This window comes from Peromyscus californicus, unplaced genomic scaffold (assembly GCF_007827085.1).
Source record: "Peromyscus californicus insignis strain IS unplaced genomic scaffold, ASM782708v3 Scaffold_11__1_contigs__length_118956290, whole genome shotgun sequence".
NCBI classification, from domain to species: domain Eukaryota; kingdom Metazoa; phylum Chordata; class Mammalia; order Rodentia; family Cricetidae; genus Peromyscus; species Peromyscus californicus.
The window spans coordinates 4372594-4443632 of record NW_026294402.1 but is presented as its reverse complement, the minus strand read 5'-3'; the positions used below and the strand labels follow the sequence as shown (position 1 = coordinate 4443632).

The following is a 71039-nucleotide window of genomic DNA, read 5'->3' as shown; positions in this document are numbered from 1 at the left end:
GTCCTAACCCATTTAGCTAGAAGGCAAGTGATATGCAAAACGAAATAACCTAAGCAAGCCATATAATGAATTTTTTCTATCCTTAAACTCCTCCCCCATTCTCAGCTCCTGTCTCTCCTCCAAGGTGATCAGATAAGGAGTAAATGCTTCTTCAGTAGAGACATTCTCATCTGGAGGATTCAGTCTTTTCCCACAATGAGATTCCTTCAGAAATTAGAATTTCATGGGCCCACCATTTCACCAGTTGTTAGCCAAATGTCTCTTTAGAATATCCTTATTCCTACCAGGCAGGCAGGTTCCAGGAATGTCAGGGTGGGGACTGCCAGGTGGGGGACTTCAGGGTGCTGTCACTGACAGCTACATGAGTTGCCAAGAAAAGGAAAGGGTGGAAGACCTGGAGGCAGCTGACCCACCAGGAGGTGAGTGGATAAGAGAGCTCAGTAGGAGCCAGCCTGCCCTCAGGTACACCCAAACACTGTCCTCTGGTCATCTGATCCTTGGACCTTCACACCTAAAGCTCCCTCCCTAACAGTTCCTCCATATTCCACAGCTCTTTGTAAATGCCTGATTGCATCAGCCTTAGAGTGACTTCTGTTTAAGTCTCAGGATCTCCTGACAACCTGGATGTCATCTTGAGTCACCATCACTCAGGGTTTTTGTAGGTATCAGGGAAGAGGAATACCATCCCAGTCAGACAAGTGGGTCTTCACGTTTGCAAGTTCTCTCCTTACAAGAGGCATGAACTCCAGCAGGGACATACCTGACCTGTGTCCTTATGGAATCCCATTGCTTCCCATTTACCACGTTTGAGATAAACTCAGTCTTGTGGCCTTGGTCAAGCGGTCAGACACTGTTTAAAGATTTGCATGCCAGTTTCTCTCCTGATCATTTTTGGGACTCCTTCCTCATTTTGTGGAGATCTGAGCTCAGAAACTTCTTTAAGCACCAAGTCTAAGTTAGTTTCTGATGCTATTAATCTTATATTTCTTCTGGGTCATCAGGGCTGAGGGAAAGATGATCAGCCACTCACACCTTACTGCTATTAATGACATGTACAGTATTCTCAAAGAGCACTTATGAGAGTAAGCAAACAAACAGAATGCCCTGGGCCCTTATTTCTTCATGCTCACCATAGAGGGACTGAATGCCGTTTATATCATCTTGAGAAAGCCGGAACTGAGCCGGGTTTGTGGAGAACCTGTAGACTGGATACATCAGAGCTTCTTTGTTGTCTGAGTGAAAGAGACCCAGGGAGTGGCCAAGCTCATGGGCAGCAACCAGGAATAAGTTGGTCCCTGTTTGAGAAACCACAAATATTCAGAGCCTAGCAGTTACTCTTCCACAGACATGCACATATTACTCCAGCCAACTGCACAGGGCACCCTCAGGATCAGACGCTGCCTCTTCCTTATTTGTTGACTCACTAACTGGCATACTCCATCACATATCTTTCCTGGCTAACTTGAAGTCAGTGTCTAAGACAGTTTTTCACTAGCTGCTTTCTAACAGTCCCCTTAGTCAGGATACTAGGTCACTTTTCCTATATCAACAGTAGTAAGTCCTGTTTCCCGAAGAGATTTCTTTGGCAGGACCAAGATGAATCACATGCCAATAAAAATAAACCTTTGTTGTCTAGAAATCAGAAACCATTGTTAATATTTAGTAACAAACTGGTTTAACCACAGTTCAAATCAATCACAAACTATTTATATATTCTTCAATCTCTTAAGTAACAAAACTATGGGGACACCATCATCAACCTTTGATTTTTATAAAAACCTTCCCAAGAGAGGTTAATGGGAATAAATAAATTCATGGAGTATCATATATATTTATGAAACCATCAAAAACTAGATTTAGAGAAAATCCATCTCCTAGTGAGGGGTGCCATATGAAGAGCACAAATCCCATTATAAATAGAAACATGTCCATTGCCTGTTTCTGCTGTGAACACAGCAGGACTCAGAGTTGCCTCACATTATGAAAGGTTATGTCAGTGCTAATCATTAAACCAGAAGTTCAGGCAATTTTGGAAATATTGTTCATCATGTGGCATTGCTGCAGACCTACACAGTTAGTAGAGACTTGCTTCATATTAATGGTCTAACAAGAAATCCAGAAGCTGTGATTGTTTCAACAGTCTGTCTCCAAAGTCCAAATGCCATTTATAAAATTTAAGTAGAGTGTAGTTAATAGTAGTCACCATGTCTAGACTCAATAATGTTTTTCAGAAAAAAAGTGGGGGAGGAGAAAGGCTTCCGAGCTAGCAAAGGTGGCATGCTTATCCAAACAGAGCATCTTCCTTTAGCTTCTGGCATTTTCTCCCAATCACTACATTTAAAAGAAAAAGGAGCAAATGAGAGTTCAAAGTCAAGGGCAACCTTTGGGGCTTCAACTTATTCACTCAACACTACTCATTTATTATTGGAATGGTAAACAGTATTACTTATAATACACTTGAACCCTGTACAAGATCCTGAGTTGTAGAAATGATATCTAATGGGGCTTACTGTATTGTACTTGATGGGAACAAAGAAAGAAGCAGTTTACAGTTTTTTAGTAATGATTAGATGAATAGGGCTTCAGGCTGCCACACAGATAATCAGAAATTGAAGCTAGCAGAACATTCCATTTGAGGCTTGCTCTAGACAAGCTATTCTTGGACAACTCATATTTGAACTCATCCTACCTGAGGGTCCCAGTGTCCATTTCTCATCCTCATCAAAATGAGCATCTCCATAAAATCCAGGCCCAGGTGGGTAGGCATGAGCCAGACTCTGTCCTGGTCCATCAAAAGGATAAAAGTCTCCATGTTCTGAAGGAAAACAAAGTTATGGAAATATAACTAGTAAGAATTTCTTCTAACCCTTTTCAGCAAAGCAGCACAGGGACTGTGTGGTCTGAATGTTGATGTCTCTCAAAATTCTCATGTTGAAATGTAATCTCCAGTGTGATGGGATCACAAGGCAGCTCTTTTAGAAGATGCTCAGGGTCTGAGTGCTCTGTGATTGTTAGTACCCAGGTGAAAGAAGCTGGAGAAACCTCTTGGCCACTTCTGCTACACGAGGAAACACAGGTGTTACCTAATAACAGACCCTCACCAAGCACAGTCTGTGGCCCCTTTTTTTGTATTACTCATCTTCTGGAACTCCAAGCAGTACCTTTCTGTAGTTTACAAATTTCCCAGTGTGAGGTACTTTGTTTTAGGTGCCTGAACAACTCAAACATCAGATGAGTGACTGTACAACTTCATTACCTCCAACTGCGAAGGAGATCATGATGTCAGCCTCTCCTTCAGAGAGCCTGGAGAAGTTGAGCGGGGTCACTTCCTCCCAGACTTTCAGCGCTTTCTCAATGGCAGAATCCACACTCTCTTTCGGTAAATCTGGTGTATAATTCACAATCCTGGATGAGAGAAATGGAAGAAGATAGTGTGTGCCGCCGTGATGCCTCTGACACAGTGTTAACACTCAGTGAAAACTGGACCCATTACCTGTAGGTGAGGTGGTTTTTCCTCCACTTTGGTGACCCTGGAAAGGTAGTGAAGCCACCAACGTCAGGGACGCCACACCTGGGTTTCAGCATCACATCCATTGTGCTGGAGTCCAGCTTCCCTGTCATCTCCAGCCCGAGGAACTTCTGCATTTCTTGGATTTTTTTGACCACAGGACTGCTGTCCTTTCTTCTAAACACTTGTTCCACATTTTTTTCAAAGCTGTAGTACTTTTCTAGATATTGCTAGTGGAGTGACAAGCACAGTTTTAAAGCTGTGACTATGAATTTTAAACCATTGATACAAACCTCAAAATTTATTTTAATTATTCCCAGAAGCAAAAGTAGGAGTCATACTTTTAATTTTTTCACTATTAATTTTTGCCCCATTTTATTATTTCATTGCAATTTAATTTGCTACAAAAGTAAGGGAACTGGCCTAAGTGTGTGAGTACATTAAGTGAATGTATCTAAGTTTCCATTTCCATTATTAACACAGACCTGCTGCTAATACTGACTGGTGTTAGATAAACTCATTTTTTTTCACAAACGAAAAATTAGAGTAAGCATTATTTCTTGAAGTTGTAGGAGATAAATAACTCTGAAGCAAGAGAGATCTCATCCATCCCCATCGTCTCTTGTCGACTGGTGCTGCCTCCAGCTATCCACCCTGAGTAAGTACACCTCCTTCCTGGCCTCGCTGCCTTCCTCTGTAAAGACAGAGTTTCTACCTCTCACACGACTTCTCATCAAGTCATCTACTCCTGTTGGAAGATCAAGGAGGCACAGTTATCCTTCCACTTGGGCTGAAGTGGATCCCTCACTGATTGCTTACCTGAGCAAACTCCATGCTGGGGTGGTCTTTGCTCACTGCCCCGTGCAGAGGATATGCTGAAGAGAGGGGCAGGATCAGCACTGCCAGGATGGCCAGCGGCTCCATCCAGACAGTCTTGACTTGTAAAGCAATCCTTCTCCAGTTCCTGACTTCTATAGCTTCGTTTTAGTGGCCACTCTTTTATAGGGAGTCAGTGTTTAGGTCACTAACAGCATGACTCACGTGTGCAAGCTCATTCACAAAACTCAGCATGAAGACAGAGTAGCTTACATCAGTGAATCCCTCAACCTACTAAACTTGAAAGAATGCTTAATCTCAAGGAAGTGGCTTCTGTGTTTATAAAGAGGAAAAGGAACTGACTGGAGTGTTATGCCCAGATCACCCCCAGAGAGACCACCAAAGACCAAGGATATCCAGAATGCAACAGCAAGGTTTATTGTAAGCAATACAAGCCAGCAGGGAATTGGTCCCCAAGCACTCACTGGTCGCAGCGAGGCAGGGAGGAGTTGCTCTTCCTTTGTGAGGCTGACTTTTTAAAGGCAAAACCACGAGTCCCTCCAGGTTGTGGGGGAGTTAGTACAAGTACAATTCTAATTGGCTAAATCTTCCCAGGCCTCCATGTTATCTTATTTTAGTTTGTCCGTTTGCTGTGTCAGAACTTTTTACAGCCCGTCTCCGGAGTTGAGACGTGCCATCTCAGGCGTTGGGACATCCCGTGGTTAATCAGTCACCACCAAATGGCCTGGCTTTTGTCAGGCATTTGGGGCACTCTTCTGTTAATTAGTTGCTATCAGATGGCTCTTCCTGACTTTGTACTTTTGAATTCCTGGGACTGGCACCATCATTTCTGGGAGCTTGAAACTGGCCTGGGTCTATCTATATTAAGATATCTTTGTCTAAGTCTCCTTCTTCGTCTTAGAGAATAGAGTGAGGGTCTCACAAGGAGAATTAATGTTTGTAGTGTTATGCCCAGATTGGGACCCCAAAGACAAACCACCACAGACCTTAGGTTCAGAATGCAATTAGCATGGTTTATTTCTGTTTGTTTACAAGCCGCGGACAGGGAAGCTCGATCCAAAGCACTCACTGGTAGTCGTGAGGCCAGGAGGAACTTGGTTTTTCTTTGTGTGGCTGGCTTTTTAAAGGCAAAATCCACAAGCCCTTCAGGGGGGTTGGGGGAGTTTTGCTCGGGTGCAACTCGGATTGGTTTATTTTTATCTCTGTTCTCTTTTAATTGGGTGAGGGTATGTAACCTTTGAATTTACTGGTTGGTGGTTACAATTTATTACTTTGGGGGCAGTCCAGCACAAGTCCCAGGCTTTGTCCTTGAGCCACCATGGGGACTGGCTGGTCAAGCACGTACTGCACATAACTCTAAGTTGGTGAGGGGCCCCAGAAAGTAAACATCTGGCTGAACTTTGAGTAGTCTTTTGTTCATGGCCCTCCCAGAAACTGATTGCTCAAGTCTTAGGAAACTGAAATTGAGGCCTGATCTCTGAGAGAAGACTGAGCAGCCTGTTATGGCATCTGCTTGGTCCTTTCAGTAGAATATTGAGATATTTTGAAAACTTTTTTTTAAAACATGCATTAGGCTCAAATACATGCAGGCAAGGAGTAAACAGATTAATGGAAAAAGATTCCAAATGTAACTATGAGGATGGCGATCTAGGAAGACATAATGACAGAAACTCTATTTTTTGAGTCTGTGTAACAGGTATTACTGATTTTCAGATGGATTTACTGGCCCTTGGGGGTGTGGGGAGTACTGTGAGAAGGCCACCAACATGGAGGAGGCAAGGTCCAGAGGTGAAGCTCAGGTGTCTGCCCAGTCTCCGTCTCATGACTGAGGTCCTCATGTACTGGCTCCACAGAGACTTGTCAAATGGAGGGGGGACAACTGCACCTTAGATGAAGATACTCCCCTGACCTCCTTCCTTATCTTTGCTTTCCAATTTTTATCCTTTCCCTTCTTCCAAAGTACAGATGATTGAGGTTTACAATGGAATCTCCAGTCCTTTCTCTTCATGTAACATTACCCATTAAAAGCATTTTCACTTCCTCTCTTGGCCAAGCTGAGTGCTCTTCAAACACGGAAAGTCTGCAGTAGTTCTGTTAAGCCCAAATTAGCTCTTTTTAAAGAAATATTTGTTTTTATTTATGCATATGAGTACATGTTTCTCCGTGTGTGTCACGAGTGTGCAGGTGGTGTCAGAGGCTGAAAGTAAGGGTCAGATTCCTTGGAGTGGAGTTACAGGTGGTTGTGAGCTGCCATGTGGGTGCTAGGAGCTTGAACAGGTCCTCTGGAGGAGCAGCAAGTGCTCTCAGCTGCAGAGCCGTCTCTCCAGCCCCACAAGCTTGCTTCTTAATATAGAGGTCAGAGGATGCCAAAACATTTTAAATACATTTTCCTCTCAGTGAAAGGAAAGTAATCCTACCATATCTGAAGTATGAAATTTCAAATTAGTGGGATAGAAACAAGTAAATATAGGAGTGACCTTTTCAGTAGCATCTGCCTCCCTACCAGAGGGAGGCATGGCAACAGAAACCTTAACCAGGAGGCTCTGAGACCTCTCAGCCACAGCTTGGAGGGGGAGGTGCATGCCCTCGGCCAGCCAAGTCAGCTTGTGACTTTGCGTAGGTACTACACAGAATAAACCAACCTGAAAATCAGAGGCAATGCTGACCACCAGTAGACTCAGACAAAGTCAGTTCAACTTGAGCAAGTACATGATATCACCATACAATTACTTTTCCTGTGGTGTGGATAACATCACTCAAGGTATTAGTTTTTATGCGTACTCCATGCTGGGAACAAGCCCCTTTTCATTATAGTCTAGTGTCTTTAACAGATGGAGCTTGTTGGCTGGGCAGCTTCCTAACTGTGCCCCGAGGTGCTGACTTGACAAGTTCTGAGATGCCTTGTGTTCCTTTGAGTCACACCTTTGTTGGTGTTGGCACACCCTGCTGATGGTTCTTGTGTACCCCGAGGGCTATGGTTGTGACTGTAGTTGATTAACCATGAAAGGACGGACTTGCCTCCCAGGGGTGATTTTGATGACTAAACTTACTCTAAGCCTCCACACCTGGCGGAGATTAGTGACTTGGGGCTATGGAGTCCTGTTTGTTCTTAAGTAAATTACCACCTATTGAATTTACTGAGCATTTACACAGTCAAGCCAGCAGGCATACATGGTTCATTAAGGAAAGGTGTAATCCTTAGAACAGAGCTCCTATATATGCTAACCACAATTTACATGTTGATCAAAATAGTAACTAGGGAGCTGAGGAGATAGCTCAATTTAAGTGCTTGCAAACTTCAGTTGCAATGTAAAAAAAGGGTGGGGGGAGATTATAATTCCAGTATGGGGAGGTGGTGGGCAATCTCTGGGCTTCACTGGCCAGCCTGCTCAGACAGTGAGTCTGAGTGAGTTCCAGGCCATTCAGAGATTCTGTCTCAAGAAAGAAAGGAAAAAAAGAAAGAAAGAAAAAAGAAGAGAAAGAAAAAGAGGAAGAAAGGTGGATGGCACATAAGAATGAGAGCTGAGGCTTCTGTCTGTGGTAGTCTGAACAGTACGACCCCATGGACTCGTGTGTGTGAATGCTCAGCTTATAGGGAGTGGCGCTATTAGGAGGTGTGGACTTGTTGGAGTAGGCGTGGCCTTATTGAAGAAAGTGTCACTCTGGAGGCAGGTTTTGAGGGCTTATAAACTCAAGTGTGGCCAATGTGACATAGTTTCCTTCTGCTGCCTACAGATTAAGATGTAGGACTCTCAGCTCCTTCTCCAGCACCCTAGCTACCTGCATGCTGCCGTGTCCTGCCATGATGATAATGGGCTAAATCTCTGAAAGTGTAAGCAAGCCCCAATTAAATGTTTTGCTTTATAAGAGTTACTGTGGTCATGGTGTCTCTTCACAGCAGTAGAAACACTAAGATACTGGATGACCTTCATAGGCATGTGTACATGCACCCACACTTGTAAGTGTCTCAGACTCCAATATGTCCCTTTTCTAATATATACCTTATAGTCTTAGGGAAAATTGCTCTCAGGGCCTTCCTAAGGACCAGCGTCTAGTGCGGGGAGGGGGGGGGGCGGGCTTCATTTCCATGTAATAATCCATGGAAGTTCCCGTCTCCCCGATCCTTCTGGCTGCTAACTCCACACTGTGAGACAGAAGTTTTGAGCTTTCTGTCATACACTATGGAACATTGTTGTGTGCACAATGTGAGGTACCAGGTAAACAGCACACTGGAAAAACTCCTGAGTTCCTTTCTGGAATACCAAGTTCCAAGTTATAGGAACCCACTTCAACGACTTCTTCCTTGTCCAGCCTTGTAGCCCTGCCACATACTTCATAGTCCAGTGTTAAATACCCACTCTGCCTTGGCATATGATGATAATTGCTAAGGGCTAGGTGCCATGATACCTTGCTTTTGAGGCATATCCTGCTGAAGACAAACTCCACAAAAATGTAGAAATTTGAAAAATTTGAATAGACTAATTTTCTCATGAGCATTTTTCATATTGCTTGTTTTCCATTTCAAATTTGAGAAAAACAGTATTTATAAGTGAGGCTTTACAATCAGGTAATAAAAATATAATGAAATAGAAAACTTATAAAGCATTAGAGACAAAAGTGGCTTTAAGTATCAAATCTTTATTTTGTTCAAGAACCATCTCTTAGCTGGGCGTGATGGGCATGCCTGTAATCCCAGCATTTGGAAGTCAGCAGTGGAAGAGGTGAGTCCAGCGCCAGCCTGGGCTGTAAGATCTGTTTTAAAAACCAAACCCAAAGTATCAACCGACTTTCCTCATGTATATCTGTTCGTGTGTCCAAGAGTCACTTCCTCTGAGGAGAGCTTGTCTAGTGACCCTCCTCTCTTGGAAGGAGAGGCCTAGGATCAATGTCTGTCAGAGTCACTCACTGGACAAATAGCCTCCTTCAGTGACTTATCAGCCATGAACTTGACCTTCTTGGGTTGTCAATTGAGGCACTAAACTGTTTTAGCTCATAAAATATTATACTATAAATTGTAAAAATATGTAAAATGAAATATAAATAAAAGTGTACTCAGTAGTGCTGTATATGAGCAATTCTAGAAGGTAAATAAATATAAAAATACTTGGCACTTCAGAAAAACGCCTTCCTTAAGATGATGAGATATGTATTTTCATGAACTTGGTAACAGGTTGCCAGGACTCTCAGCAGTTGAACCAGGTGTTGGAATCACGGGGAGCATCAACACTTCTCGTTTGGAGGTCAAATCTGTATTGAGTTGATTGGTGAAAGAAATAGAAATACCCTAGAAATAAAATGAAACATATTTATTAAATTATACATGTAGTTTCCAGATTTTGACTCAATGCTGAGTACTGCATGACTTCAGTATATTTATTTTTTACATTTGTATTTTCATTTACATTTTTACATTTACATTAAATAGCAATACTGTTACTTTTAGTATTTTAACAAATGGAGAAAATGTTTATACTCTTACCATATTTCTGGAAAACATCATCAACTTTATCGCCAATTCCAGGGAAGTCCTCTGTTATTAATTTGGGATAACCTGGATCCATGGACCGTCTATATTCATCATACCTGATCAAAAAGTGGTTAAAAGTATTAGGACCTTTGACCAAACATGCAGATTGCTTAAAATATTTATAGAATCACACCAGCATGGATTGCATACAAATTTTTAATTCTTGAGATTAAAAAAGAGTGAATTGGGTGAGGAAAAATTGAATGCTGAGGATGTCAGAATATGCATAAGGTCCCTCTGAAATCCAGTGAACTACAGAGATGTTCTCTTAAGGTAAAATGCTGTGTGAATGGCTAAGTTTGTGTCAAAGAAGCTCAGGAAGTTGAATGCTTTCACTGTCCTGTCTTTCCACAGCATGGAACAGTGCCACAGGCTCACTGGATTCCTTGTACAAGCACCATGTGAGACCTGCCAGTCCACGGACTAATGGATGTTCAGTGGCGACAGCCATTCGCAAACAAAGGCAGTTGGCCAAGGCTATTTGGAACTCATTTTAAAATCTTTCTCTATTCAAACAACTGGCACCCTAACATTATTTGGATCTTAGTCTTTACCTCCAGTACATGTGATCAACAAAGAAGTATGTTTTTCCAGTCTCTTCCTCACAGACAGCAGCATCAATATGTGTCACGTAGTGAGGGAAGCCAAAGTAGCTGTGGATGTCCACGGGGTATCCGTTCATCACACTCCTTGTACGAACAGCCCACATCCTATTGCCTGCCAATCAAACGCCATAGATGAATCTCCTTGTCTACATTTCCAGCTAAGCTTCAAAGGCTAGAGCAGTATCCTAGCTACAAACTGCAACCACCCAATGGGAGGTGGTGGTGTCTTGTTTTGTGTTAAATGCTGATATTGGGATCCAATTTCAAACCAATTGAATGAGTTTGTCTTTTGTTTGTTTGATTGATTTTTGTGTTTTCGAGAGAGTCTCACACTGTAAGCTAGTCTGGTCTGGAGTTCACTATGTAACCAGGCTTGGCCTCCAGTTTGCAGCCGCCTTCCTGCCTTACCCTCTTAAATGCTGGGGTTAGAGGCGTGAGCCGCCAACCCTGGTTTACATGGGGTTTTTTCTAGGCCATTCTATTCTGTAACAAGCTTTGAGAATTATCTTTTTTTTTCCTATTGCAGTTGAAGCTCCTTTCCAAAGCCAGATATTAAACAACTAGAAGTTCTAGGCTACCTCCGTGGTAACAAAGTTCAACAGCATCTTAAAAGGTAGATAGGTAAATGTATGCAGATTCAAGAGTTTGTTTGCAGTGCCTAAGCTCTGTATCACAGGAAATGATCTTTTTTGAAGGCAAGATCACTCTTGTTCACAAACATGCTTATTTTAGCTCACACAAAATGGTGCTTTGAAACGCTGCATATGTAAACTTCTGTTTAATTTTACATAATAAAGGCTAGAGATGCCATTGCCAAGTGTGGTGTCCATCTGAACTGAATTCTCTTACTGTATTCAGTGTCTCAAAGGCTGTACTATACCAAAACATGTTGGTAAAAAATACGTGTGTCTGGCATGGTCTTCAAAGTCAGAAGCACTAGACTCTCTGATCTCACTGAATCACATAGACTCATTGAATTCCATTCACAGTGACTTTGATTTTCTCATATATTAATCTATGAATGAGTTTCCTGGAAAACTTAGCAAAATTTAGATTCTCTCAAGGAAGTTTCACAGTGAGACTTGAGAGTCTACTTTGTTTTTCAAGGCAGGATGTCATTAGGACAAGGGTCCTGGGAACATGACTGACTTCTCCCAGTAAAGTGGTAACATGTTCACCACCACATAGCCTGACCTCAAGAAAAGAGGCTCTAAATCAAAGTCAGGGAAACATATCATCACTTTGCTAGGAGAAATCAAGTACGCGGTGCCTCATCTGCCTCTCTGGTGACAGCTTCCTTCTCTCTCGGGAGATGGTTCGTATTAAAATGGGGTCCAGGAAATTGCACGCACAAAAGCATTCTGTGTCGTCCTTTGTAGAACTCCTTCCTGTCTCTCAGTTTTATCTCTGAGCAATCCCAGTGGTATGAAGGAAGTTTAAAACACAGTGATTGTTTGCAAGTTCTTTAGCGAGCCTAAAGAGTTACATCTCTATTCACTTACATTTTAATCAAAATGATGTTAAATATGCAATGTAACTTTTAACCAAGACGATGGGCTCCTAAGTTTTACTTCGTGAAACTTAGATTTTTCAGAAGCACATGCAGTGAACATAGCTAATTCCCTTTTATCTTACCCCAAAGCTAAATGAAAGTTTAATTTATACAAACAGAGAAACAATCAGAAACATTACCTTTGAAAAAGCGCACTTCATCCATCATACTAGCTTCATAAGCAGCATCAAGTTTACCTGGCAGATCTGGCCAGATAATACCTATCAAATTGAGCTCAGGCTGTGGCATGAAGTTGTTTACACGGATGTAGAACCTAATTTGAAAGGCAGAGAGAGCACAGGTGTCAGTCTCCCAGCAGTCTCCACCCACTCCTCACTGGAGCTGCCGGTAGTGAATGTCTACGGCCCCTCCAAAGAAGAGGCCGGACGTGAAGGTTTCTGTTCGATGTGCTTGTTTCTTGACAGAAATACTCACGCTGTGGCAAATCTTAAAAGTGACGGCAGTATATCGCCTGGGATCCCTATCATTTGGAGACACAGATGGCATAAACCAACGGAACATAAGGAATAAAAGGTTGTGAGAATAAGGTTGGGGATACAGACCAGTGGTGGCGTTCTGGCCTGACATGCGGGAAGCCCTGGGTTGGAGCCTCAGTACTATCAACAGGTTTCAGTGAAGATGATGACAAAACAATGTTTTATTTCTGTTATTGTTGGTTCCAGTACAGTTTAATTTTTATATTGACTGTGATTTACAACCAATTTGCATAAATCTTCAAAATGTAATAGTCAGCTTTGGTGAGCCACGAGGCGCTGACTGTAGCATGTGACCAACTGCAACGCAATGTTCTGTACTTAGTGATGGTGTCACCCCTGAGTATCTGAGGGTGCGTGGATACTCCTATGAATACTTAAACCTGTGGAAGGTTAAATCCTTTATACAGGGTATAATTTGTAAAATATAATCTATGAGTCCAACACCTACAGGCTTCTTCTACACCACATTCAATCTCTCCACCCAGCCAGATCTTCCACATCCTAGCATCTAGCCCAGTGAGTTTCACTGACCCTCCCCAACTTGCCAGATCTAGCCTGGGTCCCACACCCAGAGTCCCAGCCTAGCCTAGCCACCCCTGCCTGAAGCACAAACTTCTAGGCTTTTGCTATGACCCTAACTACCTATCCTCTAATCCACAGACCCCACCCACACTACATCCAACCTTTCCACCCAGCCAGATCTACCCCCATACTCCAGGCTTGGACCAGGAGACAAATCCTGTACGTCAGCCCTGTGTTCTCTGAACATTCCTCCCAAACCATTTCTAACCTCTTTGGCCCAACCTACCCACAAAACTTCTCTATCTGCCCCAACCTGCTCTATCCATATCAGATTTAGAACTATCAAAAGATGCCCAGATCTTATTGAAAATACACTAACAATAGAAATTGAAATCTCAAGCCATTATCTTTTCTTCAAAACCCACCAGTCCTGTGGGAATGTTTGCTGTGAGAATTTCCTAGATGAACCAGAAGGCACAGAATTTAAAAGAACAATCATAACAATCATAAACTTCATCAAAGAACAAAAGTTTAAAGAAGATAAAAAAAAAACAGTTCAATTAAATCAAGGATAAAGAGCTTAAAGAGAATAAATGCCTGAGTGATGCCCAAGAAAACACAAAGTTGTTGGAAATGGCAAAGACAATCTAAAACACATGAATAAAAATTCAATAAGGTAATAGAAACATTGAAAAGAACTCAAGCTGAAACGAAAATGGAATTGAAAAAACCCAATACCTCAACTAGAAAATGCAAAGGAAAGCCTTATAATTGGGATGAATCAAGTTGACGACAGGGAATCAGGACTCAAGAATAAAGAGAAGATCTAGAACAAAAAAGTAAGGAATATGACACATTACAAAAAATACACACAGGAAACGTGGGAAGACATAAAAAAAACAAACTTTGAATTACAGACATAGACAGAGAGAAGAACCCCAAGTCAACAGCATAGACCAGATCTTCAACAAGATCATAGAAGAAAACTTTCCCAAACCAAGGAAAAACACACCTATTTAGATACCAGAAGCACACAGACCACCAAACAGGCAAGACTGGAAAAAGAAAATCCCCAAGTACAGCATAGTTGAAATGCTAAGTACACATATAAAAGAAAGTGTGCTGAAAGTTGTAGGAGAAAAAGCACAAGTCACATATAAAGGAAAACCCATTAGAATACAGATTTCTCAGTGGAAACCTTGGAGGCCGGAAGAGCCTGGAGAAATGCATTTCAATTCTAAAAAACTATGACCGTTAGCCTAAATTAATACACCCAGTAAAACTATCCACCGTAAGGGTTGGGGATTTAGCTCAGTGGTAGAGTGCTTGCCTAGCAAGCCCAAGGCCCTGGGTTCGGTCCTCAGCTCCGAAAAAAACAAACAAACAAACAAACAAATAAACAAATAAACAAACAAAAACTATCCACCATAGTTGAAGGAGAAAGGAAAACAATATTAATAACCTAAAAACTTTCTATCCAACAAGCCAAATCTAAAGAAAATACAGGAAACAATATTTAGGACTGAAGAGAGACAGTGGAAAAATACGAAGCCATAATTATTAAAACACATAGTAAGTATCTTTGAGAACACAACAACAACAACAAAAATCAACAACATGACTACAGTTAACACACACAATTCAATAATAACTTTAAATATCAGTGACCCTAATTTCTGAATCAAAAGACATGGGCTGATTGAAAGGATCAAAAAACCAAAGTCCATCTGCTGTCTACAAGAAATACTCCTTAACTTTAAAGATAAGCATCTTCTTAGAGTAAAAGGATGGACAAAATACTCCTATCAAATGGGGTCAGGAAGCAAGCAGGTGTGAGTCTTCTAATATCTGACAAAATAGACTTCAAACTAAAACTAATCAGAAGAGATAAAGAGGGACACTTTATTCTAATCAAGGGAACAGCTAAGAAGACTTTATTCTAATCAAGGGAGCAGCTAACCAAGAAGACATTGCAATTCTAAGCATATGTGCACTGAACTTTGGTGTCCCCAATTTCTTTTTTAAAATGTGCTAATAAATTTAAAGATACAGACTAAAATCAATCCACTAGTAGTAGATGGTTTCAAAATGCTATTTTATCCAGACAAGTTATCTGGACCAAAAATAAAACATAGAAACATCAGAATTAATTTCTATAATATACCAAATGGGCTTAACAGTTATCTACAAAACATTTCATCCAAAGACCAAAGAATACAAACCACACTCGGCAACATGCAGGAGCTGTTCTAAAAGAGACCACATAAAACAAATCTCTACAATTCAAAAATGTTTAAACGACTCCTCACATCCTATCTGACCACAGTGCAATAAAACTTAAAATTGTCAGCAAACAAATCTGTAGCAAATACACAAACTCGTGGAGATTGAATAACTCATTACTGAAAGATGAATGGGTCAAAGAAGAAGTCAAGAAAGACATAAAATAAACCCCTGGAACTAAATGAAAATGAAACCACAACACAAAGCCTCTGCAACACATTGAAAGTAGTCCTGTAGCTCAAAGTGCCTCCATTAAAATTAAAATCAGGAAGAGCACAGATAAAGGACTTAGTGGTGTATCTCAAAAAATTGGAAAAACAAGAGCAAACTAAATGCAAATCTAGTTGATGGCAAAAAAATAATAAAAATCAGATCAGAAATCAATGAAATAGAAACAAAGAAACCACTACAAAGAATCAGTGAATCTAAGAGATGATTCTTTGAGACAATAAACAAGAGTGACAGCCTCTTGGCCCAACCAACCAAATGGAAGAGAGGACCTAAATCAATGGAATCAGAATAGAACAGAAAACATTATAGTAGACACTATATAAATTCAGAATATTAAAATGGAATATTTAAGAAATGTGGTCCATTAAGCTAAAAGACCTAAAACAAATGGATTAATTTCTAGATCCAGTCAAACCACCAAAATTAAACCAAAAGGAAGTCAACTACCTAAACAGACTCCAAGCAGGAAAAAAAAAGTCCAGAGCCAGATGGAGTCACATCATGCAAGTTCCATCCTTATCTTTTACTCTCAAAAGTAGCAAAGAAGAGCCTAGAAAGCATTTGGAGTCAATATCTGAGTTTGGGTGTAACATAACCAGACAGCACCCAGTGTACTATGAGAAGAGTGACTGGAGGGACCCAGCCTTCCAGAGCACCTCTGTTCTATTCACTTTTCAGTGGGGAACATCTGGGTGTGCTATTATGTTGCCTGGACCTTTAGAAATCACCATGGTGTGGAGGGTAAGTCTGGTCCTTGTGTGGAAGGGGAGCAGCATGTTTTCAGGTCCACACACTGACAGGGGATTTTAAGTTCCCTCTTCTGAGGGGGGCTGCCCTTCTCTGCCTGAGGGAGAAGCTGAGGGACTCAGAAGTCTTCCAGCAATGGCTTTTTCCTTTCTCTTTCCTGAGCTTCAGGGGCCACAGACACCCTTCAGGAGCAGAGCAAAGCTGTTAAAGAGCGACCTCATTGACATAATGGTTCATAAAAAGACCTACTTTTCCTGGTAAAGGAACATCACACTCATCAACATGCAGATTGAGATCTTGAAAAGAGCTCTGAATAGGGGGCCAGGAGACTGATAACTGCTCTGCCACCCACGAGTTCTGTGTCCCCAGGGTCCTCACTTTCCTTCCCTTCCTAATTTACAGATCTATAAAATGACATTACATTAACATGTTTTCACTACAGTGGTGATTTTTCTGAACCAACTGACCTAATTACCACTTGGAAGCAGTCATTATACGTTGTAAAAAGATAAGAAAAGAAACACAACTAATTGTTACCAAGTAATTACAAACACTGTAAAGTTAATAGATAAGCCATATTGGTGGCCTACAACAGTGAATTTAGAGTCCAGTGAAGCATAAAGATATTACCTGCCTATGAAGAACATCACCTCTCCCCGAAATGTGGTTATAGCATCAAAGCTTAGATCGGGGTCACATGGTTTCGGGGTTGTTGCACCTGTTGGCTGGATGGGATTTTGGGAAGGTCCTAAAGAATATAAGGGACCTGGAGTTAGTTTCCATGGTTCTAGAAGCCCACCTGAAGAATGAAATGCCTTCAACAGCTAATGGCTGTTTTACTTACCGTATAAAGCCTGGATGCGATTGATGTCATCCTGGTTTAGTACAAAGTCCTCAGTGTACCATGTGTAGCTGGGGAACATTAGTGCCCCAATATCATAGGAATGAGTGAGTCCAAGGGAGTGGCCCAACTCATGAGCCGTAACATAGAACAAGTTGAAATCTGGAAGGACAAAGAGCCAAAAGTTTCCAATTACTAAAAATTATGTTGTTTTGAGACATCTAGTAAGGAACCAATCTTCCAGGGTGAATGTTCACACCTTCTCAGTCTCTTTTTGAAATAAACACATGTATATACAGTCTTTTTCTGAAGGTGGGAGCATGCATATGTTAACTGTAAAGAGGCACAGGCAAGCCTACACTCTAGGATTATATTGGTCCAATAGAGATCTCAGATGAGTCCGTGTTAACAAAGACCTGGGACAAGTTCCTTTGCAGAGGGGCGATGAAGCACTAACATTTTGTACTTTTTCTTATTTACAAAGCTGATAAATGATTACTCCTGGAAAACCTGGAATGCACAAAACAGTTTTTTCTCATTCAGTTTTCCAAGTTTAATACCAAATTTGTTAAGTTTATTGCGTCTTTCTTGTAAAAATGGTCCAGGTCCATAAGTAAAACATTAAAACTTTCAACATTTTCTTTCTTTTTAAAAGAAAAGTGGTTTACATTGATTGATTGATTGATTGATTGTGTGTGTGTGTGTGTGTGCATGCATGTGCAAGCACAAAGTGCACAGAGGATGCCTGTGTGGAAGGCAGAGAACAACTTAGAGGATTCAGTTTTCTCCTCTCTACCAAATGGGTTCCAGGAATCAAATGGAGGATTTCAGGAGCTGCATCTCATCAGCCCTCAGAATTTCTTAAGAGCAGTTTTAGAGTAACCTATTTGCCATCAGGAAGATGATATACGATCAGAAATCACTCCTGTTTCCTGCTTCTCAATGTGCTACTAGTTCTCTGAGTGGTAATGGGTTACCTACTTCCATCAATGCATTCTGTCCATTAAACCAACCAACACTGCAAAGGACTAGGAAGGGCCAGTTGAACTGAGAGCAGCGGCCTCTTAGACTCACTCTCACTGGTGTCGGTCCACCTGTCATCAAGATCGAAATGAACGTCACCCCCAATTCCCGGTCCTGGCTGAAAAGCGTGAGCAAGGCCATAGAAGGGTCCATCAAAAGGGTTATTGTCACCGTGGTCTGCAAGAAACCAAATTCAATAAAAGGCTCATTTGGTTCTCCTGTTGGCTAGCTCAGAGCTTTGCTGAGTCGCCAACAGACTTCCACCCCATGTGATACTATTTCACTCCTCGACCCCATAAAACCAATAATGCTCTTCGACAAGCAACCCCCCCGCCCCTGCAAGGCAGGAGAGATTGAAGGGCAAGGCGAGGTTGAAGAACTTACCTCCTCTGTAGAAAGCCAGCACGATATCCCCTTCCTCGTCAAAGACCCTGGAGAATGTCAGTGGTGTCACATCACTCCAGACTTGGAAGGCTTTCTCGATGGACTCTTCCACAACTGCTCTTGGCAAATATGGTGTGTAGTTCAAAATGCTAAGAAAAAAAATAAGATGGTGGCACACTGGGTCTTGTTTCCCACTATTCTAGTGGGGAACAATGACCTCATTTTGATTCTGATGCCGGTCTAGTTACCTGTACGTCAGATGTGTTTTTGTCCAGCGTGGATTGTCGTAGGTGATGGAGTATGGCGTCACATCAGACACCCCACACCTGGGCTTCCCCATCGCTCTCAGAGTTTCAGGATCTGACTTTCCGGTCACTTTCAGCCCAAATAATTGCTGCATTTGCTTCAGCTTTCCGGCCATCAAGTCCTTGCCACTCAGGGTTTTATCTGCTGTGTCTTTGCCCAAGTTGTAGTAGTTTTCCAGGTATTTCTGATAAAATACAAAGTTAATGAACCACTAAGTCAATTAAGAGCACTTACTGCCTGCAGAGAACCCAGGCTGAGGGGATCCAAAGACCACTGTTGGCCTCTACCTGAGGTGGGCAGACACATGATACACTCACTCATACACATAATTAAAAATACGTAAATACTTAAAGTTATGGAGCACTAACTGAAAAACGGTTCTTCTTCTTTTTTTTTTAAATGACATTCTGAGGCTTTAGCCACACTAGAGAATGACTTTAAAGTTCTGACTAAGCTTCGCTGCCCTTCTTATCCTTCGGTTTCAGAGCAGAGAGCTCCCACCACTAAGTACTGAGAATTCGGAAGCTCGTGCTGGGACTAGAATTGTAGGTGAGATTTGCACTCTGTTGCAAATCCACATTGTAGAGCGAACTGCCTCTCCTTCCTTGGTTCCCTCTCCTCCAACGAGGCTTGGCTAGATACGTGTTTGAGAAGGCTCCATTTCTGATAAACTCTATTCGTCTTAGAAGGAAATCCACCCATAAATGCCATCAGGCTGTAATAGAAGGACGCAAAGCAAAGGCTCGCATTCCTGTCCCGTGTAATGTAGCGTCCATTACCCAGACAGTCTCCGCATCTTGCCGGCGTCCTTCTTGAAACACGGGGAAGCTATATGAGCTGGTGCCCCAGAGGAGCAACAGCAAAGGAAGGCTAAGCATGATGTCCCTTGTCCTGGGCGAGACCACCAACGGCCCCTCCCTGCCTGCTGCAGCATCCTAGCCAGGAAGCTCCATCTTTATATAGGGACTTCGCACACTTCTAGAAAGCCAGAGGCTGTGTGACTCACGCTTCACAACATCCTTTTCATCGGCACCGAAGAACCTGCGAAATCAGAAACTGTGACCCTAGCAGATTATTTGGGCTGGTTTGGTGCGGTAAACCCAGGATTATATCAAACAGGACATTTGTGAAAGAGATGTTCTTCATCAATTAAATGGTTGTTTTCTCCAGTTCATATTCATCTTATCTGAGAAAGGGTCAGGCCTATGAAACACATAGGCACAGCGTACTCCAAGGCTGTGTGTGTGTGTGTGTGTGTGTGTGTGTGTGTGTGTGTGTGTGTGCGTGCGTGTGTGTGTTGTGTGGGTAGTATGTGTATATGGGTGTATGTGTGTGTATGTATGTGTATGGTTGTGTATGGTGTGTGTATACAGTGGTGGTATATGTATGTATGTGTATGTGTGTGTGGTATGTGTATATGTGTGTATGTGTGATGTGTGTATATATGTGTGGTGTGTGTGTGGTATATGTGTGTGTGTGTGGATGGTATGTGTGGTGTGTGTATATGTGTGTATATGATGTGTGTGGTGTCTGTGTATGTGTGTGTATGTGTTGTGTGTGATATGTGTGTGTATGTGTGTATGGTATGTATATATGTGTGCATGTGTGTGGTGTGTGTGTATGTATGTGTATGGTGTGTGTGTGCAGTGCATGTGGTGTGTGTGTGTGGTGTGTGTGTGTGTGTGCGCGCGCGCGCGCGTGCATTCGTGTGTGGTGTGTATACTCACATGCCTGTATATGTGTGCATAGAGACCAGAGGACAGCCTTGGTTGGTCCTCCTCAGGAGCCATCCATTTTAGTTTTTTGGAGGGTTCTCCTACCGTTCTGAGCTCACCTAGCAGGTCACACATCCTAGTGGTAGGATTACAAACACACGTCATCATGTCTCACTTTTCACATGGGTCTCTGGGATCATAATCAACTCCCTCTCCCCTTGCACAGCAAGCTCTTTCCTGAGCCAGCCCTACAGACCCCAGTGACCCCTGATAAGCAGGTTTTACTACTTGGCTCTCTGATATCTGCATACACCTTGCTCCCAGGAAAGAGGGCGGGATCACCGACCCCGAGTGACAGACGATGTTCAGCATCCATGCTGTTTGAACTCTAGGCCCTCCAGTGTTTACTGGCTTTCCTGGGTTCCTGAGGTCCCCTTCAGCCTTTGATAAACTATCTGCTATGAGACTGCAACAGCACCATGGACTCTCTTTATCTTTTTCGAGGTGAAGGCTATGAGAACCTTGCCCGAGAAGAACTCTGGGAGACGAGATACGCAGACTTACACAGACTTGCTCATCAGCCTCATGGGACAAAGAAGACTCATCTCTGAACCTGTCTAAATGCATCAGGTAAAACGGGCTGGCAAGAGACCAAGTGTGATCCTGGGTTCTTGCATGTAATTATCCTTGTTCCCTTAATATGGGTGCATCTTTGCTTACTGAGGGTAGGTGGCATGTGTTTATACTACACACACACACACACACACACACACACACACACACACACACACACATTCATGCATGTATTTGTATGTTCATCCATTCAGAAGGTCTCATGGAGCCTCTCTTGAATAGCTAAATACATGTATCACTGTGTTATTGAAAGATGTGCACTCAAGGACTCATGTTTCATATAAAATTGCTGATTCACGGCATCGTATCACCATTAGAGAGACAAGGCTGCCTGCCTCTGTAGGTCCCTCTATTCCTGTCCCTTCCCTTCTTAGAAGAGGCTCAAGAGTGTACAACAGGGAGAAGCACTGACCCACTCCCCACCTCACCTCCTCATGGTACCACTTTTGCCTGGGACCAGGGTCAGTGGCCTCGGGACTCTTCTCACCTTGTGGATGTCTGTTCTCACTGGACAACCAATATCTTATTCATAAATAATGCTTCGATAGATCCTGGGTTGATATGAAAGCACTCATTTCCTCTCAAGGCAGTAATATGTGAGTCTAATAGTGTAGGAGACTGGGAGAAGGCCTCTCAAAGACAGAAGCCTCTCTTCGTGGCATCAGACGGAGGGTAGGTGGGTGTGAGGAAGACTTCAGCGGAGTGCCTTCAGCCTAGGGAAGCAGTGGATCAGTCATCAGATGAGAGACGCAGACTGCGCTTCAGGAGTTAAAGGGGGCTGGCACTCCACGATACCGCAATACTCTTTATTTTATGTTCCATTTAAAATAGCTGTTTTCATACAGTATGTTCTGAACATGGGTTCTTGTCCCTCATATCCTCCCTGGCCTTCCAACTCCCCCCCTGCCGTCCCTCTCTCTCTCTGTCTCTCTTTAAAAAACAGACAGAAAAAAATAAAAAAGACAAACAAACAAGGATAAAACAAAATGAACAAACTAACAACAGAAAGAAAAGAGAAAGAAACAAATAGCGTGAGACACACACACACACACACACACACACACACACACACACACAAAAAAAAAAAACAACCCATAAAAATATAAAATCAGAAATCAAAGTCTATATAAGCAGAAGACCAGTAAGGTACCCCTGAGTTCACTTGTGTTTGCTGACTACTGCTGGGCGTGGGGCTGGCCTCCGAGTGTGGTTCGTGTCCCTGTGAGACGTCATTGGGGAAACTAGCTTTCCTTTGGGAGCAGTTATCAGTTGGAGGTAGTTCTTAGTTGGGGATGGGAGCTTGTGTCCACTCCTCCATTGCAGCACTGGGACTCCATCTGTTTTGGACCTGTGCAGGCCCTGCGCATGCTATCACAGTCTCTGTGAGTTCATGTGTGCGTCAGTCCTGCTGTGTCTGGAAGGCATGTCCCCTGGTGTCATCCATCCCCTCTGACTTCCACAGTCTTCTTGCCTCCTTTTCCGCATAGCTTCCTGAGCCCTGAGGGGAGGGATTTGATGGAGACATCCCAGTTAGAACTAAGTGTATCAAAGCCTGTCATTCTCCGCACATTGTCCAGCTATGGGTCGCTGAATTAGTTTCCCTCTACTGGAGAATAGAGTTTCTCTGATGCTGTCTGAGTGAGACACCGACCTATGGGTACAGCAGAATGCCATTAGGAGTCATTTTATTGCCATGTTCCTCTAGCAGAACAGTAGTATTTGGTTTTCCTTTAGGTCCATGGTCTATCTAGTCTCAGGTCCTTAGCCACACAAGCAGTGTCGGGCATGGGTTCCATCTCGTGAAGTGGGCCTTAAATCCAATCAGATAGTCATTGGTTGTTCCCACAATGTTTGTGCCACTATTATACCAGCATGTCCTGCAGACAGGTCACCACTGTAGGTCAAGGGGTTTGAAGCTGGGCTGGTGTTTAGGTTTCTCCTCTGGTGGTGTGCCGAGTACCTTCCTGTACCATGAACACTAGTCAGTGGGAGTGAAGGCCCAAGAAGACACCAGCTCAACTTCTCTGTTTTCGGTGAGTTGTGTAGATGTTGTCTTCAGCAGTGGGTCCTAAACATCAGCTTGTAGAGAGCAACCAATAGCCTTGGTAATTGGCTGAGTTATTTTGAGGTTTTTATGGGGCCCTTTTGACAACAACTCAATTAGATGCATCCCATTCCTACACTCATTGGAGGTTTCACTTGGATGTAAGTGGTCTAGTTGAGGCTTTGACTTTCTCATTATTTGGTGATTCATTTATATTTATTTCATATACATATACATGTTTTAAGAGCTGTCTCATGTAGTAGGTTTTTGAGTGACCTCTCAAATGTCTCTTACTGCCAGCACTTCTCCATATTTCCTCCCTTACTCTCCTCTTCCCTCCCCCTCCAGTTTAATCCTCCCATTCCAGTATCCCTCCTGTTTATCTCTAACTATATTTTCTCTTTCCCCTTCCTTGGGCAATCCTTCCCTCTCCAGTAGTTCCTTACTTTATACCTAACCTCTGTGGTTATTCAGATAGTAGCAAAGGCTTAAAAGATAGCATCCACATATAAGCAAATACCTGCCGTTGTTGTCTTTTGGGGTCTAGGTTATCTCACTCAGGATGATTTTTTTTTCTGGCTCTATCCGTTTACCTTTGAATTTCATAATTTTTTTAACAGCTAAGTAATATTCTTTGTGTAAATGTACTATATTTTCCTGATCAATTCATCTGTTGCTGGGCATCTAAGCTATTTCCAATTTCTAGTTGTTATGAAAAGGACAGCAATGGACATGGTTGAGCAAGTGTCTCTGTGGTAGGATGGAGTGTCCTATGGGTGCATGTCCAATAGCTGGATCTATCTTGAGGTAGAATATGAAGTTTTAGAAAAGTGCCTTTTCCTGGCTCCCTGGGACCTAGAAAATAAGGGTTACTAAAATCACTTGACAGAGGATAATGTGACCACCAGGAATTAGGGAGGAGATAATGGCATGCAGTGTGATCCTCCAAGAGGCTCAGAAAATATAAGATCTTGCAGGAATATGTGTATTCTACAGTCTAGAAGCTTTCAAACTTTTATAAACTACTATCCTTTACTTGAACAAAACCCTGAAAGCCAGATCGAAAGATGATAGTGGGTAGAACCATTTTTTAGAAACTATACTTACTCGGACCGCGTGTGGTGGTACACACATCCCAGCACCCTGAGGAAGAAGTAGGTGGATCTCTGCGAGCTGGAAGGCAGCCTGATCTACAAAGTGAGTTCCAGGACATCTAGGACTGTTTTCACAGAGAAAAACCCTGTCTTGAAATACCAAAAAAGAAAAAAAAAAAAAAGAAATGAAAATGTGCTTACTATTGTTTGTCTGTGAGGCATGGCTCATGTGTGTGGCCAGAAGACACCTTGTGGAATAGGTTCTCTCTTCCACCTTTTCGTGGGTTCTGGGGATCAAACTAAGGTCACAAGGCTCACACAGCAAGTGCCTTTGCCCACCAAGCCATCTCCCTGTCCCCTGATAGAAACAGAAGCTCTCTAATGGGCCTTGCCCATGCTCTGTATGACCCACCTTCTTCAGCAAGGTCACCCATTGTCTCCTGATCCAATCCCAGAACCAATAAGATAAGCCCGAAGCTGTTTTATGATCTGTCTGGGTGCAGACAAGGGCTGAAAACTGGAAGCTTAAAGTAATGTTTTATTCAATTTCTTCCAAAAACAACAAAGAATTTCATAGAATTACATAGTCTTGAATCTTGAAATTTTCAGCTAGCTATTCATGGCAGAACTCTACTAATATCTACAGGTAGGTTGTGGACTGGTGTGTGATCATTTGAGAACAATAATTAATAAATCCAGGGATTCAGTAAAATAAAATTTATCAATGCCTAGAATTGACATGGTTTACAGGAAGATAAAAATAAGTTAAAACTCTATCTGCTCTTTACGTCCGCATGAGTTTTTTTTTCTTCTAGGAGAATCTTCCTTGCCCACCCCCTATTTAGATATAATTTTATGGACATTACTCCCTTTGCCTTTTGTCCCATAGGAGAATGGCATGCCTAAAAGGACTTTTCTTGAGGACAACTATGCCAATTGACTCCCAGCTCTTTCTACACAGGCAAATTATTCTGTGATTTTCTTGGTTCTTTCATGCTGGGTGCTTTGTGAAAGGCCTCAGAGTGTTCGTGTTTTCCATAGTAAATTCAGTCTTTGAATTTCAACTTGTGTCTAATTTTTTATACTTAGGGAGTCAGCCTTTTGAACGTTCTTAGTTCATTTGAGCTGCTTTTCTCCTCCTTCTTCTCTTTTTTTCTACTACATGTATTGAAATGGTCTTTAACAAGAAACTTTGAAAATTGAGGATTTAATACTGTTTTGTTAGGAAGTGGTATGTAGGAAAAATGGTTCTACCCACTATCATCTTTCAATCTATCATCTATCTATATCTATCTATCCATCTATCTATCTATCTATCTATCTATCTATCTATCTATCTATCTATCTATCTATCTATCTATGTATCTCTCTGTCATCTATCTATCCATCCATCCATCCCCATATATGGCCATGTAGTAGCTCTGTTGCCAAACATATGTGACACTGGTCACACATGGTTACTTGGGTCTTCAAGGTTTCATTTTAGGTGTAAACAACCCACTGACCCTAAGTCCTAGGTCACAGCAGGCAAGGGGCAGAATCATTTGAACATAAATCTTTGTGACTGCAGTGCAAACATGTGCCTGCTCTAGGCACTGAAATTGGAGTCCCAGACAGAGAAATGGTGTCTGAAGACATTAGGGCTGTCCCATTAACTTCCTCTGGCCTCCATGTCACCATCCTGTCCCTGGCCTGAAGAGTCTTCCCTACTCTCCTCCAAGCTATGAACTAATCTCCCTTATTCATTACAAAAGGTCCTCAAATTGCCAATTGGACCTATTACATCATCTTCTTACATTTTTACAAATAAGCATTGAGCAAATTAATGTATGAATAAGGAATGAGTAGATACTTAAGTGATTCTTAAATAAAAGGGATAGTTCCTACTAGGATTGATTGTCTGAAAAGGGCCCTATGCTTGTGGTTGTTTTTGTTTGTTTCTTTCTTTCTTTTACTCATCTAAAACCAAATGACTGAAATGTTCATAAGAAGAATGTGGGTTTGTCCACTCACTAGATGCTATCTACAACCATGAATGCCGCCTACCAGGAGACAACACTGCCTTAGCTAACTGATTTATGATGTAATCAGAGATACAGCACAGTGAGTTTTCTAACCTTTAGGATATTCCCCACAACGAGGTACTAGTCAACAGAAGGTGCACTGCTGTGGGATGTTCGGTATGGCAAATGTGTTGCTGATTGGTCAATAAATAAATCACTGATTGGCCAGTAGCCAGGCAGGAAGTATAGGTGGGACAAGGAGGAGAATAAAGCTGGGAAGTGGAAGACTGAGTCAGAGAGACACTGCCAGCCGCCATGATGACAAACAGCATGTGAAGATGCCGGTAAGCCACGAGCCATGTGGCAAGGTATAGATTAATGGAAATGGATTAATTTAAGCTGTAAGAACAGTTAGCAAGAAACCTGGTATGGCCATACAGTTTGTAACTAATATAAGTCTCTGTGTTTACTTGGTCGGGTCTGAGTGGCTGTGGGACTGGCAGGTGAGAGAGATTTGTCCTGACTGTGGGCCAGGCAGGAAAACTCTAGCTACAGTGCACAGAGGGACTCCTGGTCATCAATCCATTATCTTTGTCTATAGTTAGTGTTTTCTTGAGCTATTAAGAGACTGATTTCTAGAATACTAACCTAAACACTGGACATACATCAAATTCTCCATATTTCCACTGGCTGAAGTCTTGTATGTCCTAACTGTATATAAAGAAACAGGCTACAGAGCCAGGAGTGACATTCTGGTGTAAAAACAGTCTGACTCTGGGGGGCTACTTAGGATACAGAATCTGAGTTCACAGTTTTTGGGGCTTGTAGTTTTAGTCACACTAACCTCTTTAATTCTTATGATTTGAATCTGATGTGTGACCTGTCACAGTCTCATGGTTTGAACACTACCAGGGTCACTCAACCTATCTCTTAATTCAACCTGCTTCTGAGAACCAACCACTTCCTCTATCTTTTTCTCCAGCTCAAGCTCACCTCTGTCAGTCTCTCCTTATTCTACCAGCTTTGTCGTTAATAACTGCTCCAGATCAGTCATTGTCAGCTAAAGTAGGCAGGTATCAGAGTGAGTGTAGCAAGCCAGTATCAGACAAGTCTCCACTTACCTCCACACACTCTGAGGATGCTGTGCAGCCTGTCTGAAGAATGGCTGGCTGTACTGTAAGACAGCTAACAATGCTCATTTCATGGATGAGAGTTATATCACACACACACACACACACACACACACACACACACACACACACACACACGTATCTTCCTTTCTGTGTTAAAATAGAAATAGTCCTGTATGCCAATGTTTTGTTTGGATTGTCTCAGCTCCATTGGGGGCTTTCTTTTTGCATACTTCTTGATAGTTTTTCATTATCATAATTTCCTGAAAGTCCATGCTGAAGACTCTAAGTTCGGCCAGGTATGATGGTCCGCATTTGTCATCTCAGCACTTTTGTGGAAGGAGAGCAAGATTGTCTCAAGTGCATAGGCAGCCCGGTCCACACGATGAATTGCAGGTCAGCAAAGGCTACTAGGTGAGACCTTGTCTCAAAAATAAAAAGGTCTATGTTGATTTCTAGCCATGTCATTCTGCTTCTTACATGGCATACTTGCATAAAAATAAGTACCATGTCTTTTACTGATTTTTATTAATATTTAATTGATTAATATAGTTGAAGGTAAAGTATTCTTAATTACTTAAATTGCATTAAAATAACTACCTAAATTACATTAAAATAGCATTTAATCAGTATTCATATCAAAATAATTTTAATGTGGATGAGTTTTCAAATAGTGTAAATCTTTTATGCAGATTTAAAAGCCAATAGTATTTCTAAACACTTAAACAACTATTAATCTAATTAATCAAAAATCTAATTACAAAAATTAAGAAATTGAATTTCTTAAGTCAATTCTCATATACTTTTCAAGCACTGTGAAACAGGAAAAAAAATACAACATTCAGGACAGCAGACTATATACCAAGTATCATGACTAAACAACACTATTTAAAAAGCCTCAATATTGTATTCACCCCCTTCTCTCTATAGATATAGATACATGTATACGTGTCATTCACTGACCACTGCGGTGCTGGGCCCTTCTCACCTGTGTCAAATCCCCTCTTCCGTTGGTTTATCCCTAATTCCTCACCAGATCCCCAGCATCTGCTTCCTTCCTCCTGCCCTCGGGCTCAGATGCTCCTCTCTTCCTGTAAACGCAGAGTACCCGACCTTTCCAGGAAACCTTCCCAAGCCAATAGGAACTAAACCATTCTGGAGCCTTTAGGGCCAGCCTGTAGCTAAAATCTACAGCACAGAATCAAGACAGCAAGTGAAGGGGCCAAAAGCCAGTTCACACCAAGTTCTAAAGCCTTCCCTGATGCGGACTGTCCTTTGTAGAATGCTGCTTAGAATTTTTTTCCATTTGTGATCAAGGGCTTCTCATTTACCAACCCTCCCACCACAGCCAGGTTCTGTTCTGTGGTTCTGTGGGCCTCAAATTTTCTCCAGAAATGACACAGTTCCAAGAAGAGCCTCCTAGAAGTGCACCTAAACATTGTGTTCCCTTCTATAACTCCTTAGCATTGTAAGTGCTTCTTCAGATTTGTAATGATTTGTGTCTCTCTGTTGGATTTTAATGATTATAATGATCCTGATGAAGTCAGGAATTATGTACATATTTTTAGGCTTCTGTGTCTCCAGTCTAGCACAATGCCTGGCACGTGGAATATGATTAATAAATTCTCTTCCAATGGAAGCATAGTCTAAAGGTGAGTGAGCACCTAGTGCGTACTTAGGAACTGAGCTTTAAGTGCTACTAAGGGATGAGAAACCTGTTTTAGAATTGTCCTTTGCAAACGGACATCCACCTTGAGGCACACATAGATTCAAATGAGCACAAGATGGTATGTGTGTACAGGGTAGACTTGAGGAAAGGTGATGGCCGAGGCAGGGAGGAACAGTCCTGAAGGACTATGTAAGTTAAAGGAATAGGATTCCCTCACCTGTAGGATGAGGCGCTCAAACCAGATTGTTTGCTATGAATGCAGGATTCATTGCAGTTATTAGACGCTAGCCCTGTAATATGAGACTCACCCCTAGCTTGTTCCATTAGGTATGACGGAGACATCTGAAGTCTAGGTGGGGAAAATACGCTTCCTGTATTTTCCTGTTTGTAGGGGTGCATTAGGTGGGTGAGTGGTACATTTTCTTTATGGATAAGCTCCACCAGCAGAGACAGAGAACGTCTACCTCCAGTGGCCCAGCATATCCAGCTGTGTGTTGCTCAGTCTATCAGTGCCCAAGATGCTGAGTTCTGGAAACCAGCACTCAAAATCCATGATTAAATAAATGATACATCATCTTTATTAAATAAAAGCAAATCATCTACATAGATGAGTGTTTACTGTCCAGAAGTGACCTCAACCTCTCCATGTGACACAGTACAAGCTAAGCAGTGCTTCTGAGTGCCCTGTGACCACTCGAGGCTGGCCGGTGAGATCCATGGGCCTCCATTTGATCCTGCCATTGCACATACTGGGGGGAGCGAATCACTTCAGTTCACAAAGACTCGGATGAAGAACTGTCAACTTCAGTTAAAATACACCAGGTCTTCCTTGAATCTCTTCTAACAATTAAACCAAGTGTTACTCTTCAATACATGGGTCACTTTCTTTGCATTTGGGTCAAACTCCAACTGTGAAGATCCACTGAAGAAATAGAAAAACCCTGCATGTAAAGACAAGAGGAAATATGAGCTACATTCTTCTAAGTAGAAACTTGGGAAGATAAAAACCTCAGGAAGAGATAAGTGGAAAACAGAAAGAATCAGGGATGTGACTTGGTAATAGGATACTTGCCTAGGGTGTCCAAAGTTGTGTGTTCAAACTCTTGCCTAGAGTGTCCTAAGTCCTGGGTTCACACCCTTGCCTAGAGTGTTCTAAGTCCTGAGTTCACACCCTTGTCTGGAGTGTTCTAAACCCTGGGTTCACACCCTTGCCTAGAGTTTTCTAAGCCCTGGGTTCAAACCTTTGCCTAGAGTGTTCAAAGTCCTGGGTTCACACCCTTGCTCATCTGAGAAAACAACAACAAAACAACACAGAATGTCTCTGTAGTTTTAGTCCATGCCAGGGACAATGTCAAGCATTTAACAAAACTACTATTTTTATAAACTTGGTTGGGCAAGAGCTCTGTGAAGTAAGTCTATCTAATTCCATCTTTCTGACAAACCAGTTGAAGTTTAGGCAGATGCAAATATTTGTCTCAATAGACTTGCCAGGGAGGGAAGGAGATAGCACTGAGTCTGATTTCCAATCAGAAAAAAAAATGGCTGCTTGTTTGAAACTATGGTTATTTTCTTTCTTCCCAGCCGCCCGCCCCCCCTTCTCCCCTTCATTATCTTCTAGTCCAAGGGCTATTTCTGGCTCTAGGGAAACAGTGACTTTTAATCACCATGCTTTCTACCTCTCTGCAGATGTGACCCTCAGTGTCAGTAAAGATCACCAGCTTACTCTTGCATAGGGAAGAAATTCTTTTAGTCTTTGGTGCATGGAAAGATGAGTGTTTACAGGGAATCAATGTTGTCAGTCATTTACTGAGTCAGGAAAGACAGAGAAAGTCTGCGATTGAATAGTGGAAATGATGGGGTTGAGAAGGTCAGCCAGCCTTAAACCAGGTCCCACCACTGATGGCAACTTCCTAATAACATGGATAAGAAAGGCAACAGCTCACAAGGAGGAAGTGACTTCCCAGCGCTTTGGCCTTCCACTCGTGCATACAATAGAAGAGTTGTGTCAATCAATCGCCTTCATGAGCGCACCCAAGGGAGAACCGTAATTACCACAAAAGCAAACAAGTTGAAATTCTTGGGAGAGAGGAGAGTACTGATTTTTTAAAATCTGTTATTAGAAATTATTTAATACTCTTCCATCTTCTCATACTACAGAGCATTTCAAGGGTCCCATTGCCAACACAGTAAGTGTCCTCTTACCAAATGCTGCAAAGGCAGCATCCACCTTTGAGTCAACGCCTGGAAAGTCCTCAGCTATCTTCCTGGGGAATCCTGGTTCCATGGATTGTTTCTTCTCATCAAATCTGCACAAAATGAGAGAAGTGCAGCTCAGCAGTGCTTGGAGGGCATGCTCCCCAAACTTGTGAGCCATATGGAATTCTAGTAACCTTTCCAAGTTCTGCAATGCATGGAGCGCTTGCTCCCTAAACTTGTGAGCCATGTGGAATTCTAGTAACCTTTCCAAGTTCTGCAATGCATGGAGGGCATGCTCCCCAAACTTGTGAGTCATGTGGAATTCTAGTAACCTTTCCAAGTTCTGCACATAAATGTCAAGATTATTTAGCACCATGTGTTTTTAGTAAGGTAAAACTTAGCTCTTAAAAACATAGCTGCACTGGGAACAGGACAACAGCCTACTACAGCAATACTGTTTGTTACTGTTTTTCTTAAGCCTGGACAAGAGACTCCCCACCTTCTTTCAACCAGAAGGGCATGGTTGTGTGAATATACAACTGTGTATACATACATATGCCTATAAGTGCACACATACACATGTATGTGTGGATTGAGTTACTGGTCAGAAATACAATTTCCATGGCTAGAGAGGTGCCTTAGTGGTTAAGAGCACTTTTGGTGTTCTTTCCCACGACTGGAGTTCATCTCACCATCTACAGTCAGGTGACTTACAACTGCCTGTAACTCCAGCATCGGAGGATATGAGTCCCCTCTTCTGGCCTCTGTGGGCACCTGTATGCCTATGTACACACTCTCTCACAGTTATATCCTCATGAGTAGAAATGAAATATTTAGGACTGGAGTGATGGCTCAGCTGTTAAGAGCACCGTCTACTTTTACAAAGTTCCCATGTGAGGTCCCCAGTATTCACATGGTGGCTCACAACCATCTCCAATTCCAGAGGAATGCTATACACATTTCTGCCTCCAAGGGCACTGTGTGAATGTGGTGCACACGTGAGAGCGCGTGTGTGCACGCTCACGCGCGCGCGCATGCGCACACACACACACACACACACACACACACACACACACACACACACTACTCATATACATAAAATAATAAAACAAATTTTAAAAGTTGAATATTAAAAATGAAAAAATACACTTTCCAGTTCACCACCATAAGCAGGCTGTCTGTCCTTTCCTATCCTGTACATTGAAGTTTTCTATGGAAGCCCTGGAGGAAAAGGGACTGAATGAAAAGCAAGACATAATAAGTGTGGTTTTGACCAATGGTCTGCCTTGTCTCAACATCTGGACTGATGGCCTAGGAATTAGTGAACCTGCAAGGAGTCCTGAGTGGAAACCATGAAACTGGTGTCTTATCTCTAGCCAGGCAGAGGTTGTCAGTGTGTGAGCTCAGCTAAAGTCCTTGAGAGGAAGATGAGACCCAGGCACAGGAGACAAGGAGAAGTCTGGGGCAATGGGAAAGGAACAGTAAATTACGCGGAAGTAAAGACTTCATGAAGGTGCAGGAGTTAAGCGTGAAATGTGTGCAGGATTGAGCAGGTAGAGAAGAGAAGGCTGCACAGAGTCGGGAGGGGAGGGGAGACACATGCTCTGAACAGGAACACTTCAGAAATGCCTGTTGGAAGATGCTCCTGTGTTTCAAAGCCCTTCCCACAGCTGTCAAAGTCCCTGTCCTCACCCAGAGGGGAGAGTGAGGATAAGGGTGAGGTGGAAGCGTTTCCTCAGAGGGAGAACGCAGTTCTCAAGTTGGTCTCTACACAAAACCATCCTCACAGCATCTCACCTCCAGTATTTGTCCTCTACAAAGAAGTATGTCTTCTTCTTCACCTTATCAGAAACCGCAGCATCGATCTTCCCAACAGTTTCAGGGAGACCCAAAGTATGGATGCTTTTAGGATAACCCACTTGTTCCTCGTGACCTCGGACAGCCCAGAACTGATTTCCTATGCAGAAGCCAAACAACAGAACACCAGTCATGTTAAAAGTCCAGTAACTATGCCTTGAATTTTGGAAATGCATTCTTAGCACTGCCTTTTCATGGTGAATAGCTTTAGGCTTTAGCTCTATGATGGGCATTCAACAAAAAACGCTTGGGCGGAAGAACGAAGGAGGGGGTTCTCAACCTGGACACTGCATCTCCCTGAGCTCACTTTCTAACCGTAAATAAAATGTTGGTTTTATGTGTTTCCTTATTATCTTTGGCTATTTTTTAATTATACAGAATTTCACATAAGAAAGTCAAGTCCTGTTCACCTTTCCCCCAGGAGGCTTGATTCACTAAGTTAAAGCAATGTTGTGGAATAATCACCTTTAAAAATGAAAACAGTGTCTCTGTTAGTAACCTCATATGCAGCATCCATGCTGGAAGGAAGGGATGGCCAAAATGAAGAGATCAAATAAAAGCCAGGCTCGGGGCTCCTCAAAGATTTTCGCCAAAAATGCCTAAAAATAGATGTAAAAGAGAAAAAGGGTGTCAATAAGAAACCAGCCTTTCATCTTTAGTGTGTCATCCCTGTCCCCATTCACCCAACATTCTCCATCCTCCAGGCTGGATGAGCGAAATACAGGAATGTCATTACAGGGAAAATCTCTCTGTCTCTGTCTCTGTCTCTGTCTCTGTCTTTCTGTCTCTCTGTCTCTGTCTCTGTTTTTCTGTCTCTCTCTCTGTCTCTCTTTCTGTCTCTCTCTGTCTCTGTCTCTCTGTCTCTCTGTCTCTCTGTCTCTGTCTCTGTCTCTCTCTCTCTCTCTCTCTCTCTCTGTTCCTGTCTCCCCCCTCTCCTCAAAGGAAGACTGCAACAGACCTCCTGTCATAGATTTCCAGACATTTGTTCTCCACCAATTAATTAGTTCAGCATAAGCTTTAACTACATGTAATACACATGAAACAGTGTGTAATTAGTAATTAAAGTATCATCCACACTTCCCAAAAAGATGGACAGAGAGTGAGTGAGGGGTGTGTGTGTGTGTGTGTGTGTGTGTGTGTGTGTGTGTGTGTGTGTGTACACCTGCATGAGTGTAATGTATAAATATATTCTTGTACATTCACAGAAAAAAAAATCTAGGATACACAGAGATCTTGAAGTAGGGTATGCTGGCACAGCCTGGAATCCCAGAACTTGTAAAGAGGCAAGAGCGTGACAACTTCCATCCAGTCTGGGCCTGTCAGAATATCCAGACTATGTATAGAGGGGTCGTGGGATGAAAACTTTCTCGCTCCCTTTCATGCAGAATGAATTCCCAGTAAGTGAACTGATAAAACATGATGCTTCTCCTGGTATTGTTTTGAAAGAAAGTAAAGAGAAAACTGACTCCAAAGGTCATTTCTACCCTCTAAAGAGCAGCCTGTCCCTAGGACATTTGGGAACAAAATCCTCAGTGACAAGAATCAAACCATCTGGCTTCAAAAAGGAACTTGATGATTTTAGAAACATGTGGAAAGGTCAGTGCTAGACCCAAAAGATTTCAGGCCCCAGAGTTTGTCTTTAAAATATTTATATGTGTCTATTGTTTTTCTGCTTATTGCCCTTTCTAAGCATTTTTCATCAAAAATATTTAGGGATTTAGGGCTCTTGGTCTGACCTGTCTTTGAAAAATAAGAATTCTCCCCGAAGGGTGGTGACTGCATCAAAGGACAAAGCAGGACTGCACATCAGTGACTCAGGTTCCGGAGAGCTGGATGTGGTGGGTACCACGGGGACCTCAGGGGATGCTGGTGGAGGTCCTAAAGGGAACAGATTAAAGGAGACAGAGTTAGGAGAATTGTGGCCTACCTGTCAATTCTGTGTTTCCCAAATGCCCTCAATGTCTCTGAATTTGACTACAGATACTTATGTGGCATCACAGCAGCCACAAGGACTCCCTTTTCCTGTTTCTCTCACCGTAGAGGAACTGAATTCCTTCCACATCATCCTGAGAGAGACGAACGCGGGCCAGGTCTGTGGAGGACTTGTAGACTGGGTACATCAAGGCTTCAGTGTTGGCTGAGTGAAAGAGACCCAGGGAGTGGCCAAGTTCATGAGCAGCAACCAGGAATAAGTTGGTACCTATGGAAGAAATCGTAAGTACTAATTGCTTATCCTTAGCTACATCTACATCATATAGGACATCTGGGCACAGCGTTTATTTACTTCCTGAAAACATACAGGCTTGTTCTCACCTTGTTTGCTGTCTCATTGAACAATGGACTGACCATACACTCAGCAGGAAAACAAGTGAATTTTGAAAGTCGTGCTTGAGATCAGCCAAGTACCCAGACTTACCCAGCAGTCCCTCTCTTGGGCCTCCAATGTCTCACAGCAGCTCTCACTCACTGCTGTCAGATGAAGATCATTACTTACTACTTAGCATAGTAGAGCTCTCTTTTCTTTTGTCCACGAAAAGCTAAAACTGCTCCAGCATGGGGTTAGCATTTGACAAATTCCATATCAGTCAGCTCATCTCAAAGGATTTCTCATCTCATTCTAAAACCCATACACAACCTTAATCCTGTACTTTCCATTGGATTTTGCCTACATCAGTTTACAGTTTCATCATCCTTTTACATACCAAGTCCCAAAAGATGACTGGTGAGAGAGATGTCATAGGGTTTGTAAAATTGGTTTTAAACGTAGCACACCCGAGTGTTTGTCATAAATGAGATCTTGGACCCTTAACTGTATCCGTGTTCTTCTCATTATAATTATGTGGAGCAGTCCCCTCAGTGCTAAAGTTGAGATGTAAGGAGATCATGACTGGCATAACTTTTGTAAATATTACCTGTGGATGTTGTGGACCTGAGGGCATTCTCATTTTAAATAAGGGTCTTCTGGGAGGGGAGAATGCTAATTCTCTAATGCATGAATTTTATTCAGTGAGAAAGTTAGATTTGTATTTTCTACAGATATCAGTTTATATTTTCATTATGAATCCCAGTTCAATCTCAAAAGCAATACAACTTATTTCAGCCAAGTTTTTGAAAATTTCGTCAATCCCCAAAGATATGAACTAAGAGAACTTCTTTCTGGACAGTTCGGTCCTTGTACTTCAGGGATAGTCATTTTCTTTCAGAAATTGATAAAAAATTCATCTTAACCAGAAGTCACAAAAATGTGAGCTTAATAAGACCAACAAACAAACCAAACAAACAAAAAACCCTCAGATTTCTGAAGTTTAATTTTGGCTTCTGCTTTGAAAAGTAAAGAGGGGAAATTACCAGAGCCAATGTACTGCCCTATGCTATTGCTTGAATATCTACAATTTGATAGCATTAGGAAGTTGTTATAGTAGTAGTCTATAATCACACAAGATCCACAACTGTTAAAAATTTAGTGATTTTCCCCATTATTGAAAATAGATTCTTTTCTCATATAATACATCCTGATTAGAGTTTCTCCTCCCTCTACTCCTCCCAGTTCCTCCCCACCTCCCCTCACAGCCAGATCCACTCCCTTCCTGTCTCTCATTGGAAAAGAACAGGCTTCTAAGAGATAACAAACAAAACAAAATACATAAGATAAAACAAACCCATCACATATATTGATATATTTTATATTGTGCTTATTAAGAAAATGAATGCTTTTTAGGCATCTGAAAATACACTAAGCTGTTATTAAAACAAAAAATGTATTCCATTGCAATCCAGAACACATTCTAGCATTAGTACAGCTGATTATGAAAATTTCCCTAAATATGAAAAGAAATGAAACCAAGTCATGCTGAGAGGCAGGACACTAACCTGTCGTGTCCTCTGTCCACTGCTCATCATCATCAAAGTGAGCGTCTCCATTAATCCCCAGCCCGGGTGCATATGCATGAGCCAAGACTGTTCCAGGCCCATCAAAAGGGACGAAGTCTCCATGTTCTGAAGGGAAAAGGTATATATATAACTGTAACAAATGGTAATTAGGACTTCTTTGTAACATTTTAGTAAAATACTACCGAGCAATGTGTATTTCAGGCAGTTCTTGAGCCTTTACCTCCAACTGCGAAGGAGATCATGATGTCAGCCTCTCCTTCAGAGAGCCTGGAGAAGTTGAGCGGGGTCACCTCCTCCCAGACTTTCAGCGCTTTCTCAATGGCAGAATCCACACTCTCTTTCGGTAAATCTGGTGTATAATTCACAATCCTGGATGAGAGAAATGGAAGAAGGTAGTGTGTGCCACCGTGATGCCTCTGACACAGTGTTAACACTCAGTGAAAACTGGACCCATTACCTGTAGGTGATGTGGTTTTTCCTCCACTTTGGTGACCCTGGAAAGGTAGTGAAGCCACCAACGTCAGGGACGCCACACCTGGGTTTCAGCATCACATCCATAGTGCTGGAATCCAGCTTCCCTGTCATCTCCAGCCCGAGGAACTTCTGCATTTCTTGGATTTTTTTGACCACAGGACTACTGGTTTTTTTCCTAATGAACTGCTTTCCATCTTTTGCAAGGCCATAGTAGTTTTCTAAGTATTTCTAATGGAATAAATATGACTTTTAAGTCACAATTCTGATTTTTTTAGCTATTGCTATTTATAGTAAATATGTATAGTCATATACCTTCTTTATTTCATTCATTCATTCACTCATCATTCATTCATTCATTTATTCATGACAGGGTCTCAGTATCTAACCAAGGAACTCCTTGAATTCATGATCCTGGGATTATAGACTTGCACCAAGCCCAGCAGTGGCTTTACTTTTCTTAGTCTTTGACCTATTTTTCTTGCTCGCTGAAATTGTAAGCATAATGCTTCATTTAATTTGTCAGCAGTAGCCCTTCCTTGCTCTGTTTTTGGAACACAGTGACTTTGGTGGCCATTAAAGCAATGCAAGGGGGAGGAGATCCCTAAGTATTGAGTGCAGAGAAAACCAAAAGGAACAAATAAGCACTTGTGAGAATCTTGGCCTGTTTGGGGTAATTTTATTTAATTTCCTCAATTTTCCACTTTTCACAGGATTTGGCTCACTAGGGGAAACTTCGTCAGGCCTCTCATGCACTAACACTGTAGCTATTTTTCTAAACTACACTGGACTCAGACTCTGAAGGATGGTCCAAAGGAAGGCACAGGTCGCAGTCACGCTGCCTTCTCTTGCCGCTGCTCCTGCCACCTGCTGCGTGACCTCAAAGTGTCACCCAATGCTGATGGCCTTTGTCTCTTACTTTATACAAAAGGAAGAATCCCGCAATGCTGAGACCCTCCATTGCAGAACCACCCCTACACAAGCTGTCAGAACCAGTCTATGGAATGCAAGGCTGTGCCCTGCCAAGCGCCCGAGGTCCTTTCCACTGCTTACCTGAAGAAGCTCCATGCCGGAGTCTTCATCCCCTGCCCTGCTGTGCAGTGGATAGGACGAACAAAGTGCTGCACACAGCCACAGCAGGACCGGGAGGCCCTTCATCTCCATTGGCTTTCGTTGGTCTGTGCTGCCTTCGCCGTGTTCTCTGCCTACCTCCTTCTATGTCCACCCTCCTGAGCCCAACTTTTATAGGGTGACAGTGTTTGTGGAGATCACCCGCAAACTGACTCATCATTGCTTCCACCCAAATGGGACTGTTTCCAACAACCAATAATCAAAGTAGGGTGATACAACCTTCTTTACCAAATTCTCTGAATCTTCTGAATTTTGCAAGTCAAAACAGTGATTAATCTCCAGGAAATGCTTCCTGCCTGGCAGGAGAGAAAACTGGGGCTTTTTTATTTACTTTATTTTTTTTTTAATTTGGAAAACTTAACTATAGTTCAGACACCATAATGTTTGTGACTCGCATAGAAGTGGACTAACTTGGTAAAAAGTCCAAGTTGTGCAGAACTTCTAGAAGCCAAAGCTGAATACAGTGAGATGCAGGTAAGGAAAGTATGTACCTAGAGGACATACTGTTTGTCACCACAGCCCATAATGTATGTCACCACAGCCCATACTGTATGTCACCACAGATCACACTGTATGTCACCACAGATCACACTGTATATCACTACAGATCACACTGTATATCACCACAGATCACACTGTATGTCACCACAGATCACACTGTATATCACCACAGCCCATACTGTATGTCACCACACTCTGTAAGCACAGGATGGAATATCCAGAAGGAAACTGAAAGGGGGAAAAAAGTCATCCTTTTTAAGTTTTTTAACCCACAACTGGTTTCTTATTTACTTGTTTGTTTATTGATTGATTGATTAAGACAGACTCTCACTGTGTAGCCCTGACCTGAAACTCACTGCAGAGACTAGGTTGGCCTTGAACTCACAGAGATCCACTCACCTCCCAAGTACTGGAATTAAAAGTGAGTGCCAGCCATGCATGGCCCTGAATTTGATGATCTTTAAGAAGAGAAAGCTCATGGGAAGGGAAGAGCAAAGAGGATCTATTTATGAGAAATAAGCCAATCATTTGGGGGTTTAGTTTTAATTCTGTGGCCCATTTGTTAAAAGACAAAAGCTTTTCTATAAGACTCACAGAATTGAAATTATTTGCTGGTCTGAAATGTCCTGGTTTTACCTCAAATTCAGTTCTTTCTGTCCTTAGGGTGTAGTTAACAGATGATCTGAAGCTAAAAGAATCACCCAAGATTCTTTGCTTACTCTTCTCTTTAATTTGTTCCTCTTCTCTCTTTCCCTCTACTCTCTCCCCTTCCCTCCGCCAGTCCCCTCCTCTCTCCCCCATCCCCCATCTGTCTCCCTCCTCTCCCCCATCCTCTCTCTTTTTTCCTCTCCCCTCCTCTCCTTTTCCTTTCAAGTAGAATGCTGCTCATGCTGCTGGTGTGTAATATATGAGTGGAGTGAAGACCTTAAACATTTTAATAGAAGTTGCCCCTTTTCCCGCCTACTTCCCCTAGTCTTCCCCATCACCACAGACTGCTTGCTTTTTATGTGCTTGTCTGTAGGCCATTTGCTTGCTAAGGAGCACACTGTACTGGAGATGGGAATGGGGTTAATGGTTATGGTGCACACAGAGACTTTTTGTGAACACAGCCTTCACGGACTCCCTCTCTTTGCATGTCTTTCACATTTCCTTTTTGTTCAATTTATTTTGCCAGTTGGGAAGATGTATAAAGATCAGACAGGGTCATTCCTCTGAGAATTAGTTCACCAATACTAGAAATGCAAAACAGACTCCTGATAGCCGGTTGGTAGGAGGCCACACATCCCCCCACATGAAAGCATCCATTTCCACTCTGAGTTTTCTATAAAGCTCTCTCAAAATCAGAGTTTTATAATTCTCTGTTCCTTAGATGGAAAAAAAATTGTGTTTCTGTCTTGACTGATAAAAGAGGGAAATATTTGTTCATGCTGATGTGAGGACAAGGGCTTAGTGGCAGACCCTAAGAGGATATGGAATTCAGGAAGGGGCAGAGCCAAGCAGAGAAAGTGGGATACAAAAGGCAGGAGAGTCATGGTAGCCACAATTCTTCCTAGATGAGCAGTTTTTCTTTATATTTTTTCTCCAAAATTCTCACTAAAATGTATGTTCATGTATTTAAAGTTTAGAAAGATATGTGCTTATATTCCCGTTTATACAGATGTGATTGGCAAAATGGTCATGTTGCTCTTGAAATAAAAACAAACCTGTGATATGTAACAGAATGATATCTTTATGAACAACCTTAGACTTCCCTGAGAAATCTTTTCAAGTACTGGCCATCATTCCTCATTTCCCAACGTCGCCCTGTGTCTGCTTCTGTTAGCACGTTTTTCAAATCTACTGGGGCGCAATGGTTTATGCATCCATCTCCCAAAATTTACACTAAGTTTCTTGACTCATTTGATTCTGAATTCTTAGTACTTACCATATAGCACACACTTAAAATATTGCTTAGACAGCCGATTAATATATTAATCATGAATGAAAGGCACATAGAAAAACAAAATTTATAATTCATGCAGATAATTCTGAATTCTCAGATCCTATACATACTCTAGTAACCAATCTTTAAATTTTCCTAAAGATTAGTCAGTTTATGTATTGTGTGTGTTTCCTTGTGTTTCCATAGGTACTTCTGGAAGTCTGCACCATGGGATACATGCAGAGGTCAGAGAATAACTTTCAGGAATCCGTTCTTTTCTTTCACCGTGTGGATCCCAAGGATCAAACTCAAGCATGAGTCTCAGCTGTAAGCACCTTTATCCCTAAGCTGTCCCACTGACCTTCCAGTAATTGAATTTTTGAAAGCTTCATTTCCACAGAAAAAGTTCAAGCTATCCCTTCAAGTTCTTGTATTAAAGGAACAAATTGAATGCATGTACTTGAATGTCTTCTGACTATTCAAACTAAAATCATAGAACCTACTTTTCTCAGAATGAAAGAGACAGTCAGATTGTACTTTGTTGGGTGAATATAGAAATGTATTTCATTACTGAAAAGGAATAGATAAAATAAACTGAGTGAGAGGAGGGGAGGGGTGAAAAGGAAGTCAGGAAGGGAGGGAGGAAGAGGAAGAAAAAAACAGAGAAAGGGAAGGAAGAAAGGAAGGGGCAGAGGAAGAAAGGAAGGGGCAGAGGAAGAAAGGAAGGAGAAAGGAGAAGTGAATCAATATTTTGAATGTGGAGGAATATGTGAACACCAGGGAAAATGTGTACTTCCAACACAGAAAAGGGAATGATGGCCCCACAGAACAATCATTTATTGCATGGTTTAATATATACAAAGATCTGGTAGCAGCTAGTTTTATACATCTGGCCTTTGAGTGACCAGAGACCTGGAACTAATTCAGTCCTGATCTCAACTTTTCTGCAGAAGTTGCAGCTGGTTCAGGTAACATCTTATCTGGTAAGCCTTCAATTCCTCTTCCTGTCGGTCAGACTCCTTCCTGACTGACCTGTCCTGAGAGTGCGTAATCCTTCCTCTGCTCAGCAGATAAAATCACTTAGCTCTGCACCAATTTATCAAGTATCTGCATCTGAAGCCCTTCAAGATTTCCAGACTAAGAGTTCACATTGGTTGATAAAAATTTAAAAGAAATTTAGGGAAGAGGGAATAACGAAATTAATTAAAGATAATAATTTAAATTAATTTTTTAATGGGAAACAAAGAATGGAGGAAGAAAGAAATGAAAGAATGATGGAAACAGGCTACAGTCCAGAAGAGGTGTTCCTTACTCAATACTTTGGTAAGAAATAGGAGCTAAACAGAAATTGCTTAAAAATAGATAAAACAGCAAAAGCTGCTGGCGAAATTAGTTTATAAAAAATTATCTAGAGAGCCGGGCGGTGGTGGTGCACGCCTTTAATCCCAGCACTCGGGAGGCAGAGCCAGGCAGATCTCTGTGAGTTCGAGGTCAGCCTGGGCTACCAAGTGAGTTCCAGGAAAGGCGCAAAGCTACACAGAGAAACCCTGTCTCGAAAAACCAAAAAAAAAAAAAAAAAAAAAAAAAAAAAAAAAATTATCTAGAGAAATAATAGTGGCAGAGAACTCGCTTAGCACGCTGAGGGCTTTGGGTGGGATTCCCAACACTAACAAAGAAAAAGCTAGACACCCTCTGAAAACAAGGTAACAGTTACTTTTCATTGAAATGTGAAAGGGCAGTAATGAAATAAGAAAATAAAATGTGTGAAGGTGAACTTGGGTCTGATCATGGAAAATCTTGTCTCCAGCTGAGGTGTTTGGAGTTTATTCTATAGTAGATAGAAGGCCTTGGCTCTGCAAAACATAAGGAAGTTTAAATATCTATGATGGAAAGTTTAGAATACATACACGAAGAAGGAAAAAAATGTTTCGTAGTCCCATTGCAGGAGGAAATTTCCTAAGACTATCAACTGTGCTTTTGTATTTTTAAGATTTACTTTTATTTTGTGAGGATAGATGATGCTTGCATGTGTGCATGTCTGTGCACTTGTATTTGCCTGGTGCCCTCAGACATCAGAAAATGGTGTTGGATCCCTGGAACCGAAGTTACAGATGGTTGTGGGTGGCTGTGTGGGTGCTGGGAGTCAAACTCAGGTCCTCTGGAAAGTCAGCCAGTGCTCTCTCTCAATAACTGAACCATCTCTCCAACCCTGAATTCACATTTTTATGCCTGTATGTTGTTTTCATATAATGCGGGTCATGGGAACTTAGAAAATTTCATGTGTCTTTTCTCAAAAATTCTGGATCACAGTGACCAAGAGAAGTCTTAATAAACTGATACAACTCAATCTGAATTATAGGAGAAATGATTCCCTAGAGATCTTTTGCTGTGTATTTTTTAGTTAAAATTGTGCTATATATGTTGACTTTCATGTCCATTGGCTTCAGAAACAGCCACATATTCTAACTGGAAGATGAACTAGAATGAGAGGGAGATGAGGTTATGGCTCAGTGACACTCAGTACCCAGCTTGTTGAAGGCTTGGGTTCAGCCCCAGCGTGGGGGAACAGAGTATCTGCATATCTGCACTTGATGGCCTTGTTGGTGTTTGCTCCACGAAGGGTCTCATGAGGAAGGACTGGGAAGGTGATTCAGTCATCAAAGTGTTCACCTTGTTACACAAACCTGAGGACCTGAAGGGTTTTTCCCTCATCTTCTTATTAGTTCTTTGGGAATTCCTTCCATTCAGTGTATTTTGATCATGTTCACCCTCTGGTCAACCAGTTTAGTCCTATCAAGTCAGTGAGCAGAAGGTTCCAGGAGAGATCCTGTCTCAAAAAATAAAGTAGGAATAAATTGAGGAAGACACCTGACACCTGCCTCTGGCTCCATGTGTGAACACACACAAATGCGTGTGTACCTGCACATACACATGAGCACATGCACACACTCACACATGCAGCTCTTGGGCTTCCTATCTTGTCACATGATCTTCCCCTATCATCTCTTCTCCCTCCAAAATGCCAGTTGCTGTGCAGGTGCCCCAAGGGGATCTACCTCAGTGCTGAACTATACTGGTGCCATGTCCTTGAACCTCTGCAACAAATCCCCAAAAAATAGCTCCAGATGTCAGGAATAAACCAATTTCTTTTCAAAACAGAAACTTTTCTGGAAGATGGCTGAACAACTCAAACCACAAAGGAGAGTCCCCTTGATTTGAAGAGCGATCCTGTAAGACAACGAATATCATGCAAGTGGCCAGGGGCCTTGGGCATCAAAGTTCAGTTGAGATGACAGTCAGTGTGAGTTTCTACCAACACTACCCAGTCATCATGCCTTCAGATTCTAAGGGAGACTCACCTGAAAGGCTTTGAACCACAAGCTGTTGGGTCCAGGTGGGCACCAGTCTTTTTTCCCAGATCGGTGCCCATGGGACTTGAATTCCATAACAGAAGAAACTCCTGATCATGTGTGCTTTCTGAAGTACTCTGCCTTAGGGACTCTGACACACAGAATTAGAGATGATTTTTCTTGAATATTCTCCTCATATATACATTGGATAGTCAGATGCTGAGAGGAGAATGTGACCCTGGTGTTATGGCAGCTGTTGGCCACCTTAGTCGTCCTCCCCTGGAGGATTCTTTATAAGCAGTTCTGGTGTGAGATGGTTACATAAGGTCTCTATGGAGAACAGAGCTCCTGTGAGGATTCTCTTCCAGTTAAGTGATCTGTGTCTCCACCACTCAGTTCCCTGACTCCTGGCCTATGAAGTCTCCTGTCCTCTCTGCCAATGGAGTCTTCAGTTCCCTAATAGAGTATCAGCTGGGTGCAGGGTAACCTTCCCCACGTAAGAATTGCTTTTCAGAAGTGATAGTGGGGGAGGTGTCCTGTTTTCATTCTATCGATGTGATAAACATCACAACCAAAAGCTAGTTGAGGAGAATGGGCTTATTTGGCTAACATGACCCAGCATCACAGTGCATCCCCGAGAGAAGTCAGGGCAGGAACTCAAGGCAGGATCCTGGATGTAGGGGCTGATGCCGAGGCATGGAGGAACCCTGCTTCCTGGATTGCTATTTATGACTTGCTCAGTCATTTCTTATACAGCCTCTGAACAGCCTGCCCAAGGTAGACCTGCCCACAGAGGGCTGTGCCCTCCCCATCAATCATTAGTCAAGAAAATGCCCCATAGAGTTTCCTATAGGCCAGTCTGATGGAGGCATTTTCTCAATTGTGGTTCCCCTTTCTTGAATGACCCTATCTTGTGTCAACTTGACAAACCAAAACCAGGAAGGAGCACAGGAGGAGGCTCTCATCAATGACAGTGGAACACTACAGTCCCTACATGAGGAGGTTCTCATCAAAGACAGTGGAACACTACAACCCCCACATGAAGAGGTTCTCATCAATGACAGTGGAACACTACAGTCCCTACATGAGGAGGTTCTCATCAATGACAGTGGAGCACTACAGCCCAGCAAATTGACTTTAGGACCATAAACTTCTAAGAGCACAGGAAAGTACTGATGGGGTGAAGTAGTACCTAGATGGCTCAGGTTAACTGTGGGTAACAAGTTGATTTCTTGGAAAGGAGTAAGAGAAGTCTGGAAGCTGCCCTTTACTCTTTCAAAGAGTTCTCTTTCAGAAAGTGTCTCATGTACCCCAGGCTGGCCTGTCCTTCTGATCCTGTTGCTTCCATCTCTCAGTGATGAGATTGCAGCCTTGTACACACCCAGTACACATAGAACTGGGTATTGAGCCCAGGGTTTTGTGTATGTTAGATAAGCGCTCTACTAATTGAGCATCAGCTCTAGCCCCTGTCCTCTCCTCTTGAACATTTCTCGGAGGGTGTTGAAGCCTGCTGCCACTGCTTTAATTGGAAATGTTGTCCTTAAATCTAACAGAAGAATCTAGAAGACACGATTTAGAAAGAAACTTGCAACTTACCTGACTGGTGGGCCATCCTTAGTATTATGTAGTGATCTTCAAGTTAAGGAAGTGTGCTTTTTACTCATTACCTCTCTGAAGATCTCTTTAGAACAGTATTTTAATAATTGTTCCATGGCAGACATATCATTCCTATTGGGTGGGGGTTTTCAATATTCCTCAAACTGTTTGTAAATTATGAAAATGCAAATTCACAAGCATTACATAAATCAGTTGTGTTTGCTGATGTCTGTGACAGAAAGGCAGGTCATCTTTTAGTTTCTGAAATGTCTTAAGAGACATAGATTAGAGAGGAGATGGGATCCATCCCTTTCCTTTTGGTCCTATGCTATATATGTGTGTGTGTGGGGGGTAGTATTTGCTTAGGATCATGGGAAAACATGAAGAGTATACAGAACATGTACCCAACTTGAAGAATGGAACAGGGTATTTAGAATGATAGCAATCTTTGCCATCACACTTCATGATAGAAGTGTGAAAAGAAGCTAGAGAAATAGAATCCTGAGTTACATTTTAGTAATTTTTTTTCAGGGCAATGGAAAATGCAAATGTGTCATTATTCTGATTTAAAATGCATAATGATTCAGATCACTCCCTGAATTCAGATTCAGAGTGGTGAACAGTGTTGAAACCAGTCCTTGGCACCAATAATGTCTTTCATGTGGTTTCAGGCAACTGACTTTAAGAGGGGAAGAAGGATGTTTCATAACATTCTTAGTACAAATATTCCAATTGTGCAAAATGGGATAACATAAATTAATAATTATAGTTGTACTTTTAAAAAGTGGTGTATCCCATCTGACTGTGGAGGGAGAGAATGCTGCTTAAGAAACATTTTTTTTCATCTGTGAATCTGTATGGAAGGGGAGGGGATGATCATGAGAAAGGCCGGGAACCAAGCTTAGCTCTGGGGTGAGCAGCCCACCTGACAAGCTGTCTTCCAATCAGAAAATTGACTCTGTCAAACAAAGGGAGCAAAGAAGACTCTAGAAAACTTCTTGTAGCCTGACCAATGTGTTCTGTCTTGATGACTTTAGTTGGTGACCGCATGTCATGTTTGATCTTGGGTTTTGTTGGCCACCCCTATGTGAGAGAGGCATCGTGAGTGAGTGAGAAAGTCTAGAGCTGCCGTATTTCCTCTTCTACAAGCCACACTCATGCAACAGAGACACAGATTTGCTGTTTTCTACTTGATGGCAAACAATGGGTCTCAACTCCTGTAAGGAGTGAGGTGTCTGTCTACTTCTTCTGGAACCAGTGCTTGCTGAGCTTCTGCCTAAGACAAATTCAAGCAGGACCCTGAATCTTTTAGCTGATACAATCATTGTTCCTTTAGCTAATGGGAAAGTTCATTCCATAAAGCAAGCAGCCTTGTTTTCAATTCTGTGGTTACTAACAGTTGCCTTGTAGACTGAAAAGCTTCCAGTTTTCTGTTTTGGACAGATAAGTGACATCACAGCTGTGCCTGTATGAGAATTATCAGAGGTGGGGATTGAAGAGGCTGGAAATTAGAAGAAGCAAAGGTGGCACTTTTAAGGGCTACCGAAACTGAAGTGCAGCTTGCAGACAACCTGAGGCAGTGATGGTTATGTACACTTACTCCAGCAGGAGGCTCGTGAGGTAGGATTGTGAGTTCAAGGCCAATCCAGGCTATATAGCAAGATGCGGTCTAAAAATTTATATATTTCATGTGTGTGTATAATTTTCAGGTGTGTGTATATATATATATATATATATATATATATATATATATATATATATACATTATACATATACACACAATCTGGAGGAGTGCAAGTATAAATGAAAAGAACTGATAGAGAAAAGCAGTGATATAGAGAGAAGAAAGGCGAGGTGAGACAGGCAAGACGTGGTGTGACATCCGGAAAGTAGCCATCCACAATAAAGCTTGGGTTCCTTGGGGACAGTGAGACAGCTCAGTGAGGAAAGGCACCTGCTGTGAAGCTTGATAACCCAAGTGTGATCCCCAGGAACCACGTAGAGGAAGGAGAGAACTGACTCCCACAACTTGTCCTCTGACCTCCACATGCTCACTGTTTCTTGAATGTGCCCACTCAGATACGCATAAAACAAACTAAACTGTATTTAAAATTTTAAAAACAAATAAAAAAGCCATGTTAGGTTACTTTCATAACATGGGAAACCTTTTCCTGGTGTGGGAATAATCAAAGCTGCCACAAGGTGGAAAAGCAGAGGCTGTATAATCACAGCTTGCTACCACAGATGTGCCAGCCGTGGCTACTTGAGTTCTGACAGATACCAAGATACCAAGATGATACCAAGGAGAAACAGGAACTCTTCATAGCAGAGAAAAGGGAGGCTTCATACCCTCACAGCAGAGAAAAAAAGGAGACATCAGACCCTCCCAAAAGGAGTCTGTTGGCAGGAAGAGTTGTAGGCAGATCACTTGGACGTGTGGAAACCTTTGTTAGTGGCTCAGTGTTCATATTTAGTGCTTTTTATTTTTTTGTTCCTAAGTTGGAAGGTGGGAAAAAAAAGTGTGACCCTGCCAACTATCAATAAAATCCTGGCCATCTGGAGGCAACTGATCCTGAAATGCTGTGTAGTTAACAGTCCACCTTCCTGAGAGCCTGGCCATATGTGGTGGATTTATTCTAGATGAGGACACAGGTTTCCTGGGAATGTTGCTGGAGTCCCTGTGCACCAGTCTTTTGCTGGAAATGCTGTCTACTACCTCCCCAGCTTTCACCTCTGACCTATATGGAAGTCTGGGATACTTTCTTGGCTGAGTGATAACAGTAAAATTTTAAATGTAATTCATAATTGTCTTATTATAGGACTTAGTTTTCATGTTTTTGTTTTTTTTTCACAAACACCTGTAATCAGTACTGTTCATTGCATGAAAAATCCGTGACCATGAAGTTATGTACTTCTTTGTCACTGTTCTGAGGAAATCTTGTCTTCTTTTGAGTCATGACTTTATTAATAGTGACACATCCTTTGGAAGGATCACATTATATAAGAATGACAGAATGGAAGTTTGAGTTGTGGGAACATCCAAAATTAGGCTTGGATGTATCCCGAGGCAAAGCTTACTCTCAAAATTCCAGTGAGCTGATGTGTGTCAGCCTGTTTCTCATTAAACCCACACTATGGAAAGAAGGGTACCAGGGCCAGAACATTCATCATCCAATAACGTTTTAGGTGATAGATGACTCTAGGTCTTCTGAGAGTGTGCAACATGCTCGAAAAATACACATATAGCATAATTATTCTTTGAGAAAAGAGAAAAAAAGGGCTGCAAATATTGCTCAGCTGGTAGGGTGCCTGCCTGACTCTATGAATCCCCGAGTCTGATCTCCAGTGCTGCATGCTTGCAATCCCACTGCTTGGTAGGTGGAAGAGAAGAATCCCAAGTTCAAGATCCTCAGATATATAGCTATTTTAAAGTCAGCTTGGGATACAGGAGACCCGACCTCAAAATATAAAGGAAGGAAAGAATGGAAGAAACAAAGAAATGAAAGAAGGAAGAAAAGAAGGCAGGTTCCAATCACTTCCTATGCCTCTGACACACTGCGCAGATTATGTGTAATCTTTTTTCTTTTTTTTCCTTTTTTTATTAAGAGATTTTCTATTCATTTTACATACCAACCACAGATTCCCCGTCCTCCCTCCTCCCACCCTCCAGCCTCCCCCCCACAACCTACCCCCATTCCCACCTCCTCCAAGACAAGGTCTCCCATGGGGAGTCAGCAGAGTCTGGTACATTCACTTGAGGCAGGTCTAAGCCCCTCCTCCCTGCACCAAGGCTGTGCAAAGTGTCTCACCATAGGCATTGGGCTCCAAAAAGCCGGCTCATGTACTAGAGACAGGTCCTGATCAAGCTAAACAACTTTCTCACTTATCCAGAGGCCCTAGTCCAGTTTCATGGAAGCTCCTCAGCTATTGGTCCACAATTCATGCATTTCCACTAGTTTGTCTAGTTGTCTCTGTACTTTTTCTAATCATGGTCTCGATATCTCTTGCTCATAGAATTCCTCCTCTCTCTCATCAATTGGACTCCTGGAGCTCCACCTGGGACCTGGCCGTGGATCTTTGCATCTGCTTCCATCAATCACTGGATGAGGGTTCTAAGATGACAGTTAGGGTATTCAGTCATCTGATCACCAGAGTAGGTCAGCTCAGGCACCCTCTCGACCATTGCCAGTAATCTATGGTGGAGTCATCTTTGTGGATTCCTGGGAACCTCCCTAGCACTCTGCTTCTCCCTATTCCCATAGTGCCTCCATTTATCATGGTATCTCTTTCCTTGTTCTCCCACTCTGTTCCCGTTCCAGCTAATCTTGTAACCTGCATTGCAAGGTAACATTAGTATACTCATTTACAGATTAAGACATTGAAGATCAGATAGTGTTAAAATGTTTATTCTAATTTATTAGCAAAATATTTTACAGTCAATCCCAGAACAAACAAAAATATAGTTTGCTGAATTTTTTAGTTAATCCCATTCCTTCATGCACTCTGTTAATAGCATTCCTTTACCCCAGATATAACCTACCTCACACAATTTATTGTCCACGTGTTCACATTCTTAGAAACTGAATTCTGGGACTGGTGAGATGGTTCAATGGATAAAGTGCTTGTCATATGGGTGTGAGGACCTAAGTGCAGCTCCACAGAACTCACGTAGAAGGCAAGTGTGATAATATGTGTGTCTGTAATTCCAGGAGTCTCATGTCGAGATGGGAGGCAGAAACAAGAGAATTCCCAGGAGCTTGCAGCCAACTAGACTGGCATAGTAAGAGACCCTGTCTGAAGCAAGGTGAAAGGCCAGGGCCAAGCTGACAATGTCCTCTGATCTCCAGCAGATGCCAGGGCACATGCACACAGAGGGGCCTCTAGACTCAGTATTTGATAGTCTTCAATGGGGGGGCATCTCTCGTGATCTTTCCGAGTTTCAGACTTTCGTGTCCCATTTCTAAGCCCTGTTGTTCTGCCCACCGTCTTTCCACTCGCAGTGTCAAGATGTGACCCAGTTAGGACACATGTTATGAAAGATTCATAAGCACTCCAAGACTCCTCCCTCTCAAAGTTCGATCAGAGTTCCAAATCCCAGACAAATTTTTAAAATCTTGCTGCTCACGAACTCCTCAGTCCTTTTCAACAAAATCCACGTTAAGCATCAGACTAGCACAAGAATTCCATGCCTTTGTACTCTAGCACACACTTTACAGGTTCTTGGGGATTCTTGTTGTTTGTTTTACATTTTTAGAAAATCATATTTTGCTCAAATACAGAGATGGGAACATGTTGTTCAAAGTCATAAACTAAGAGCCTATGTGGAAATTTTCCCTTGGCCTCACTTACATGTTGTGAAATATTCCTTTACACTATGTGAAGATGATGTGTCACTGTGATTGGTTTAATGAAGAACTGAGTGGCCAATAGCTAGGCAGGAGGCTCTTAAGTGGGACTTCAGAGACAGAGAGCTCTGGGAGGAAGAAGGGGGTAGTCTCAAGCTGGATGGAGAGGAAGCAGGAGGAGTGTTGTTCAAATCTTAGATTGTCTTTTTTTTTTTTTTTTTTTTTTTTTTTGGTTTTTCAAGACAGGGTTTCTCTGTGTAGCTTTGCGCCTTTCCTGGAACTCACTTTGTAGACCAGGCTGGCCTCGAACTCACAGAGATCTGCCTGGCTCTGCCTCCCGAGTGCTGGGATTAAAGGCGTGCGCCACCACCGCCCGGCTTTAGATTGTCTTTTTAAAAACAAAACCCAGTACCAGATTTGGGGGTAAAAGCGGAAAGATCAGAGAAGCAGATCAAGCCACAGCCGCCACCTGTTAGCTCACAACTCCACGAATCCTCTGACTGAAATCCTGAGTCTTCACCCAAAAGGGTCTCAGTGGAGACCTTCTGCTTCGGTTCCTGTTTCCTCAGGCCTTAATTCCTTTCTCCGCCCTGCTGTCACTTCCTGGGATTAAAGGCGTGTGTGCTTCCCAGTACTGGGATTAAAGGCGTGTATGCTTCCCAGTACTGGGATTAAAGGCGTGTATGCTTCCCAGTACTGGGATTAAAGGCGTGTGTGCTTCCCAGTACTGGGATTAAAGGCGTGTGTGCTTCCCAGTACTGGGATTAAAGGCGTGTGTATTTCCCAGTACTGGGATTAAAGGCGTGTGTATTTCCCAGTACTGGGATTAAAGGTGTGTACCACCATGCCTGGTTCTGTTTCCAGTGTGGCCTTAAACTCATAGAGATCCAGAGGGATCTCTGCCTCCCGAGTGATAGGATGAAGGATGTGTACTACCACTGCCTGGTCTCTATGTCTAGTCTAGTGGCTGGCTCTGTCTTCTGATCCCTAGGCAAGCTTTATTAGGGTTCACAATATATTATCACAGAGGAGGAGTACAGAGTAAAGGTAACTGAGCCACATAAAAGAATGTAGATTTAAAAATATGGGTTAATATAAATTATAAGAACTAGTTAAAGACAAGCCTAGCTAAGGTCAAGCTTTCATAATTAATAATTAGTCTCCATGTCATTTTTTGTAAGCTGGCATTCCAAAGAAAGATCCTTCTACACTTACATATGCAGAAGTCTTGATGGGCAGTGATGGCACATACCTTTAATCCCAGCCGAGGTGGCACTTGGGAGGCAGAGACAGGCGGATCTCATTGAGTTCGAGGCCAGCTTGGTCTACAAAGTGAGTTCCAGGGCAACCAGGAATGTTACACAGAGAAACCCTGTCTGGAAAAAAAAATATCTCAGCGTGTTTTCTCAGGCCTCACTTATGTACACAGTACTCTGAGAATGTTTATGGTAGTGTAACTGCTCCAAAAACTACCGAGGAGGACCAGGACTTTGGAGGTGATCACTCCATGACCCATTTATTGTGTGCCTAACAATTGGAGCATGATCCTTGTTAGTTAAATTACTATCAACCAAAACAGTCAAAGAGGAATCAGAACACAGGTTTGGGGTTTAGAGTCTTCTGTGTGGATCCTAGGTTCCAGACTTCTGAGCCTGTCAATAACTGAATTGCTTATTTCCTTTATCTTTTTCTTCATTCTTAAAGTGGTGATAAAGTATGGATTCTATGTTTGATGTATATAACAGAAGTTATATATACATCCCTAGAATATAATAACCATTATTCAAAATTAGATACCAGGGAGAATATAAACTAAGGTAATGGCTCTCTAACTTGGGGTGATCTAGAGTAGTATGTCATGAGGAAACACGAGTCTGCGTTTCCCACAATAAAAGCGATTCCTAATGGGAGGAGTATACCTGCAGAGGAGGTGTTCTGGTTCATTCTCCTGCTATAACAAAACACTTTTAACCAAAAGAAACTTGAGGAAGGAAGGGTTTATTTGGTTTACATTTCCAGATCATAGTCCATCACTGAGGACTCAGGCAGGAACTCAGGCAGGGATGTGCAGTAGAGACCTGGAGGATGCTGCATGCCAGCTTGCTCTTGGGATCTCTTGGGCTTTTGTAGTCTGGGACCCATGCTCAGGAAATGGTGCTGCCCACAGTCAATCAGCAGTGAAGACACACCTGCAGACTGAGCTGATGAAAGCAGTTATTCAGTAGACACCCTCCCCCAGTTGATTCTAAGTTGTGTTGAGTTGACAGTTGATGCCAGTGCAGAAGGAGGAGAGTAACAAACACTAGATCAAGCAGCATTGTGAATGGAAGAGACCACCCCAGTTTCCCACCAAGTTTCAGGAGCTTCACCTATGGCTGTTCTCAGATCAGAATTCCCACACCTTCACGCAGCACAGCAGACGGTGTGCTCTGAGTGGATCTTCTGTGGAAACCAGTCTTGATCAACCTCCTCAGTGCATTGCTGGGCTTGATCATGGAAATCTCGGGGGAGGGGGAGGGGTCCTGGTTCCTATACACAGCCATGCACACAGACACCTGCAGGCACACATATCTCCACACAAAATAAGCTGAAGTTGGATTGGGCTTAAGTGAGTATACAGCCAAGGAGAAAGGGAAATTTCCCAAGGGTGAAGCCTGTAGCAGAAGACTTTAGGTATCCTGAACTTGAACAATTTGCAAGTTAGGGAAAGATATTGTAGCTAAGATTTTTACCACAGATTTTCAAAAGAAGTCAGACAGTCTCTAGTGAGAAAAATTCCTGATTGTTATCAGAAACAGTGTTAAACATAAAGAAAGCCACAGCTGGACATGTGGCGTGTATCTGTGACCTTAGCACTCCTAAGGATGAGATAGGTGGATTGCTATAAGCATAAGGCTACTCTGAACTACATAAAGAAAACTTATCTCAAAAAACACTGTTTAAGATGCTTTTAAAATGATCTCACAAAGCTTCCCTAATGCACAACGGAACAAGACTCTGCCAGTGAAAGTCAATTGAAAAGCAAACATTGAACTTCAATTTACAAGCTTTGAATATTAAAATTATTAAATCCTTACTAGATAAGAATTTAAAATATAAAAAGGTGAGAGAGAAAAATCACAAAGGTGAACAGGCAACAAGAAACAGTGATGACCAGTCTGTTTTGAAAACAAGTCGAGTGGGAACTTTGGAATGGTCACGTTTTTGCTCAAATGTAAATCCAGAATGAACAGGCTAAACAGTTGATTGGAAAGCCAGGAAGACGGCTCAGTGTTAAGAACACTGTTGCTCTTATGTAAGGCCAGAGTTCAGTTCCTAGTACCCGTGTAGGTCAGTTCACAATTACCTGTAACTCTCGGTCCAGGGAATCTGATAACCTCTTCTGGCCTCTTCAGGTACTGCATGTACATGGTCACACACATACACTCAAGTACATACACATACATATAAAATAAAGTAAACAAAATTTAAAAAAAAGAGGTGATTACAAGCAAGTGAAGAGATTGTTACTAAAACTGAACATAGATGTGAAAATGGTCCAGGGAATATCAGAGCAAGATAAAATGAAGACTCAAAGAGTAGTTGAAAGAATAAGGGGCTATGACAAAGAATGAATGATTTTTTGAGTCTCAGAAGGAGACAATCAAATTAAGAAAAGCATTACAAAAGAGATAATTACTGAAAATTTTCAGAATAGAAGACAATTCACAAAAACAAGGAACAAAAATTTTTTTAAATATCTTGTAGACGAATTTCTAAGCCATCTTATTAAATAAAAAAACACGGAGCTAGAAATAGGGGTGAAAATCTGACAGAGATCAGAAAAATTGGAACAGCCACCAGCTAACCTTACCTCACCATGACGCAGCTTCCATGACGCAGCTTCCAAAGTGCGAGCTACTTCCTGTCTTACCCAAGCCTTTATTGCCTTGCTGTTCTGCCCTTTCATTGGCTGTTAGCCCAGCTACCTCACTTCCTTGTCACTACCTGTCTGTACAGACCTCCAGGTCTTTATGGTTGGTACTGGGATTAAAGGCGTGTGTCACCACACTTGGCTCTGTTCCCTAGTGTGACCTTGAACACACAGAGATCCAGATGGATTAAGGGTGTGTGCTAACATTCCATGACTTCTGTTTTTACTAATAGTGGCTGACCTTTATCCTCTGATCCTCAGATAAATTTTATTGGGGGACACAGATAAATTATCACCACAACATCTATTTTTTCTAAAACAAAAGAAAAGAGAGCTCATTTTTAAAGCATTTTAGGCTTTGTAAAAGTAAAAAATAGGAAATTAAAGACATGCACAACGTCTTCAAAATCATAAGGATGGTCATGCTAACCAAGAACCTGCCAGCAAAGATGGTCTTAGAGAGTGAGTGGCAGAAATGCCTTTAAATAAAGACCATGTAAGAATTTTTAAATTAATAGAATCCACCTATTAATAGGAAGTTCTCACAGTTGGTCCATGGCCGCCTCTCTATCCTTAAAAACCACCAAGACTTTAAGGAGCTTTTAATTGTTAGGCTATCTCAGGAAACATTTGCCCTAGTGGGAGTTAAGAAAATACTTTATCTATTGAATCTGCTAAGTCAATTTTAATATAAATACTATGCTTTTTGAAATAACTATTTTTGACAAAGTTACTGTGAGAATAGTAGCACCAATTAGGGTCTTAAAAATCTTTTTGCTGTTGACACTAGCATTAATAATTTAAGAGCCCTGTCATCTAGGGTGATAGAATAAGGACAATCAGATATCCCTTTTCATCAAAGCAACACCTAGCAACACTAGTTTTTTAGTGTTTTAAAAAAAAAAACCCACTAGCACCAAGCTACCAAAGCAACATTTTCAGAATCTTAATAACAGTGAGGATGTAGCTTGAAAGTAGAGTGCCTTTTTAGCATACACAAGGCCCTGGGTTCATCACTAACACTGAAAAGAAAAAAAAAATCTAGAAATTAACCAAAGGCTTACAGCATGTCAACTGTGTCAGGACTGTATGGAACATGATCAGACCGGTGAACTGCACGAGCACGAACATGACCTACTGCTGCTATCCCGCTTTGGCGGTGAAATGAGTTCCCTGGTCAGAAACAATGCTGTACAGAACACATGATGATGGATAAGGTGTTCTGTAGGTCCCTGGGCGATAGTTTGGGCAGAAGCATTACGTACATGAAATGCAAACTCGTAACCTGAATTTAAGTATCTGTCCTCATCAGGACGAAGTGCTGCTCTTTCCACCGTGGGTGTGATTTAATGTAGTAAACCTGCCATCCACTCTGAAAGCAGGAATTCCTCCCCCAGTCTATCTTCTTTGGACGGTCCTCATGGCTCTGTTATATGATCCCAGATCCCATCAAGCTGATGATGACGATCAACACTCATCTGAGACATGAAGGCTAAGGAGCCCCTTCCCCTCATCCCTACTACCTCAGCTCAGCTCACTCTTCAAAAGTGAATAGATGCTCATCTGCTGTGGAGGGCTTTCTGTATCTGGGTCCATATATCAGTCAGTTTTAAGACCGGACATATTTCACAAACCTGTAAGCTTTAAAGGCGAGCACTACAGCATACACAGTGGAGAGGACAGGGAGCCTAGGTGTCAGGGCAACACAGGACACAGGTACGAGGGGCTCACCAGGTTGTATTTGCCCCCACAACAAACTTAGAGGTGTGTGCTACTCACACTTCCACCCATGTTTAAGGAGGCTAGTGTCCTGTAAGGCCACACAGCAATGGCGCAGCCGCTCTGGTGCTGTGGGATGGTCTGTATGTCAAGTGTGTTGCTGATTGGTCAATAAATAAATCACTGATTGGCCAGTGGCCAGGCAGGAAGTATAGGTGGGACAAGGAGGAGAATAAAGCTGGGAAGTGGAAGGCTGGGTCAGAGAGACACTGCCAGCTGCCATGATGACAAACAGCATGTGAAGATGCCGGTAAGCCACGAGCCATGTGGCAAGGTATAGATTTATAGAAATGGATTAATTTAAGCTGTAAGAACAGTTAGCAAGAAGCCTGCCACGGCCATACAGTTTGTAACCAATATAAGTCTCTGTGTTTACTTGGTCGGGTCTGAGCGGCCGTGGGACTGGCGGGTGAGAGAGATTTGTCCTGACTGTGGGCCAGGCAGGAAAACTTTAGCTACAACACGGCTCTAACAAGAACGGACATCCCATTCCATCCTCCCTCCTCTGTTATTCTCGGGGTCATGTGCAGGCTAGAGAATGCTTCCTTGTCTTAGGATTAAACGGTGTCCTTACACAATTGATCAAAAGGACTTTAAGCTCCAACTTTTTCTTGCTGTCACATCGCTATTGACTCCTTGGTATAGTCACAGAAAGATTTTATTTGGGAGCCAGAGTTATTTTCAAAATTCATTCTATTTTTCAAAAAAAAATATTAAAAACCAAGACCAGAGCAGTGATACGGAGACTAAGAGTACAGCTGCTTTCCCAAGGATCCAGGTTCAAGCCCCAGCACTCACAGGCTGCACATAACCACCTGAAACTCCGGTTTCTAGGGATCTGATGCCCTCTCCCCACACTGCACACACGTGGTGCATATACATACATGCAGTCAACACACACACAACATTTTTTAAAGAAAAAATCAAAAGCCAACTACTTTCTTTAAATTTATTTGACAAAATAATACATATTAAATTTCAGTTTATAAATTTAGACAAGGAAGTAATTCTAATTTCCCACTTGAGGTTGTTAGAAAACACCTACAGAGAAACCTGGCTGCCTTTAGAGATACCTGCTTTCAAAATTAAGAATTGAATCAAGTGAAAAATGTACCAAAAGAGGTTAAACTTGGTAGAAAGCATTTTTCTGTGTAAATATTTATCTGTGGCCTGTACGCCTCACCTTATTTCATGTTACATTACTGTCATGCAGTTACACCTTGAGCACACGGTGAACATGTGGTAAGTACTTATTAAACTGAAGAACTGGCCAACACTCTTAACTGCATCATTCCTAACAATCAAACCAGCTTGTACTTTGCAGCTTTTTGGTGACCCGATGTAGTAGGGGGTTGTATTCCAGTTGATTGGCTCCTTGGAAGATGTAATAGTGTCCTAAAATGGAAACAAATCCCATTCTTTAATTCTTACTTGTGTTTCTTTAAAACTTAGAGCTGATTTTAAAGGTTATCTAGACTACCGAAGGTGTGATTGAGATGTCAGTGTTGGGGGCCCTTGTCAGTGCACCCTGCTCTCACCCTCGGCTAGTCACTCTCTGGGTGGAGGTCCCAAGAGAGGACACAGGGTCCAGGTCAAGCACACAGGGATCCTGAAGGAGGAAAAGGCTCGGGAGAACTCAAATCTGTTTTCAAATGTTGGTCCACTCAGGAGAGAAGGAACAAAACGCTGATTTCTGTTCTTGTTAAATGTGTTGTGCACCTCATCTCACACAATGTGGGCTGTGTCTTAGCTCTGTGACACCAACAGGCAAGTTTGCTCAGGCTGAATTTGAACATATTCACACCACAAACTGGAGCACCTTACCCCCACTCTGGATCCCAGTCTGCATTATCGTATTTGAAAATGTGGCTTCTCATCTTTTTCCCAGCTACTTACTTTTGAAATAGAACACCGCATCAATTTTAGGCCCAATTCCTGGGAAGTGTGTGGAAATAGGTTTGGGGTAAGCAGGGTCCATGGACTGTTGCCTCACATCATACCTGTGGGAGGAAATGGCCAGCAGGAGCACAATGAGAATATGGACTTCATCAACATGAGGCATATATTCATCTTTCCTGAAAGTGTTTTAAATGTACTCATGAAAAGTTCAAAGACCGAAACAGGTGGTTGATTTTTCCCTAAGTCAGCACAGGAGTCAAAACTCGGACGGTGACTCCCCTCAAACCTGCCCACCCTCCCAGGGTTCCCCCGCAGCTCAGCATTGAAGAGGGCTTGATACTTGTGTGACAGCACTCACTGGCCCAGTGACTTAGCTGCCTGCCACCATTTTTGAAAATCCTTTCTAGCGAGACACATAATTATTGATTTTTCTCCCATGGTGAAAAGAAGCAGGGCTAAAGAGTCACAGAACCAACAGGTTTTGAACATCCATGTTAAAGAAAAACTAAAAGTAAAACACATCATGTCCACACTGGAGAGTGAGGTCCTAGTATTTCCATAAAGTCTCTTTTTAAATTAATATGCACTCTAGTGCATTACTTTATTTTTTTAATTAAAAGATTTTTCTACCAACCATAGATACCCCTCTCCTCCCTCCTCCTGCCCCCCAGCCTTCCCCCCACAACCCACCCCTCATTCCCACCTCCTCCAAGGCAAGGTCTCCCATGGGGAGTCAGCAGAGCCTGGTACATTCAGGTGAGGCAGGTCCAAGCCCCTCCTCCCTGCACCAAGGCTGTGCAAAGTGTCTCACCATAGGCACTAGGCTCCAAAAAGCCAGCTCATGTACTAGAGACAGGTCCTGATCCCACTGCCTGGGGGCCCCCTAAACAGTTCAAGCTAAACAACTGTCTCCCTTATCCAGAGGGCCTAGTCTGGTACCATGGGGGCTCCTCAGCTGTTGGTCCACAGTTCATGCATTTCCACTAGTTTGGCTAGCTGTCTCTGTACTTTTCCCCTATAAAGTCTCTTTTATCACTGAGTGAAAAGAGTCAGTTTTCTCTAGACTTCCACATGACAATTGAACATGCTTATTATCTTATTTCGCACTCAATTTAGTTCTCCAACTGTCGCTTGCTCAACACTGGCCCTCTGGCATTTAGGAAAAGGAAATTCTTTGGTTGGTTGGAAGTGTAAAGGGGAGCCTGTAATCAGATGAATTTTTAGGAATGTTGGATCGCAATATATTATACCTGTTTGTCACCTCTCCAGAAAATCTTATCTGGTGAAATCATAAGTCCTCTTTCTCAAGGAAGGCTAAAGTTGGCAGACCAATTTATGTGACAACTATGTGACGTTCAGTTGAAATGAGATTTTGAATTTTAAATATTCAAGAAAACATAGAGGTTTTACTATCTTCGTACTCTCTGTCATGTCTTATGTCAACACGCAAGCAATACAGCTCCTGATTGTTTTCCTCAGAAGGGGACAGGGACGACGATCCCTCTCTCCTTCGACATCAGGGGAAACAACCAGACTACTACTGGAATGAGTGCCTGGTCTCCCCCTGCCTCTCTGTCACTCAAAGGGCAGGTTCCTTATTTTGTGTTCTGGGGCCACCAATTACCGGAAGGAGTCTTGGAGTCCAGACACTCTCCAGAATGAAAATATTTCAGAAAACAAAGGCCTGGAGAAAAGAACCAGGCTGACAGTGACTGTTTCAGACCCATTTTCTCTTGCTGCCTCTCCCAAAAAAGACAAAGGTATTGAAACTTTCATAGAAAAACTGCCTTCTGGAAATTCCATTCTGTGCCTGCCTCACAAATCTTAGTGGATAGGGTACCAGCCATGGGACCTCACCTCCAGCATTGTTTATCCACAAAGAAGTAGACTTTACGGAGAACCGGATCAAAGACAGCTGCATCGACCTTCTTCACAGACTTGGGGAAGCCCAGAGAGTATATGCTCCTGGGGTAGTGTGGCTTTGGTACTAAGTTGTTTATTAACCAGTACTTGTCATCTATAAGGACAAACACAGAGGGAACAACAGAGTCACACCAAAAAAAAAAATAATAAAAATACTGACTTACTATAAATCATTTCTCTTGTGTAGAGTTCTTAAATTAATTTTATTTGTGCTAGAGCGGGAAGTGAGTAACCCTGAGATTCCATCCATGGTAAGTAGTTTCTCTGTGACTGAGAAATGTTTCTGTTTTTGTTCTCAGTCATTGGTTTACCTCCTGTGGCTCTATTGCTTAGATGCTTTAAGTTCCATCATCTCATATTTCATAACTTATCCCAAAGGTTGGGCGTATTTCTTGTATAGTTGAGCTTGTACGTTAACTTACCATTCAGAGCTATGATTACAGAAGTTTGGAGTGCTGTCTTTAGTCTCTATCTACAAAAAGTGGTACCCTTTCCTTCACTGATTCTTTTCCTTAAAGTGTTCTCAGTGGCAGAACCAAGCATTGGAGTTACCTTTAAAAAGAAAGAGTTGATTTCTGCGTTCAGTTTCACAAGCAGCTTGAATACCAGATGGGATGGTTGGCCACATGGAAGAGATTGCAGTAACATTGGTGACTGGACTCCAAGGAAGCTTCCACCAGAGGAATCTGACAGGAAATGCATTTAATATATACGAAAAATTGCTGTAGACTCATATTTTTCAAAACACAAATGGGAACTTGTGAAATGATTCAGTATTTATTTTCATACTCTATTCCATGGATTTCTGCATGACAGCACCATGAAAGAGAACTTGAATCAGTTCAGATAATGACAATGACTTAAACAGGAAACACAAAAAAAGAAATATCCAGAGCCTGGACTCCAGGGATCTAAGATTCTAGTGAGGTCTCACAACCTGTTAGTTGGTTTTATAAATGGAAGAAGTTATTGTTTTATCGTCTCAAAAGAAGAAGCATCCATCCTGCCTCCCACACATTAGCCTTCCTCACTTCCCTCCCCACAATCCAGCATCTGTCTCCATTTCTGCTCCAAAACAGAGACTGGAGTCATTCTGGAATTCTCCAAGTATGCAAGGAAGTCGGCACAGGAGCTTTTTCAAGGCCTTAATTCCAGACTTTTGTGTGTGTGTGTGTGTGTGTGTGTGTGTGTGTGTGTGTGTGTGTGTGTGTGTAGGTGTTCATGTATATGTATGTGTGTTTGTACACTTGTGTGTGAAGGCCACAGGTTTCTTCCTCAACCACTGTCCCATGCTTATCTTTTGAGACGTGTTCTCATTGAGCCTGGAGGTTTTGGGTTCAATTAGACTGGTTTAGACTCCACAAGCCCCGGTGACCCTGCTATCCTTCCCCTGCACTCGGATTCACAGTCCGTGCAGCTGCCCCTGGACATTTCTATGTGGATGCTGGGGATTCATCTCAGGTCCTCTTCTTTGAACACCAAGTACCTTGCCAACAGAACCATCTCCCCAGCCACTGAGACCTCATCATTTTTACCTGGGCTTCTCCACTTCCTGTCTTTTAATTCCCAGCCAGATTCCTACTACAAATTTAATTTTTTCACACACTAGCTTCCTAGTCAACACAAACAACATCACACCAGTTTTTCAAAAATCTAAGATGTCTCCAAAACTTGGGAATCAAGTCCATGTCCCTGCCTTACAAATTTGATCTACATCCTTTCAAATATCTTCTGACAAAAAAAAAAAAACCATAACAAACAAATTTAAAAAACTAACAAATTTAACCATACAGCCCATAACATTGATTAGATATGAAAATAATCATACCGATCTTTAAAGAAAAGGATTTTATCTCCCATTGTTGTGACAGCGTCAAACCTCAAGCTTTGCTGACAGACAGTTGATAGTGGTCTGCTAGGATTTGCCAAGGGTGGTTTTTTCGCTGGGGGTCCTGAAAATACATTTTGATGTTCATTTGGTGGAGTTTTGTAAGAGGAAAAGCTGGTCTTTTTAAATATTCTGTTTCTTAAAGGAAAATAAAAAAGAGTTGTGTCTCTTATGAAATTCATGAGAAGCATGCCCAGAAGAGTTTGTCCCGCTGAGTTGCATCATCACGGAGGAGAATAATTGAATTTCCTTTCTCTGGAAGCCCAATCAACAGAGCGGTGGTACCACTGTTAGGAAACACTCCAAATGTGAAACAAAATGAAGACAGTGTCTCTGAAGCCTGTCTCACAGGGTACACACGGGCTTCAAAATGAGATAGTCAAATTTTCCAAATATAAATATCAGAGATTATTCATAAACATGCATGGCCTTGTACGGCAAATTATAAGGTCTGACTTACCATAGAGGGACTGAATGCTACGTATGTCATCAGCAGAGAGGCGGAATGTGTCGGGGTCAAGGAAACCATAGCTGGGGTACATTATTGCTTTTGGATTGTTGGAGTGCTGCAGCCCCAAGGAATGGCCAAGCTCATGAACGGCAACAAGGAACAGGTTTGTGTCTAAGAGGCAAGAAGGTAAAAGAATCAAGTTGTGAAATAGACTGTCACCTTTTATTTAATTCACACATGAAATTGTCCATGTCTATGGGGTACTGTGTGATGTTCTGATGTCTACACTTACTGCATAATGTTTAAGACAGGATAAAGATATCCGTCTCTTCAAATAGGTACCATTTATTTGTGGCAAAAACACTCAAAATACTTTCTTCCAGGCTTTTGAAATAAACAGTAGTTGTATTGCTGTGCCATAGAGCTTGGAGTGGGGCTCCATGCTCCTAACTGTGACTTAGTACTAATGGATCAACCATTACCCACCTGCCTCCCCTTTCTCCTTGGCCACTGGTAACCACCATTCTGCTCTCAGCATTTATGAGATTAACTTTTCTCATGTCTCAATGTGAACGAGATAGTGAGGTTCTCATCTTCCTATGCCTGACCTTTTTACTCATAACCCAGTTCCATCCATGTGATAGGAGTCCATCCATTAGTGGCTGAATGTCATCCCACTGTGAATATGCTGTGCTATGCCACTTGAGTGCAGGTGCCCGTAGAGACCAAAGTTGTTGGATCTGCCTGGGGCTAGTGTTACAGGCAGTTGTGAGCTGCATGACGCGGGTGTTGAAAATAGAACTCAGGTCCTCTATAAGCTCAGTGTGGTCTCTTAACCTCTGAGCCATCTTGCTAGCCCATTGTCTTGTCATTTTGAAGGAAATAATACAACATCTAACACAGCAGAGGGAACATTTGAGAATCCTTTACTTATTTCCCCACTCTTTCAAATAGCTTTTCTCAGTCTCAATATTGTTGTCAATATAGGCTACAAAAGTAGCAGAGCAATCCTCTGTTACAGATATTTAGACATCTCTAGTTGCACCACTCTGTGGAAGTATGAGTCCTCACTTCTGTTTTCAACTAAAAATGTCTGAAAATGTCTCTTTGGAGCCAAAATTGTCTAAAGTTGTGGACCATTTCATTTCCAAACAAATGGAATATGTTCTGGCATGAATCTTCCAAAATGTAAGTCACAGGTATGTTTGGTAGCTCACATTGTTTCTAAATCTTTCTTAAAGCTGGGGACAATGTCATGTGTCTGTTGTTCTAACCACTTGGGAAGCTGAGACACGGGGATTGACTAAGCCTAGGAATTCAAGGTCATAATGTTTTGTAAAGTTAACTCTCATCAGTCCTGATCTTCAAACAGGGACTTTCTGCTTGTCTGCTATTTCTGTTAGGTTATATGCTCCTGGGTAGAATTTGCCCTTTTTGTCTCTGAATAAAAAATACCACTCAACACTGTAACGGAAACTCAGCAAGCATTGATCAGACTCTTCATTACTGGTTCAAAACAATACATCAATACTGGGCATGGTACTGCATGCCTGTATCCCAACTCAGGAAGGTGACGTAGAAGAACCATGAGTTCAAGGCCAGCCTAGGCCACATAGAATTTTCAGAATCACCTTTTTTTATAGTATAGAGTCAAGTCAATTTTAAAAATAAAGCCAGGAGCCAATAGTACATGTTCTAGCCCCTGCTTTTGCACAGACTTGCCACTGACTTTTGTTTGGTCTCCTCAGGTGAGAGCAGCTGCATTGATTTATGTTTCTAGGGTCCATTAGAACTCCAAAGCATTCTTACTTTAAGAGCTTACAAGCAGTCACCAAATGACCCTGGAAAAAAACTCAGACACATGGAGCATGTCTGATTGAGGATTTGTAGTTCAGCAAGTACTGGATCATATATGACATTCCCCTGCAGCCTTCAAAATGTCCTTATCCAAAACGTGATAAGCTCTAGGCTGTGTGTCAAAGCTTTAGATGTGTGTCTACCTTCCTAGCAGACATGGTATATGTAAAAATATAGCTATACCTCACATGAAAAATATCAGTCAGAGAAGGGGCATTCAGGGTGGAGAGACCACACTTGAATTTCTCCCTATGTTTTCCACATGAATGAATTGTATAATTGAGAATTTCCAAGAGATATTAGAAAAGCTGTTGAGATGATGGCTTAAATTTTCTTAGATTAGGGATTACCTCTAATAATAAATAATGAATAATAAATAGTAGGTTAACCTCAGTCCCAATTATCTGAGTGGGATAGTGAGTTATAGTCCCAATTGATTGATTGGACATTCTGGAAATGGTATCCCAAGATCATGCAAGACTCCAAGACTACATATGAGCTTCTACTTCTCCACAGGGATCTGTAAATTTTCTATAAATATCTTTGCAGGTCATCATGAATCTAAGAAATTGTTAACATATGATCAATTACAGAATTAGTGTTCGCTTTTAAGTTTATAGATTTTACTGGTCAAAACTCAAACAGCAACTTTCCCCTTTCTAAGAGTTTACAGTACAGAACTTGCTCGTATAAGCTTGGTGATTCTTACAGATGATCTCTAACACAATCATACCTAATACCCCTGACTTGCAATGAGGAAAAATTGGACTAAATACATAAAATGTTAAATTTGATTTAGAGGTGAACAATCAGAATTTGTTATTTAAGACTATAATATTTTGTCAGAATCTATTGTTTCAAGATCAGAACATACCTTAAATTTAATTTTAGTTAGTTTTCATTTTTTTTCTCTCTTACCTTGAGAACTTTTACTCCAGATTTCTGCCTCATCAAAATGTGCATCTCCTTGAATACCAGGTCCAGGGTAAAATGCATGGGCTATTGTACCCCCTCTGCCATCAAAAGGATTGGGGTCTCCATGAGCTTTTTAAAACGAAAGAAAGTCGTTAGTCAGCTCCATCTGTCACACAGCCTGACAAATGACACGGGGGGGGGGGGGGGGGGGGGGGGGGCCGGGGGGAGCTCAGGTTGTGTACCTCCGAATGCAAAGCGTATCATGATGTCAGCCTCTCCTTTATAAATCTTCCTGAATCTCAGAGGGGTCACATCACTCCAGACTTGGAAAGCTTTCTGAAATATGTTGTCCACATCCTCACGCTTCATGTCAGGCGTGTAATTATAGATCCTATGTTAAATAACGAGGGAACAACCAGCACACCAAGGGTTAATCTTGTCTTTTCCAGCCTCTCAGTTCTGCACCTACACCTGCAGAAAGAACTTCCTCACATACTCACAGTCCACGTGAAAACAAATTGGTTGAAGTTCAAACCACTTTTTTTTGAAAACTTTTTTTAATCAATCAAAATGTAATTTAATTTCCTCTTGTTTATAATTTACTAGTAATTATTGTGAAAGATTCACTTTCATAAACACAAGTCCCCATTGTGCCCCAATTCCACATTTACCCGTCTTTAATATTCTGCAGACTTCTCCTGTCTTGTCTCTATTCTGAATCGAATGGTTTCATTCTCTTTGTTTGCAGCTTTTCTACTCTGACTGACTGACTGACAGGCAAATGGCTGCCAGTCTTCCTTCAGTGAGCAGCTCTCCTCATAGAGATAAGGAGTTCCTATATGTGTAGAGGTGTGTGTAGTGCGTACGTGCGTGCATGTAGAGGCCTGCAGTTGACTCAGATGTCTTCCTCAGTCACGTTCCACTTTGCTTATTGAGGCAGGGTCTCTCAACTAAAACCAGAGAACCTGATTCTACTAGTCTAGCTAGCCAGCTGGCCCTGGGCATCCCTTGTTTCTGCCTCCCATGTGCTGGGATTACAGGCAGCCACCATGCCTATAATGGCTTTTACATGGCTTCTTGGAACCTGAGGATTGTCATACAATCCTCATGGTTGTATGACAAGCGCTTTCTCCACTGAGCCATCATACCAGCCTGGAGACAATGAACGCTGTAGTGTTAACAACTTACAGAGGCTACTCTTAGATTTAAAACTTTCTTGTAGCTAAAAGTTTTAGGCTTCTAGAAGCCACACCCTTGGGAAAGTAGAGTTCAATGGGGCATACACTGACATTACCTGTAGGTGAGGTGACGCTTCATCCATCGTGACCTCCCCGGCACCGCCATACGATACTGTACATCAGGCACACTACATCGAGGTGTGTGCATCATCGCCAGAGTTGGGCTGTCCAGTTGCCCAGTCGCTTCCAGCCCGAAGAACTGCTGCATTTCCTGGATTTTTTCTTCTAGCGTGTTTCCATTGGTTTTGGATTTTGTCTTCAGAATTCTGTCCTCTTGAAAGTTGTAATGTCTTGTCAAGTACTCCTAGACAAAACACAGGTAATGTACATAGTTACACAGTACACGTGTACACTGCCAGGTTTCTGTTGGACCTCTGCAAGCATGGTCAACAGCAGGTTGGTGCTCCTGGACCAGATGTTTTCATCACAGCCTACATTATTATTGTTTAGACAATCAATTACAAGGAAGAAAAAAATTTAACTTCCTATGCTATTTAAACATGTCTTAAATAATTAGATTCCCAAAAGCCCAGTGGGAAAACTATTTATTATTCTGCTTCTTCAGACTTGCTTCTGGGTTTTTTTTTTTTTTTTTTTTTTTTTTTTTTTTTTTTTTTTTTTGGTTTTTCGAGGCAGGGTTTCTCTGTGTAGCTTTGCGCCTTTCCTGGGACTCACTTGGTAGCCCAGGCTGACCTCGAACTCACAGAGATCCGCCTGGCTCTGCCTCCCAAGTGCTGGGATTAAAGGCATGCGCCACCACCGCCCGGCTTGCTTCTGGATTTTTAGCACCATTTTGGCATCTAGTGTATAAGGGCACACTGTAAATGGCAAAATCTATATTGTCTATAGATTTATAGCCATTTAAGCTGGTATCAAAACTTTACTGAGTTGGGAGAGGTAGCTCAGTGTTGGAGCATATGCCTGGCATGCTTGGAGGTCTGGACTTGAGCCACAGCTTTGGGGAAAGTCTTGACACAATGGAAGACTTGGATAAATTCAAAGTAAAAATAAGGTTAGAAAATAGAGCCAACTGCTGAGGAGGCCAATACAGAAGGACCACCTGAGGCCACAAGTTCAAGGCTAGACTAGACAACACAGCAGACCCTGTCTCAAAAAGGAATGTATGTAATTTTAGAAAATAGGGGCTCAATTTTATTTCATTATAAAAAGGTAATATTTTTTCAAATTTTATTTTTAAATATTTATGAATAAACATCTGAGGTAAACATAGAGGGAGCATGCTGTAACTATCATGAAAATTTGAAGCATCTACATAGATTAAGCCATGTCCAAATCTCACATCTTTAATGGACATTAAATTACTACTGTAAATAAAAGACAAAATGAGGTGGGCAATCAAAATACAGCACTCTATCGTAAGTGTAGTCCAATAATATTGAGCTAAAATTATTTACCCAAAGCTTTTTGTAGATGGCACAATTATTCATCAATTTAATAAGATGCTTTTAAATCACCACTTCATTTTTATATTCCTCTATAGAAAACAAAACATGCCAAAAAGAAAACAGCTATTTATGCTAATTTTCAAATCAAATAGTACTTTTCAAAATAAAGCTTGCATATTCAGTAAATATCACAGACAAAGGCCCGACCAGGGCAATCCTGTCAATACTTACCTCAGCAAATTTTGTTTCATTCACAGGAATGGCCCCAGAGACAGACACCTGCAAGACCACAATCAGCATGAGAAACTTCATTGTGACCAGGTTCTTTTGGCAGGGCCTGCTGGTCACTCTGCTCCCTTACTGCAAGTTCCCTTAAAGTCCGCTTTATATAGCCCTTTAGGCCGGATCTGTGAACATGAAATCCTGAGTGACTCACAGTTGATATCATCCCTTGCTTTACTTCAGAGTCATGTGAACTAACTGTGGGTCAAAGTGTCACCTAACTCATCCCTCACCTAAGCATCTCTAGTATATTTCCTCGAAGTGACCAGTGAGCCTGAACTTCTACTATTAGTGAAGGTAAGATACAAGAACAACAAATCTATCAAGCACACAGAGACAACTCCATTAGCAGAGTTTGGAAAGCTTGATGTTGTCAATAGTCCTTACTCTGATTTCCTTACACCCATTATAGATGAAGTGCTTTAAAGGAAATTTTAAAAGAATGTGTAAAGAAAGTATTTTTGCTCGAATACATGAATCTTTAAATGCTGATTTAAATACAAGAGAAAGTTCATAGCATCAGCATGCTTTGATGCTTGCTCTATGTGCAGGCTTAGGTTCTATGTGTGCTGAGATCTTCAGACACTGGAACTGAAACCCAATCCCAGCTGGATGTCTGGAAAGATTCTGGAGCTGACTTCCTCATCGTCTATGCTGCCTGAAGAGGGGGGCTTTGCCTCCGCAGTCTCCCCATCTCCTTCCCCTATCCCCGACTCAACCATCCCATTTGTACATTTCCACCTCTCAGTTGATGACGTATTTAAAGAATGGAAACATTTACAAATCAGAGAGTAAAACTCTCGAAGTAGAATTTTAGAATGCGGCTGCAGTGTGGTCAGGGCTCTGTTTGACGCCTTTCAATCCACCAGTCGCTTCTAGATGAAATGTATGAGGGTACATGTGGGTTATAATTTAGACACCTGTCCCCCCAATCTCCCTAGACTTGAGACATGCTGGCTACTTCCTAATGTTAATTTTAATTAATTTTTTAGGGCTTTAGTAGGCAAAGACACTTGCTCCCAAACCTGATATCTGAGTTTGGTCTCCAGGAGCCCATGTGGTCGAAGGTGAGGACAGATGATTGGAAGTGTCCTCTGGCCTTCACATGCCTACTACGGCATGCATGCACACACAGGGACATACATAATAAACAAACAAACAAGCAAATATTGATTTTTAGGTAATCATACAAAACAACAGATTCAGTATGGCTTCTTCACACACATATGTCCTATGCTTTGTTCTCCTTTCTTCCCCTTTCCTAAAGATGTTAGAGCTCTGGACTCTTCTCCTCAGATAGGAAGAGAAGGAGCACTGCCCCTCACCCCCACCCCCACCCCCACACCATGTCTTTATCTTTACCAAACCCTGACTCTGTCCTAGTCTGTGGCTTGGTTTTTGGGTGTTCCATTTGAAATGAGGACAGTACTCTTTAACCTCCTTATGCTGTTGAGACAGTTAGGCACTCCAGTGACAGGACAGCTGCTCACTGTCATCGGTCCCTGCCCTTTGACCTAACGGGAATGTCAGACATTGAATTTGTAAGCGGATGACGCTCAAGGATCCATAAAGAGAATGATATTGTGGTGAATATTGTAAGGAAATCCTTTCAAATACTGAATTTACTCAAGAATCATAAGAGGAACACAACTGTGTTGGGCTAGAAAGTGGGAAAATGGAAGTTTTTTGTTTTGTTGTTGTTTGTTTGTTTTGTTTTCCTGGTGTTGAAAACTACCTTGAGGGTAATAGATACCCAGTAAGTACTTATCACTGAATCTGGTTGGAGAACAATAAGGACATAGGAAATTTAGCTTCCTGGTAGGAGCAATCACACAGGAAGGTATATCCATGATTCACTGAAATTAAGAACTGATCTCATCCACAGCAAGACAGAATTCACTTCTTGGAAGAGTTGCAGGAAATACCTCATGCACGTAGGATACAAGATACACGGGGATAGCACAGATCCTAAGAAGTGAGAGAGTGCCCTGAACAGAAATGAGAGTAGATGAACATACCCACAATTCGGTTCCCCTGTGTCTTAATCACTGGCTGCTCCAAACTGGCCAAGTGTAAGG

General features: G+C 42.1%; 4 protein-coding genes across 4 annotated transcripts in view; all 4 read right to left on the bottom strand.

Moving 5' to 3' along the window:
* Positions 1-4432, bottom strand: part of Mmp10 (matrix metallopeptidase 10) — an 8952-nt gene extending 4520 nt beyond the window's left edge. Inside the window, exons 1-5 of the mRNA XM_052726744.1 lie at positions 4328-4432; positions 3494-3738; positions 3257-3405; positions 2690-2815; positions 1131-1295 (exon numbers count right to left, since the gene is read on the bottom strand). Of these exons, the coding sequence (XP_052582704.1) occupies positions 1131-1295; positions 2690-2815; positions 3257-3405; positions 3494-3738; positions 4328-4432 (790 nt within the window). The remainder of the gene's footprint in view (positions 1-1130; positions 1296-2689; positions 2816-3256; positions 3406-3493; positions 3739-4327) is intronic.
* A 5096-nt stretch (positions 4433-9528) lies between these two features.
* Mmp1 (matrix metallopeptidase 1) lies at positions 9529-19741 on the bottom strand. Its single transcript, XM_052726731.1, has 10 exons — positions 19643-19741; positions 18806-19047; positions 18558-18706; positions 18225-18350; positions 17154-17312; positions 16940-17057; positions 12170-12303; positions 10427-10589; positions 9825-9928; positions 9529-9629 (listed from the first exon to the last, which is right to left on the bottom strand). Exons 1-10 carry the CDS (start codon positions 19739-19741, stop codon positions 9529-9531), a joined length of 1395 nt encoding a protein of 464 aa, XP_052582691.1.
* A 10250-nt stretch (positions 19742-29991) lies between these two features.
* On the bottom strand, positions 29992-38730 carry LOC128102824 (stromelysin-1). Its single transcript, XM_052726728.1, has 10 exons — positions 38620-38730; positions 37553-37797; positions 37316-37464; positions 37075-37200; positions 35240-35404; positions 34941-35082; positions 33670-33803; positions 33145-33304; positions 31354-31457; positions 29992-30092 (listed from the first exon to the last, which is right to left on the bottom strand). Exons 1-10 carry the CDS (start codon positions 38728-38730, stop codon positions 29992-29994), a joined length of 1437 nt encoding a protein of 478 aa, XP_052582688.1.
* Positions 38731-58396: 19666 nt separating this feature from the next.
* On the bottom strand, positions 58397-68991 carry Mmp12 (matrix metallopeptidase 12). Its single transcript, XM_052726727.1, has 10 exons — positions 68911-68991; positions 67330-67577; positions 66278-66426; positions 66039-66164; positions 63273-63434; positions 62753-62876; positions 61477-61610; positions 60859-61018; positions 58999-59102; positions 58397-58497 (listed from the first exon to the last, which is right to left on the bottom strand). Exons 1-10 carry the CDS (start codon positions 68989-68991, stop codon positions 58397-58399), a joined length of 1389 nt encoding a protein of 462 aa, XP_052582687.1.
* Between the last annotated feature and the right edge of the window lie 2048 nt (positions 68992-71039).

Excerpts from the sequence above, each read along its gene's own strand:
- Mmp1 (XM_052726731.1), bottom strand. The coding sequence starts at position 19,741 with ATGCTTAGCCTTCCTTTGCTGTTGCTCCTCTGGGGCACCAGCTCATAT. Across the intron at positions 18,351-18,557 it reads GCTGGCTTTCTACAGAGGAG|ACCACGGTGACAATAACCCT; the intron begins GTAAGTTCTTCA and ends GGTTTCTTGCAG. Across the intron at positions 17,313-18,224 it reads GTGGACCGACACCAGTGAGA|ATTTCAACTTGTTCTATGTT; the intron begins GTGAGTCTAAGA and ends TTGTCCTTCCAG.
- LOC128102824 (XM_052726728.1), bottom strand. The coding sequence starts at position 38,730 with ATGGAGATGAAGGGCCTCCCGGTCCTGCTGTGGCTGTGTGCAGCACTT. Across the intron at positions 35,405-37,074 it reads GTGGACAGAGGACACGACAG|GTACCAACTTATTCCTGGTT; the intron begins GTTAGTGTCCTG and ends TTTCTTCCATAG. Across the intron at positions 35,083-35,239 it reads AGGAATTCAGTTCCTCTACG|GACCTCCACCAGCATCCCCT; the intron begins GTGAGAGAAACA and ends TGTTCCCTTTAG.
- Mmp12 (XM_052726727.1), bottom strand. The coding sequence starts at position 68,991 with ATGAAGTTTCTCATGCTGATTGTGGTCTTGCAGGTGTCTGTCTCTGGG. Across the intron at positions 63,435-66,038 it reads CTGGAGTAAAAGTTCTCAAG|ACACAAACCTGTTCCTTGTT; the intron begins GTAAGAGAGAAA and ends CTTGCCTCTTAG. Across the intron at positions 61,611-62,752 it reads ATCCTTTTCTTTAAAGATCG|ATTCCTCTGGTGGAAGCTTC; the intron begins GTATGATTATTT and ends ATTTCCTGTCAG.